Consider the following 61,849-nt stretch of genomic DNA (forward strand, 5'->3'; position numbering starts at 1 on the left):
AAGCTCCAGCTCAGAGACCGAGATGCTCAGGTCAGGGTGTAATGGACGACTCCTCTCCCTTGCGTTAGTGACTGTGAAAACGCCAATAGACGAGCGCCGGCTAGTAGGTACATGACAGTTGCTTTCCACGACTGTACGGAATGGTGAGCAGCTACATGAAAATTGGCATGTGCCAGCTAATCAGTTCATGCTTTGTGCGTTTGACCTCGACTAATCTTTGAATCCTGGGGCACAACAGTTGCGATGTTTGTCCCATCAAGGGAGCCATTAATTCTAAAAAGGATGAGGCTTTCTCAGAGGCCCTCATTACCCCCCGCCGAAGGGCGCCATTACCCCCAAAGGGGGCATGCCCCACCATTTGCCGACCCCTGGTCTATAGGTACCGGGTTTCTAAAAAAAGTTAGACGGATTTCTTTTGCGAATAGAGGACCCCTAACAACATTTAAGTAAAACCAATGCACGGGGGAAAACGGGGAATTTTTCGTAGATTTATATGACACCATGGCGCAGACCCCCGCACCGACGGGGGTCTGCGCCAACTTCGCACCGACGGGGGGGGGCGGATGACCCCCCCCCCCCTGAGATCTGGAGAACGAAGCAAGATAGCGACAAGCGGTAAACGGCATCGGATACGGCATACGCACGGACAAGGTCTACAATTTTTACAAAGGTCATTTTCAGGTCAGGTCAAAGATGACGTCACAGGGGTCGAAAAAGTCAAAATGGCGGCGCTAGATATGGAGAGAGTTTTTCTCAAATAACTTTCGAATTAGTCAAGATAGAAACAAACTAAGGGCATCATCGTGATCCTCTCGTCAATCCGCATCGAATGATATATATGTTGACCTCGAAAGGTTAAGGTCAAAGGTTGACCTCAGGTCACGTGACCTCGAGGTCATCATGTATATCATTCGATGCGTCTTGACGAGCTGAACACAATGAGACCATCCGCGCGGCTGTATCTTGTTCCTGTACAGACTTATTGGCAAAAAACCTTTGGTGACCTTAGATGACGGCAGTGGCAAATGACCTTACAGCTGCCCAACAGCAAAACAGACCTCAAGGTAGTGAAGGTTGATCGTATATGAAGTCATGTATGGTGTATGGGGCCATTCAGACCCGTTTTAGTGGTAAAAACAGGGAGTTGATTTTCCCCCCATTGACTTATAATGGGGAGGTCGCGAAATTGACCTGACCTTAGGTCACCGACATCAAAATTCCGAGATATACAAATTGTAGCCACTAATGACCTAATAACATCCTGCGACTTTCAAAGGCCTCCGACATCTACTGTAGCTCTGGCACGGTGACAAAGTTGCAAAAAGTGACTTGAGGTTGGGTCATTCAAAGTGACCTGATGACCTGACCTTAAAAGTTATAAGGTTCAAACTTGCACACCATGTGTAAAATTGATGAGAGAATAGTCGTACCAAATTTCGCGGCGCTACGCGCCGCAGTTTTCGCGCTATCCGCGAAAAACCTCAAGGGGGGCGGATATCCGCCCCCCGTCGGTGCGGGGGGTAAAAAGAAGAAGCCGTGGTCTTGGGAAGTAAAAGCAAAACTCGTGAAATTATGCTTTCCCAGACTAAGTGGGTCGGCTCGACACCACGGAAGATCCGCAACCACTTTAGGGCATATAGAGAGCAACATCATGAAACAAAATTTCCACATTATTGACAAGTTTCTGGCTCGAGGAAGTGTTAACAATAGTTTCACGCAATTCAAGGAACACAGCGGCGGCCATAAGCCCAATCAAAGGCTCACGGCGAACACCACTCGTGTGAGAGATGCGCTACTCACACTGTCAATGGTCAGCGATATCGGGTGGCTCTGGCGACATTTTGGAGGGTTCTGCCAATATCAGGATGAGCAGAGATCCGGAAACGCTTAAGATCCAATGGTTCCAGCAAGACGGTGCCACGCCAATACCGCTAAAGAAAACCGGGAGGTGCTGTGGGAGCGCTTCGGGCAGCGCGTGATCTCGTGGTTCGAGACACGCCCGTGGTCGGCGAATTCTCCGAACGTAACCCCACCGGACTTTTTCCTATAGGACCACCTCAAGTTCTAGGTGTACCGATTGAAACCACCCAAAAAGTTCCGAAGATCATAAGGATGCAGTGAAGTCAGCGGTGTGCCGTCTGCAGCTTTCCGTGGGTCGTGCTGCAGCAGAGGTCGCGCTGCGCCGGGCTAAACTGTGCATCCAGCAAAAAGGAAATCATCTCGAACATGACCTCGGCGCGGCTCAGAAAGGCGACTGCCGAGGATTGAAATCCACTCAAACGAAATGTCTTTGATGAGGCTTTTAGGTGATACCCAATAATGTTTTGTTACACTGATACACCCTTCAATACGTTAGTTATAAAATCATCCAACTTTTTTGAGAAGCCCGGTACCTACGTTATCACATGTTTTTCTATTTTATTTTGCACCTCCACTAGCACACAGCTGTAGCTGGGAGAGTGAGACGTTGCTCCCGGGGCATTGACTGAGCCGGGTCTACCGGTTTGCGCTACGATAGATCCGCGCAGGTACTTGATATCCACGATACGTGCACTTATGAATGCTACGCGCGTTCACGCATGTGCGACACACTGCCGCCCGCCCGTGACCCGGTTTCGGGCGACTTGGGTACGCGGGCCGTTGACCCTCGGCCCCGATCTGTGAGGACGAGCGTGGCCGGCGAGCAGCGGTCGGTGCGACCACCACTGCACCGGCGGCCCCAAGTGCGTATACGATCTGCAGTTGCACGCGGCCGCGCCGCCGCCGCTAGCCCGCGGCCGTTCCACTGCACGGAACGGCCGCACGATGCATCGTACGCAGGTCGTTGTAAAACCCGCTCGTCCATGGCATCAGCGGTGTGAAACTCGACCGCAGCACGCACGCCAGTCATTGCACTAATGTGGAGAAGCGCCCGGAAGCTTCCCAGTTCCCGCGGGAGCTTCACAGTTCACACATCAACTGACTAGGCATGTGACGTCGGCGTATCAAATTCCAGTAGATTCGCCTCCAGGCTCCATCCCTAACACATAATGGTTACTTGGTCTCACGGTAACTTGGCGAATTGGGCATTCTGTGAATTAGCAGCGTGGCTTGCAGTGTTACGGTCTTAAAGTGAATATAAAAGTCATCTTGCACCTTCAATTTAGTTCTTCTATGCTGTCATTTTCAATTATATATATATATATATATATATATATATATATATATATATATATATATATATATATATATATATATATATATATATATATATATATATATATATATATATATAGATACATAAACTGTCAAGATCATAGGCGGCGGAACGGGGGGGGGGAGGGTGGCACCGGGGCACCGTAATGATTTTGGCATTTTAACATTAGTCCTATGGGCATTGCATGGAGAGAATGGGACCAAAAGTAGTTAGTGCCCACCCCCTTTAATTGAAGGTGTTCCGCCGCTACTGGTCAAGGTCATTATAATTCATTCGAAGTGTCTCGACAAGAGAAACCGGATGCCGATCAAATGAACGTACTGAAGCTTGAGGTCAAAATTTATTGCAGAAAGCCATTTTCCGCAAAAACGTTTTTTAGACTTGTTGCCCTCTGGAGACTAGCCGTTGACCATAAGTTTCAAATCAATGTGCATCATTCAGATTAAGCTTTGAAATAGCCATCGAATGTGCCGTTCTGCGGCGCTGTATAGCTTTATTCATTCTCGAGTTATGCGCGATTGTCAAAAAGTGTTCAAAACGACGAAATTTCAACTTCGATGACCTCGGCAGGTGACCTTACTTTTACTCCGACCTCATGATTGATAAGCCTCTTTCTTTAAGACTTCTGACGTTCTTCCGAATGCCCCTTAGCGAATATCGCTGTAGTAGCCCGGGCGCCGAGTTAGGCGGGAGGAGGGATGTTCAAACAATCCCTCTGGCCCGCAGAAGGTGGCGCGCCGCGCCGAGCACCGTTCGGCCGCCGGTAACGCTCTCAGATACCGTACCGTGTGTCAGGGTAATATTGAAGACTGGGTCAGATGATTATACTCCTCGAAGTCATTGGCTAGCCTATAAAAGTTGCTTACGTAATAGTTTTTTCCGGTAACTTCTGATGTAGACAGGAAGACAGGAAGAGCAAAAATGTGTTCGGCTCAATCACATGGATTGATTGACACGTGACATCACAATCACATTTTCGGGTCAGGTCACCTTTGTCTCGGGCTGCCCTTTACCTACCTTAGCCTAAATTTTGAAGAATTTATTCAATGCCTCTCGACTCGACGGCAGAAACAACAGGCGATAAAATGAACGCCATTCGAGGTTTGTGTCAATATGAAGTGCACAAAAAATGTGCAACAAAAACGACCGTTTTGACAGCTTTTTCCTTCTGCAGGCCACAGCGTTGATCTTAGGACAAGCCCGAAGGCACACCAGAGCATATGAAATAAAGTAGGTCCGCAGGGGTGGATTTATTTGTTTTTTATTGGGGTTGCACAGCCCTGAAAGGGCGCCCAAAGCGGTTCCGAGGGGCGCAATAGTCCGGAAGTGGGCGCCACCAGGTACGGTCGTAAACTTGGCGTGGGGGGGGGGGGGCGAATTGGCAAAGGGGCTCCTGTAGACCCTCGCTGGGGGGCGGTGTGTTAGCTTAACCCGCGTACCGCGGAGGGGGAGGGGCGAATATCCGCCCCCCTCCCCCTGAAGTTTTTCGTAAGTAGAGGAAATCTTCTGAAACCAGTATGAGACCTATGAGACCCTTATATAAGCCCGGCGTAAGATCATTTAAGGCCAGTATTGAGATTGACCCTCATAAACCGGGCGAGACCTCGCACAGCAGTATGGGACTTTGAACTCCAACGTGGGTCTTACGAGACCTGCCTGAGCCATCAGAGGCCAGTGCGGTCCCGGGGTCATCAAAGGCCAGTGCGGGGTCGTCAAAGGCCAGTTCGAAACCTCTGAGGTGGTGTGAGCCCTTGAGGCCAGCGTTGGTCCTTGAGAGGTCAATGTGGGACCCCTTGACTGGTATGGGCCCTAAGAGACATGTGTGGTGCCAATGCGCCCCAAAATAGACACAACTAACGACATGGGGCTCTCAGAGACTAGCAGCGGCCCTTAAAAACCTGCAGAGGCCAAAAAGATCGACAGGGGCCCTCCGAGATCGGCAGAGAATAAGAAGATAGCATGAGACGCCTATGATGGGCAGGCCCGGGCTCTCAAAGACCTAAATGGAACTATCAGAGACCAGGGACCCTTGGCAGCAGACATGGGCCCTCAGAAACCGATGCGACCCCGATATGGTAATAACTATATGGTAATAACTATGTATATGGTAATAACTAGTTAGATTAATGCCGGCCCGCTGCGACGAGATAACGGCCCTCAAATTCCGAAATTCCGACATGGGGACCAACAGAGACTGACAGGGAACCTTGGAGGACGGCATGAAACGCCAAAAGTTCTTCCTTGGACCCCAGAGACTAAAAATGGGACTCTCAGAGTCTGGTGCGGGGCCCTCTGAGGCCTGTTTTGGGCCACCAGGGTCCGGTTCGGTCCATCAGATGCCGGTTATGGCCCTCAAAAGCCGGTTTTGGACCCTGAGTGGCCACTGGCCAGTACTTGCCCTCCAAAACCAGTTGGTCATCAGAGGCCAGCCCAATATGATCCCTTACAGGCCAGTGTGGAGCTCTCGGAGGTCAATGTGGGCCCTCAGAGCCCAGTGCGAGGCACCCAAAGTTCAATCTTGAGCCCCCAGCGACCGGAGTGGGTTCATCAGAGGCTAGTGTGGGTCCCTCAGAGGAGCTCGATTCGGGGCCCTCAGAGGTCGGTGTAGGGCCCTCAAAGGCCAGTATTGGCCCTCAAAGGCCTGTATGGGGCCCCCAGGCTCAGAGGCCGATGTGGGCCCTCAGGGACCAGACTAACCTGGCACCCCAGAGACCATAATAGGGTCATCAGTGGCGATGTAGAGACCCCATAGACCGGCTGGGGCCCATTGATGCCAGTTTGGGGCCCTCAGAGTCCAGTGTGGGGCCTGTTATAAGCGACAGTAGGGCTCCCGCTTGCATTGTGTCTCGAACAAGACTGGTCCACATTCCAACCGCGCCCGCTGACCCCAGCCGTCGGCCCATGCACCGGCGGGCAAGTCATCGCAGAGGCGGCTCCAGGGAGACAATCGAGGAGCACACTACCACAGGGCCCCTAAACACCGTCATGGGTCCTCAGAGGCCGGCATAGAGCCTTCAGAACTCAGAAGCCAGTACGGGGCCCTCAGAGGCACCCAAGGGACAAGGGCCAGCCTTGGGTGTCAGTGACAGAAATGGGGTTATCAGCAGCCGGTGTGAGACATTTAGAGGCCGGTTTGGGGCCCTCAGAGGCCAGTTTGGGACCCTTAGAAGCCAGTTAAGGGCCCTCTGGGCTCTGAGACCAGTGCAGGGCCTTCAAAGGTCAGTTTGGAACCATTAGAGGCCGACGTGGGTCCTCAGAGGCCAGTGTGATTTCTACAGGCCAACGTGGAGCCCTCAGAGGTGTCAGTATGAGGCCCTAAAAGACCGAACATAGCGTCCTCAAAAGCCAGGATGGGCCCTCAGAGGCCAATGTTGGTCGTAAGAGACCGGCATCGGGCCTTCAGAAGCCAGTACGGGCCCTCAGAAGTGCCCAAGGGTTAGTCTTTGTCCGCCAGAGACAGAAATTGGGCCATCCGAAGCCACGGTGTTGGGCCCTAGGAGGCCAGTTTGGGCCGTCAGAGACCAGTTTGGACCCTCAAAAGACCAGCGTGGGTCCGTACCGGCAGTGTGAGGCCCTCAGAGACCAGTACAGAGCCTTCAAAGGGCAGTTTGGAACCATCAGAGGCCGACGTGGGCCCTCACATGCCGGTGTGGTATTTTACAGGCCAGCGTGGAGCCCTCAGAGGTCAGTGTGGGGCCCTAAAAGACCAGCATGGGTCGGTGTTGGACCCCAGAGGTCAGCATAGGGCCCTCAGAGGCCGATGTGGACCCTTAGAGACCGGCATCGGGCCTTCAGAAGTCAGTACGGGCCCTCGGGGACACCCAAAGGCCAGTCTTGGGCCCCCAGAAAAAGAAATGAGGCCATTAGAGGCGTGGACCCCCAGAGACCAGTTTGGGAGCCCTCGAGACCAGTACAGGGCCCTCAAAGGCCAGTTTGAGGCCCTCAGAGGTCGATGCGGGCTCTTAGTGACCGGCACCCAAAGGTCAGTCCTGAACCCCAGAGATAGAAATGAGGCCATCAAGAGATCAGTGTGGGGCCCTCAAAGGCCGGTTGGGGGACTCCTGATGCCGCTTTAGGGCCCTCAAGGGCCAGTGGAGGGCCCCGAGAGGTCAATGTGGGCCCTCATCGGTCAAGGTGGGCCCTTGAAGGCCACTGAAGTGCCCTCAGAAGTCAAGATACTCAAAGACAGGTATGGGGGCTGTTACATAATACCTGGCGTTGGTTTCTTGAGCCTCGTGACAATCGGGTAAGAGCCAGGGCCCCTACGCCCATCGGGGCCCATCGGTTGTTTAAGGAGGCAAATTATATGATGGCCCCTGATTTGTCTTTGGGGGGCCATGGCCCTGATGCCCCCCTGCGACCTCCACTGGGCACCACCCCCACCCCCCACTGAGCGGTGAGCGGCGCACCAGGAATCGAAATCCACGATTTTTTTAACTGGTCATTTTTGCATGTCCGACAGCTCTGTACGGCCTTGTGACAGCTCAAGCTCCTGAGAGGAGGGTAGTACCTACATTAGAGGGGGCGGCGATGGCATTTGCACTTGAGGCGGCAGCGCCTACACTTAGAGGGGGCGGCACCTACATTTTATGGGCAGCACCCTAACTTGAGGGGCGGCACCCACGCATGGGGGGGGGGGGCGGCATCTATCTACATGTGAGGGAAAGGCACCTTCATTTCAAGGGGTGGCACCTACACTTAGGGGGTGGCACCTACATTTGAGGGGGCTGCACTGCAACTAGGCCTTAGGGGGCGGCAACTACCTACACCCTAGGGGGTGCCATCTACATTCGAGGGGACGGCACCTACATTTTATGGGATGACCGATGACACCTATGCATAAGTGGCCGGGGCCAACATTTGAGGGGGCGGCGCGGCACCTTCATTCGAGGGGGCGGCACCTACATTCGAGGAGGGCCGGCACCTACATTCGAGGGGGCGGCACTAACATTTGAGGGGGCGGCACCTACATTCGAGGAGGGCCGGCATCTACATTCGAGGGGGCGGCACTAACATTTGAGGGGGCGGCACCTACATTCGAGGAGGGCCGGCATCTACATTCGAGGGGGCGGCACTAACATTTGAGGGGGCGGCACCTACATTCGAGGAGGGCCGCCATCTACATTCGAGGGGGCGGCACTAACATTTGAGGGGGCGGCACCTACATTCGAGGGGCGGCATTTAGGTACATTTGAGGGGGCGGCACCAACATTCGAGGAGGGCCGGCACTACATTCGAGGGGGCGGCACTAACATTTGAGGGGGCGGCACCTGCATTCGAGGAGGGCCGGCACCTACATTCGAGGGGGCGGCACTAACATTTGAGGGGGCAGCACCTTCATTCGAGGGGGCGCACTTACATTCGAAGAGGGCCGGCATCTACATTCGAGGGAGGGGGCGGCACTAACATTTGAGGGGGCGGCACTTACATTCGAGGGGGCGGCACCTACATTCGAGGGGCGGCATTTAGGTACATTTGAGGGGCGGCACCAACATTCGAGGGGGTGGCACCTACATTCGAGGGGATGGCGCCTACATTTAATGGGCGGTGCCTACATTCGAGGGGGCGGCACCTACATTCGAGAGGGCGGCACTTACATTTGAGGGGGCGGCACCTACATTCGAGGGGGCGGCACCTACATTCGAGGGGCGGAACTTAGATTCGAGGGGGCGGCACCTACATTCGAGGGAGCGGCACCTACATTTGAGGTCTGAGGAGACGGCAACTATACTAGATAGTTGAGGGGTGACTATTGCCTACATGATGGGTAGGGCTCTTTTGAAAGATGGTGCCAGGTCAACGGGTGGCATAGAGTTTTGGGATGGCTCAGGGTTATGGGGGCGGCACCATTCGAGTCGCCCGCCGATTTATTTCAGTTGTAAAGTTGGGGTTGCACAAACCGATGTTGGGGTTGCACAATTCAAAGTTGGGGTTGCACGTGCAACCCCAACTTAATATAAAAATCCACCCCTGGATATGGAATGCTTTTCTCGCGACATTTTAGCTCTAGCAGACTATTTCTTCACGACGTAAGGAACAATTCGTCCAAGAATGTCAAGCTTGAAAAATTTGAGGTTTGATGACCCCTGGTGACCTGAAGACTGAGGACATATCAACAGTTCCGAGCAAGAACATCCTAAGTGTCAAATTTTTCTAAATTGAGATGTTCATACCATTCGACTCAGCTCGTCCAGCTGAGTCGAATGGTATAAAAATCTCAACTTCGAAAAATTTGACACTAAGGATGTTCTTGCCCGGAACTGTCGATATTATTAACCCGCGCCCCTCTGGGGGGGGGGGGGGCAGAATCTGCCCCCTCCCATTTTTCGCCAATAACTTCTAAACGCGTTACACCAGCGACGTCAAACTTTCAGTACCTTATTATACATCAATTTGACACGTTCCCTGAAAATTTGAGCGAAATCCGTCGTTTTTTTTTTTTTTAGAAAATGACGTTTTAGTGACGTCATGTTCGCCATTTTCGCCTCAAAAACGGCAAAATTTCAAACACCGTTAACATCTTCATTTTTAAAGGAATCAAGACGTAACAAAAATGTATGTGATTCTACTTTGTCTATCAAATCTATATCTCGGTTTTTTGAAAACTTTAGATTTTGGCACATTTTTTTTTTCTAAAAAACAGACTTTTTTTGGGAAAATTATTATAAAATCCAAAATTTTGGGTGTATCGAAAAAAAAAAACGGAATATATGTCAGTGAAGTGGTCTATGTGCACCTACATACTAATTCTTAGAAGAATCTGGTAAAAATGGGGAATTATTCAAAATTCTATGACGTCACGACACAAATTTTTTGGAAAATGATTTTTTTTAAAGTTCTAGACCTCGTACGGAAAAAATAGCACCATTCGATTCGCCGTGAAAAACTGCATCAGATAGACGCCTTTTTAGGCCTTAACAGCCAACTTCAACATTTGACCTCGCTTGACCTGACCTTGACCTGACCTCGACCTGAAATTCATCCAGAGGTGGTCCATATCACTAATTGAGTGTGCCTATTGAATTCTATGAATAAAATGACCCATAAAACATGTGTCGCACATGCCCTTTTCTATATTTTGTTTTTTGTGACCTAACCTGACCTGACCTGACCTGACCTTGACCTTTGAACGATATTATATGCAACGAATATTGTCTTGGTAGCCTAAGAACACGTTTTGGGCAATCAGTCTCAGTCCATTCTTCGGCAACTACCATGGGTGGAGAATGTTTGAAAAAGTTACCCCGGCCGGCGACCGATAGTCGGAAAGACGACTAAGCTCACGTTGTTGTCAACGATCATCATAAACAAACCCCTATTCTGACCCATGGAAATGGAATAATGGACGTTGTGTTTGTTCAAGGGTGAGCGTTGTATCCGACATTGTATCATTCATAACATTGTTGGCGATGATCGAAAAGGCGATTTTCTTTTAAGTGATTTTCTTTTACTTAAACTTATGCAATTTCACAATATATCCAAACCATACCTATCATGACTCATTATGAGTAAATGTTGCGTTTTCAGCTTCTTATTGTGTCTCAAAATAGCTACAAAAAGATGACAGCTCACCTCGTAGGAGCTTTACAGAGAAAACTGAACGTTCGAACCAAAGCACTAAAATGGGTCACTGACATCCAGGGAGTCCACAGAGAAAAATCGTGCTGAACTTCTGACATTGAGTTTGGGGTAAGACGGCCAACTATGGATCCAATGGATCTGTAATGGTGAAAATATTTTTGTTGCTGTTGGAAAAAAAGAAGCATTTCTGCTAAGAATATGTTCGAGTTTGATACTCACAGACATGTTAACAATATTCCTTTGGCACAGTTTATTTTCGAATAATGAATGTGAAAAACGGCTCTACAAGGTTTCTGAACTAGGGCCTACATACGAGCATACGCCTTCTGCACGAATCTCGTATACTGCCTTTTCCGAAGCACTAGAGACCAACGAGCGACTGTATCAATGCGGCTAATCTCGGGCATTTATTGCGAGCTGCGCTGGTCGGTGAAAGAAGCTGGCCGTCTTGCCCTACCCATGTGACCGTCTTACCCCATGGGGTGGGGTAAGACGGGTTTTTGCAAGGTTTTGCAAAAATAGCTGTATATTTTTGTTGAATCAGCTCTAAGTCTCATCTTCTGGCGAATGGAAGTAAAATGTCTAAAAAAGGTTTTCACTCAGTTTCCCTTTTCTATGATGTTTCTAACCGGCCGAAAAATGGCTCCAAAGTTAAGGTGCCCGTCTTACCCCACTTTCCCCTATATGTTCCTTTGTACGGGGTGGATAGGTATTGATGTACACACGTCTGCAGCGACGGGCGCCCAGGCGCTGCACGGCTGCGGCGGGGTGGTCGGACGCGGGAACGGTCTCCGCGGCACCCTGACCCAACAGCGCTCAGCTGCGCCCCGGCCGGGCCGGCCGCTAGTCGACCTGTGCTTACTGCGGGTCAACGACCACAGGGAAAGGTCCGAGGGTGAGAGGCCGGTGTGAAGGACAGGGGCGCTCGCAGCGACATCTGGGGAGGACGATGCGGCCACTAGAGCACTTCATGGGCCGGATAAGTCCGTTATCCACGGATAAATCCGCGGACCGGATAGGATTGGATTCTAAATTTGTTAAAAAAGAACGGATATGGGCGGGCCGGATTTGGGAATTGAAGGTTGAACCCGGATCAAAACGGATCAAAATTTTAACATTCAACATTGAAGTTAAAAATTGATACCTAGTTTACCAATGTGGTGATTTTCATGTGGTTTTAGGTTTATAAGCATGGTTTTTGGAACCATGATGGTCTGTGAGATGTATGGCTGTCTGGTCCCTTAGATTGAATTTGTTAGTCCAGTTTTGGGTGAAACCAGTTATTGGTGAAACGGATTATTACGGATATTTTTTGGAAGTTTGGCTGCAATACGGGCCATGGGCGGGCCGGATTCTGATATTCAAAGAAAGGCGGATAATGGGCGGATCTGGATATGACTTGCCGGATATGGGCCGGGCCGGATCCTAAAAAGCCTATCCGTGAAGTGCTCTAGCGGCCACGAGTGACGGAACTGGGTACCCAGTATACCAACCTACCCGATGCCTTCTGTGTGACGGCGCGTGCACATGGCGGGGCGAGGAGGAATCCCCGAAAGCAAAGGGGTCACCACATGGCGGACATGGACCATGGTGTATGTATGTATGTATGTATGTATGTATGTATGTATGCATGTATGTATGAATATCTATGTATGCATGTTAGGGTGACAGTTATTTTCTGATTTTCTGAAAAAGCAAAAAGGCAGTTCATTTTATGGTTCCATATAGCATAAAAACATCACATGCAAAGTTTCATCCGGATCGGATTATATTTAACCGTGCCTCCTTGAACTTGAATGTGTACACTTTTAGCCATTGGGCCAGCAGTGTAGACCTTTCTGGTATGTAAACCATAAGCAGAGTTTCTCAGCTATTCATAACGATGCAATTATAAAACAAAAGACTGTGGTACATGAAAACTAGTGATGTATTGTAAAACGATAGAAAAAAAAAACTGAGATAGGACTCAATGCGTCTTGTGGCAGTTGGCAAACTTGGACCTCCTGACGAGTCTGAGCATCTGCGTCGAATGCTATCGCGCATTACTGCACATGCCGGGTGACTGTGCTGTGCCTTTGCTAGCGTTTGGAAACCTTCCACGGTGTGCCTCCACCACCTGCAGAATGTACTGCCTCTGGTCCTCATCCTTGGTGAGGGTCAAATTGTACGCTTCTATCAGAGCGACGCCACGCTCGGCGAAGTCGTTCACCACCGTGATGCCGTTGGCCTTCCCCGCTGCGGCGACATAGCGGGAGTCGTCATGCCACTCGGCAGGGTCGGGCTCGAGGAAGCCGTCGTCAATTCCAAGAGTGACGAAGAACGTCCGCGACAATGTGGTCACGAAGTTTGCGAGGGTCTTCTGCGTCAGGTCTGCGCTGAGATCAACGACGGCCCGCTTGGTAAAAGTCCTACGAGCCCTCGTTCGAGGCCAGGGCCTCAACAATGGCCCGCTTTCCATGCAGTGGTAGGCTCTCGTCAAAGAACGCCAACGGGACGAGGCCGTCACACAGACACCACAAGTGACGTCGGGCGAAGCCGCTGAGAAGCGTCTTGGCGAGGGACTTGTCTTCGTACCTGGCCTACGTCTTCAGAAGGGAGAGGTCGTTCTTAGGGGCCGATGTTGGGCTCGGCGCGGTGTACCACGCGGGAATGTAGACCGACACGGCAAACTTGACGAATCAACGACCAAGAACGACCGCTCCCTTCTGACGGAACCCCCTAAGAACAACCTCTCCCTTCTGAAGACGTTGGCCTGGTACAAGGACAAGTCCCTCGCAAAGACACTCCTCAGCGGCTTCGCCCGACGTCACTTGTGGTATCTGAGTGAGAGCCTAGTCCCGTTGGCGTTCTTTGACGAGAGCCTACCACTGCATGGAAAGCGGGCCATGGACGAGGCCTCGCCTCGAACGAAGGCTCGGAGGACCAAGCGGGCCGTCGTTGACCTCAGCGCAGACCTGACGCAGAACACCCGCGCAGACTTCGTGACCACATCGTCGCGGACGTTCTTCGTCACTCTTGGAATTGACGACGGCTTCCTCGAGCCCGACCCTGCCGAGTGGCATGACGACTCCCAGGGCATATTTTAACAAATTTTTACTGCGTCCCAAAGTTGAGCAGAGGGCACGTGCTACGACTAAGGGCACAGGGCAAAGAAACAGAGTAGGACACTGAGGAGGGCAGAAAGTAGGGCACGGCAGGTTACAGGGCATGACACAGGGCATTTCAGAGGGAAGGGTACAGGTCAGGGCACACAGCAGGGCACCCGGCATGGGTCAGGGAACCGGACAGGGCACAGGACAGAGACGCAGTGGGTCAAATAGGCAGGGGCATACGTCCCAAGGAAGGGGGGCTGCGTCCCAGAATGGGACGCAGTAAGTGCCTTAAAATATGCCCTGACGACTCCCGCTATGTCGCCGCAGCGGGGAAGGCCAACGGCATCACGGTGGTGAACGACTTCGCCGAGCGTGGCGTCGCTCTGATGGAAGCGTACAATTTGTCCCTCACCAAGGATGAGGACCAGAGACAGTACATTCTGCAGGTGGTGGAGGCACACCGTGGAAGGTTTCCAAACGCTAGCAAAGGCACCGTCACCCGGCATCTGCAGTAATGCGCGATAGCATTCGACGCAGATGCTCAGATTTTTTTCAGGAGGTCCAGGTTTGCCAACTGCCACAAGACGCATTGAGTCTTATCTCAGTTTTTTTTTAAATCGTTTTACAATACATCACTAGTTTTCGTGTACCACAGTCTTTTGCTTTATGATTGCATCGTTATGAATAGCTGCGAAACACTGCTTATGGTTTACATACCAGAAAGGTCTACACTGCTGGCCCAATGGCTAAAAGCGTACACATTCAAGTTCGAGGAGGCACGGTTAAATATAATCCGATCCGGATGAAACTTTGCGTGTGATGTTTTTATGCTATATGGAACCATAAAATGAACTGCCTTTTTGCTTCTTCAAAAAATCAGAAATTAACTGTCACCCTAATGCATGTATGTATTCATACATACTTGCAAGGCAGTCTATAATCAGCCATGGCTATTACTGCCGTAAGTCATAAGATAATTACGAGCGAGCGAGCGCAGCGAGCGTAGCGAAGTGTTTTCAATATAAAGGGAAAATCTCAGTATGAGCGGCCCGGCCCGGCCCGGCCTGTAACGCTTTTGAAAGGCTTATATATCAGCAGCCGCTGGACCGTGATTGGCCTGCGATCTTTTTTGCTGGGTAGCCCCACCCCTTCTACCCCGTAATTGCATTTTGATACATCTCAGTGACCGTCGTGGCACGTGCCACGTGAAAAGTCAAGGGTGTTTGAGCTGTTTTGCAAAAGAAGTGTTTTTGAGAGGATCATATCTCAGCAGCCGCTTGGGCGATTGTCTTGTGGTAATTTTTGTAGGGTAGCTGCATCCTCTCCCTAAGGTCGGATACTCTTGATCTATGTGAGTGACCCCCACTGCACGTGCAAAATGCATAAAGAAGAGGTGCCAAATTTGTTCCCATTTCAATAACTCGGTAATTACTGGGGCAATTTCGCTGAAACTTGACATACCTTCAGGTAGGCACCCACCAGCCACCAGGCAATGCATTCCCATGTGTTGCGGTTATGGTGCTACAGTAGCAGTAGCACTGCTACTGCACGTGCGCACGTGCAGGGGGCGCTTCCAGATCTCGAGAACGACTAGGCCGATTGCGCTAAGATTTGGTACACGGTTGGGGACCGGTTGTAGGGTGCCGTGCAAAAGGCAGTTTGGAGTTTGGACCCCGTTTGCACGTGCGCACGTGCATAATGCCCCTTCCAGATCTCAGGAACGGCTGGGCCGAATGCGTTCAAATTTGGTACACCGCCAGCGACCAGTTAGAAGGGTGCTTTGCACAAGCCCATTGGAAGTACCCTCTCGCCCTTCCGCACGTGGTAAAATCATGCAGGTTGCAGTCATCACAGTCATCAATGATCATTGATCAACACCATCACAATAAAGCAGTAGAAACAATCACACACGCTCACAGCCCGGGCCACATCCCACAACCCATACGCACATGAACGGTTTCATAAAGTCAAAACATGGGCTCTCGCTGCTCGCACAAAACGCTGGCGATACAGCTCGGTGGCTCCGGCAGGCAGCGAATTATACAGGTCTGGCGCTCTATGCCTAACTACGTGAAACGACGGCAACGCCTCCCGGCCCTCCCGGCCTCTGTGCTCGGCCTGGGTAGACGGAAGAGGTCGTCCTGCCACCAGTGCACTGCCGGCACAGCTCGGACACATGTGCTTCCCAGGCGGACCGGTCAATGACCGGTGACGCCGCCGGAGTGAAAGCGGGCCCGACAGAATCGCCAGAAAAAAAACAGCCTAATGGGTAGGTCCTATACTAGTCTCCACAGACCAACCACAGACGGTCAGTCAGGCAAGAACTAGACTCAAAGGCCAAAAAACCAAAGGGTAAGACAGACAGCCACCAGACGGAGCGTCAGACTGACAGACGACGCTGTTGGCTTGGCTATTAATTTAGACGACCTTGCCACCCATAGGGCGGGAGGGAGGGGGCGTTTCGCCTCCCGCCTAAGATCACGGAAAGTTACCGACCGATTTTCAAAATTCAAATGGCGTCTGATAGCCCACCACCGAGGAAGAACCATATGACCCAGACCCAATTTCCTTGTCCTGGGTCGAACCAATGATGTTGCAGGTCAGGTCGCCATTCGACTCAGCTCACCGAGCTGAGTCGAATGGTATAAAAATCTCTACTTCGAAAAATTTGACACTAAGGATGTTCTTGCTCGGACCAGCGCGGGTTAACGGTAATTTCTGAGTATGAGCGAGCGGCCGGCGTACGGACGCTTTGGCGAGGCTTATATCTCAGCAACCACTTGACCGATTTACTTTTCATGATTTATGTAGCATACATAAATGATTATTTCGTAGTCGTATGCGTATGCGTAGTCAAATAGTACCTACATGCATCATAGCATATGTTGTCGGCTATCAGCATTTTAAGGTAACACACACTACACAGCGTCAGATGGCTTGTGCTCTTAGCTTTCCAGGACGCTTGGTGAATGGCGAATCTCACGCAAGATCCTGATGCACCCCCAGGACGAACAAGCAGCGATACACGATGGTCGATGTCGAGCGTTTCGGTCACATTCGACCGACTCCTGGCGCCGGGCGGTGACCGTGCAGAAACCGGGCACGTGACTGGAAAAAATCGCCGAGCCGTCTCCGGCCTCATCACCGCGCTGGCGGCGCGGGCGGGTTCCGGGATTGTCACTTATCAAGGTCGTTAAGTGCACGATTGTGCCACTTTGGCGCACGGAGTTGGCACGGCGGGCCCTGGTGAGAGGCAGAAGTGGGTCGCGTCTTCACGCCGCTCCCGGGTCACCACTGACCCACAACACATGGATAGTTACAAACCTTGGTGCAGGGCAGGCGCCACGCCGACACCCTTAGCTGGCGACTGATCGATGGCCGGCGGCCGCACAGTGACTGCAGTCACTACTGGGTTCGAGCGTTGAGCGTTGATGAGCGAATTCGCCCATAACGGAACGGATCACAAATGTTTCTGTTTGTTACCTGGATTGAGCCTGTCGATTGTACACATAGGTACCGCTTACCTGATACCTCATCCACTCCACACTGAACCAAAACAAGCGTCCTGAACGTCGTTTCAGCCCTTGTATTGTTACCATCATGGAACGTCGGATATTACCATAACGACACGGGACGCTCTGAGATGACTGGAGCGGCCCGGCCGCGGCCGCAGAACACGCCACGACCCTTGCACACTCGGTCCGAGCGACAATGTCAAACAATCTCCGGCGCCCCGATCGCCGAGACGCGGCAAGGCACAGCAACTCCCATCCACACCGGCACAGCAAACACACACAGACAGTCGCGCACACAAACACAACGACGAACACATTCACCGGAACACGCACCAAAAGACAGCCGCTGGGAGCCCGGGGCCCGGCCAACCACCTCTGCCGCTGGGGGTCCGGGGACCGCCTCTGCTGCTCGCCACCCGCTGGCCCGGCCACTGGGGGCCCGGCGGCCACCTCTGCCGCTCGCCGGACCCCGCTCCGCTCAGATAGTGGCCCACGCCGCGCGGCAGCGGCCGTATGGGAAGACGCCACGGGCGGGGACCAGTGGACAGAACCTCCCGTTCATAGGCTGCACATGGCCCGGACGCTCGGTGCCGTTTTCGTTCGAGATCGGCCGCGTATTGTGGCGCGGGGTTGCGCCCGTCCGACCCGGCACATGCCGACCGGCGACGGGCAGTGCTGTGCGGCCGACCGTGCTGTGCAGCGTGACATCACATATTGGGTTAAACAGATTCCGTTGTGCCGTTACAGCTCGGTAGCGCCGGGCACAGCCACAGAACGGCGCGACACTCACCGATAGTTCGACGGCAGCGCCACCTATAACACATCCATAGACAAGTGGCGCCCTCTGTACGGTCGTCCAGCGGACGAGCGCAGCCGTCCACTCAGACTCGGGCGACCCGTCCAGCTGTCCAGAGACTCTCGGCGAGGCCCCTCTCGGGCCCAGTGACGCCGCACGTCAGTCACGTGCGTCCCGGCGACTTTTCACCACTCGGCGTCTCCACCGGCCTTCTGGAATATGTAGTCCTTCCCGTCCAGGTTCATAATGCCGTCCTTGAGGTGGAACTTCCATCGGTTTCGGCTGCGTGTGATCTGAACGCAAAAACAGTACAGGTGAAAGGTGGACCTTATGTTGCCAGGGGTTCAAAGAGCGCATGGAGGTTAGGGACAGGGTTCACCGACTCCATATAAGTTGAGCCATTGAGAGAGACGCGGCCTAATACCGAAATACGCCGATGATCCGGATTGATCCAGCTGACCCCTGGCGGCCGGCTGCGCAGCTCCCCACGCCACCTACCTTGTCGTACTGGCAGACCATGACGTTGAACGTCTCCTGAAGGTCGGCCGGCTCGTGGTCGCTGACGTCATCCTCGGAGTTCAGCGGCTCCTGACGGCGACACACAGAGCGGGGGTCATCGGGAAAGGCCAGGCCCGGGGGGGGGGGGGGGGTCAGCCAGGCAGGCCGGAGAGACATGACAGGTGAGGGTCAGCTGGGTAGGCCGGCGACACACAGAGCGGGGGTCAGCCGAGGCAGTGGTGGGGACACACAGAGAGGGGTCAGCCGGACGGGGAGAGCCGAGAGGGACACATACAGGGGCCAGCGGAGGTTTCAAAACTCCCAACTAAACAGCAATTAGAATACAGCCCTGTTTTAGAGTTGCAGCCTACAGCCCATAGGCGGCGAAACGGGGAGGGCACCGGGGCACCGTGCCCGTCCTCCGTTAGGGCCGGTGTGGCCGGTGACGCGTTCCCGCTGCTGTAGTTGGGGCCAACTCCGCGTCCCCGGGCGCCGTCTGCGCGCCGTCTCTCCCGTCCCCCCTCACCTCCTCCCGTCCCCCCTCACCTCCTCCCATCCCTCTCTCACCTCCTCCCGTCCCTCTCTCACCTCCTCCCGTTCCTCTCACCTCCTCCCATCACTCTCACATTCCTCCCGTCCCCCCTCACCTCCTCCCGTCCCCCCTCACCTCCCCCGCCCCCCCTCACCTCCTCCCGTCCCCCTCACCTCCCCCGTCCCCCCTCACCTCCTCCCGTCCCTCTCACCCTCCTCCTGGCCCTCTCACTCCTCCTCCCGTCCCCCTCACCTCCTCCCGTCCCTCTCACCGTCCTCCCAGCACTCTCACCTCCTCCTGGCCCTCCTGATCCTCCTCGTCCTCGTCATTGCCGATATCGTCGTCGTCGTCGTCGATGTCGTCCTCGACGTCGTCATCCACGTCGTCGTCGCTGTCGGACGTGTCGTCTAGGCCGTCGGTCTGCGGTACGCGCAGGCCCAGGCGGCGCGCCAGCCGCCGGTCGGCGCGCCGGCGCTCCTCCGCGCTACGAGACGGAGCGGCGGCGGCGGCGGCGGCGGCGGCGGCGGGGGCGGGGGCGGCACACGCGCCGGCGGGGAGTGTGAAGGAGGCGCCGGCGCGCTCCGCCGCCGGCGGACTGTCGCCACTGCCGTCCAGCTGACCAGGCAGCCTGTGCTGCGCCGGGGCCACGCCGCCGGCGTACTGGACTCCGCCTGCCGAGACGGACGGCGGTGTGTCAGCAGCGGCGGCTGACAGCCAGCCGGAGGTCGGCCGGCGCGTCGTCCACTTCCCAATGTGGTACGATACCAGGCGCGAGTCAAATCACGCAAAATGTGTACGCTAGCTTTAGATTCATTTGGTTGTAATTAAGAACAGTCTGACAAGCGGGCGATGTAGAAGGAGAAAGCGACTCGCTACGAGTTTTGACAATAATCAGTGCACACAAACACACGGTGCGTCACATCACACACGGCACAACACACAAACAGGCAAAAACAAACGCACACAGGTGGCGGCAGGGGGACAGAGTGCCGTGCCTCGAGCACGTCGATCGAGGGCCAGATGACTGGTTAAAGGAGTGGTGAGCCGTCAGCGTCCCAGCAGACCGATTACCACTCCCCGAATCTCTGTCAAAAACTAACACGTCGAAATGACGTTCTGCGATGGCACGTGACATTCATGTCAGGCTACATGATGCCATCAATCGTTAGAGGGTTAATTGTAAGACTGTGAATTGAAGATCGGCTAGGCTATAGGTGACTTTGGGATGGCTGTTAATCATCAATTACAATGTTGAATGAAACTCATAGAATTTGGATACCCATCCCAATAATGTTCGCTGGTAATGCGTTGAATATAGTGAAGAACCACACCAAAGGATAATATTTTACAGAAAAAATGCACAGCAGAATCAAGTCGCCAGGACGGCCCCAGCTTCAGCCCCTACGGATTTGCCAAAAGTCGCCCGGCTTCAGATGAACTGCGTTGAAATCTGAGAACGACGAATAGCTGGGGAGCGGTGACTATAAATGTATGTCAGATGCAAACAGGGATGAAAAAAATATGTGCCGAGTTGGGGTAGCAAGGGCGCAGCAAATTCCCCGCCGCACTTACGGTGACATTGACCTCCGCCGTCTGTTGCGGCTCCAAAGCCAAGCCGGCGTGGAATTGGGAAAGCTCGTGCTACCCCAACTTGGCAAAAATATCCACCCCTAGATGCAAACACTACACTTGGTGTGATCCCATCGACAGCATCGCCAGAAACCGGTCACAACCGAAAGGCAGCGCACACCAGCACACGTTCCCCGCCACCAGTATCCTGTCATGCCAGCCAGCATCACTCCCACATACACAGACCAGCCCCGAAAGACCCCGCCCACGCCGCGGGCAGCGCAGCAAGCGGGCGTCCGCACCGGCGAGGGGCTCAAACCAAACTGAAACCAAAGCTCCCCGCTAGCAGGCAGTGTGCGGGTGTGTGCGCGGCCGGGGGAGTTGGTCGCGGTGGGTCCGGTGGTCGCGTGCTCTGTGCGCCACACCCCACACAGTGCGTGCCCAGGTCACCGTCGGCCGTATCAGTACGTGGGGAGCGGCCGTGAGCCAGCGCCATCGCCGACAGGTAACTCGACGGCAGGCTGACATGGAACCGAGGCGGCGGCGGCGGCGGCGGCGGCGGCGGCGGCAGCGGCAGGCCGGCCGGCACGCGCGGCGGCCACGGGTGCAGCGGCGGCGGCGGGCGCCAGGCAGCCGGCACCGGCCGGCGCGGCGGCTCGCGACTGCCCTCTGTCGGCAGCGGCGGGTACTAGTACTGCGCCGGCGGCGGACGGCCGTCCCAGGTGGCGCCGGTGTGGCGGCGGGCAGACACAGGCGCAGAAGAGGGCTGACTGTTCCGGCGGGGACCGGAATAAACAGTGGAGCGAAGAGGGGACGATGGACAATGTACACTGTACAGTAGCACTAGGCGACCACAGCTCTCCACATTCTGCGTTTTTTTTTTTTTGCGGGCAACTGATGGGAGTTCGGGTAGGCAATACAATACTAGGTAGGTATATGTATAGCCGTTTTATAAATATCTCAGAGTTACAAGATGAAAAATCCGTCTTGACATCTGAATCTATGAATATTACGTTAACCGTGATTGAAGGTTATCTCAGTCATTTTCTAACGCATTTCGTTCTTAGGAGCAACAAAAACAATTGAAGTACGGCATTGAGCGAGCATGGAGCAGCAAAAAGGTGGCCGGAAACAGTCGCTCCGCTGTTTATCCACCCCAGATTCACAATTACTCTGATGGTGTATCGGCTATATGAGCGCACAGTCCTGCTGAAGAGCTTCCACCAGTGACGGGTAAGTTAGAGAGCGAATGGCCATGCTGGGGACGTTGCGGGCAGGTTAGCTGGCAGTCTCGTGCGAGGCTGGTTAGTTACAGGGCAATCGGGCACAGACCGCGGGCTGTCGATTCGCAGAGGTGCGACCACCGACTGGGCATCAGCCGAACCGACATCACATCACTGCGCGTCTAGTCTGATAGATTTGGGACGCACCCAATCGTCAAATATCTTACACCTTCGTCACACAAAATACATGAGAACTAGGACTAGTCGTAACTACCGCTTAACCAGGCTATCCAGCCGACTGGCCGCCCCTCCCTGTGTCGTTATCCCCGCTGCCCGGTCGGCCCGCTGGGCGCTGCACCCACCTCCGGCCGCCGGCGCCACGGTCACCACACGCTGCTGCTGCTGACTGGACTGGCGCAGCGCCTCGTTCAGCTGCTGCTGCAGCATGCTGCTGGCGATGTCGGGCGGCAGCGCGAACGTGGCCTGCGCCGCCGCCGAGCTGAGAATTGTCTGTAGGTGCTGGCCGGCCAGGCCCGACTGTACCGCCGACACGGGCACCTGACGGCGGGGGAGCGGTGCCGTCAGTACAGGAGCAGGGCGGCGGAGCACGTGGCACCGTCAGTACAGGAGCAGGGCGGGCGGAGCACGGGGCACCGCCAGTACAGGAGCAGGGCGGGCGGAGGACGGGGCACCGTCAGTACAGGAGCAGGGCGGGCGGGGGAGGGGGTGCCGTCAGTACAGGAGCAGGGCGGGCGGAGGACGGGGTATCATCATTATAGGAGCCACCAGGCGGCGGGGGAGGGGCACCGTCAGTTCAGGAGTCAGTGGGACGGGGCACCGTCAGTACAGGAGAGACACCAGAACGAACAGCTCGATAATGTCGGTAGGCGACCATGAAGCTATACAGACCATCGAGACAAATTCTAAGATCAATCAAAATTAGATCGTTTTCATGCCATGCAATAACCTAACAATGCCTAACATCACGGAGATACCAAGAGGTTAAGCCTCTCCTGAGTCCTGACATTCACTACAGCAATAGACTGTTTCTCGAGACTCGCTGACACCGCTCCCACCCCCGTACAGCACTGGCTGGGGCAAGTGCCATGCTCGCACCGGCTGCGGACAAGCCCCGGCCACAGGCAGACAGACATACCTGGACGACGATGGTCTTGTTCTCTCCTCCGGGCTGCTGCGGCGGAATGGTGATCTGGATGGGCACCAGCGACTGAGGCTGAGCGACCGGCTGGGCCGCCGCGCCGGCCGCCGGAGCCGCTGAGCGCGCTGCCGCGCGCACTGCCGGGGAGGGGGACGGTGTGAGACACGCAGAGTGGAGATAGATCAGGCACAGAGTTCAGACACTGATCAGACTGAGTAGTCACACTACCGAGGTGGGTAAGGGGGCTCACCAGGCAGACGGCGTCAGTGGACGGAGCGTGCCGGTCGTCGGGACATAAAGAGAGTAAGGAGTCAAGAGACATTGCCGGGATGTAGAGCAACGGGCAGTGATAACGTCAGAATGGTAAGAGAGGAAATTTCAGAAACAGATGCGGCGGTAACGATGATGTAACGACCCCGCCGAAAGGGGGGAGGACCTTTGACGTTTTTTTTTTTTGTCAAATCCTCAGCCCTGTTAGCGAAAGAGCTGAAATTGTGCATGCATGACCGTTCTTTATTCAAGCTCGATCTTTGGGCACGAATCCAATTTATGCCGTTACTGCCAAAAGATCGAGAATGAATAAAAGGTGAGGCATGCAAAATTTCAGCTCGCTGTCACCAAGTGCCAGGGAATCTTTAGCAGGGATGTGCAGCTGTTATTGGAAAGCAAACATCCGAATCCCAACAATTTGCATTATTTGCTCATAATTTCACACGGATCCCTTGAGGTCATATCGGTCAAATGACCTCAAGATCGTAACTCCAAAAAGAAAATGTTGCGCCAGAAATGATCTTATCCAATCTCAAGCACTTGAAATCGTGATTGCATACTTTTCATAAAGTATTTTTGTGTTCATTCTTTTTAGTCGGTCCATGTGCGACGCCGTATGACGACACCGAGGTAATTTAACCCGCGCCCTGGTGGGGTCTGTTTATAACGCGATCTGGTGGGGGGGGGGGGGGGGGGCTATTTTTTGCCCCCCCTCGTATCTCCGAAACTACTGGACGGATCCGCAAAATTCAAACGGCGTTCGAAAGGCCTGTCAAATTTGTCGAGGAAAACCAAATTTCATTGACCTCGGGGTCACCGATGACGTCACAGGTCAGGTCAAAGATGAAATGTTTCACCGTTCACGGGTCTTCTAGGGAATGCGCTATAACACCGAGGAAAACGCATTTTGTCGAGAATCAGCGATAGGGCGTCAGTTGCCTAGTAGATATATTACTATTAGAGGTCACTGACAATACCAGGTCAGGTCACAGGTCAGGTCACCAAGGGTCACAGGTCAGGTCACATGAGCCCAACTTTACTAAGGTTGTGTGATGCATGTTTTATGGCCAATTTTTCATTTCCAACTCAATGGTATTGGTTATAAGACTATCAGGTACGGCTTAGGTCACTTTCTGGTGAAGTTCAGGTCAAGGTCAGGTCAAGGTCAGGCCAAAAAAAGGTCAAATTTTAAAGTTGATAGTTTTGCATAAAATGGGTATTGATTCGATGCAGCTCCTCACGGGGAGTCTAATGGTGGTCTTTGTTTTGCGCTACGGGGTCTAGAATTGCTAAAAATTGAGTTTGAAAATTTGACGTCATCAATTTTGAACAGTTTTTTCGCTATAACTTCGCCAAAAAAAGAGGTATCGATCTCAAATTTGGTATGTGGATGGAAGGCGGTAAGGACTATCACATATATTCCGGTTTTTGCGAAATTCAAAAAACTTTTTGGATTTTTCGATTATTATATGCAAAAAAATTATTTTTTGATTTTTGGGGGTCAAAATCCAAAAATTTCAAAAATCCGAGATAGCAGTTTTGTAGCCCTGTTGATTCTACAGCTTTTATGTCTTTATCATTTTTCTGTATTTGCAAAGCTATAGGCCTGACAGCTCTTCCCGCGAAACCCTTTTTTGGGTCGAAAACGGCAGAACATGACGTCACTCTGACGTCATTTCCGGCCAACCTATCATAGCCTTTGGAAATATTTTTGGTCACAATGTGTAAAATTGATGTCCGGGAGGGTACTGAGAGTTTGGTGACGATCGGCGCAGCGGTTCTGGAGATATATCAAAAAGTCTGGAGGGGGGGGGGGGGGCAAAAAATAGCCCCCCCCCCCACCAGGGCGCGGGTTAAGGTCATCGGACTTTTTTCGCCGAGAACTCCACAAGTCCCCATCAAACTGAGTAAGCGAGTGGGAAAACATCAAGGAATTTAGGAAGAGCTGCAGGACCAAATAAGCGGCATGACCTACTTGCCGAATTGACCTTGACGCTGAATCTTTCATGACCTTTCATGACCTGATTGCCGAATTGACCTTGACGTGAGGTTAACCCGCGCCGGGCCGGTGCTCGGCGGCCAGCGCAAACCGCGCCGGGCCGGGGCGGGGTGGGGGGGGGAGTCTGAACACCCCCTCCCGTCTAACTCGGCTCCTGGGCCACGTAGTGACACGCAGTAAGCAGCAATCGAAAGAGCGTCAAAAATAATGGCGGAAATACTTCAGTCGTTTTTAAGGTCAGGCCGAAGGTCAGGTCGTCAGAGGTAATCAAAGGTCAAATTTTGTTTATTTCAACAATTTTCGAAACACCCAACGGCTAACTCGGGAACCAATAGAGCTACAGCACCGCGGAAAAGCGTATTCGATAGCTCTATCAACGCTCTTTCGCCAACATGTCCTCAGATTTGATAGCTTTTGACTCAAGAGAACCACGACATACCTTTTGCCAGCAACATGTTCCTCTCGTGAAGACACGTCGAATGAGCTATAAATGGACATTGAAAGGTTATTTTGAAAATTTGACCTCAGGTCATGACCCAACCGGAAAAGGTCATGTTGCATGCCAGTCTATCCGTATCGTCGAGCTGAGCACATCTGAGGCGTTTTCATCGCTCTAGCATATCTCTATCAAAAGTTATTGTCAAAAATTGCTGGGGACCTTTCATGATCTGATATGACCTCAGGGACATGGTCATATCATGTCCCTGATATGACAGGAGAGGTCATGGGTGCCATTTTTCGGTTCAGCTTGTCGAGTTTACCTGTTACCGATGTTTGAGAGTGTTTGAAATGACGTCCGTCCAAAAAAGGCGCCATTCAATTTTCTCCCATTGACTAATAGTGAAAAGTCGCAAAGGTGACCTGACCTTGGGTCACCGGTATCAAAAATCCGAGATTAACATTGTGTATATATTGTTACTGTAATCAATTGCTTACAGTTTCAAGACGATCGTTCAGTCAGTGTAGCTATGACGATAATTCTAACTTTTTCTCAGGCGAGGTCACTTGACGTGACCTGGACGGTGACCTGACCTTGACGCTCCACGTCGCTGTTTTTTATATATCTGCGAAAAACCGCAAGGGTGTGTTCATACTTCATACACCCCCCGGCCCAGCGCGGGTTAATAACCAAATTAAAGTTTCCCTAACGAAAACTATATGATTCGACGCGGCAGGAACTGGCAAACCCGATGCTGCAAGACCGCACCTCTGCGCTCATCTTAGCTATTCGAACATTTGCTTCGCCTCGAAAGAAAACAGCTAGGTCTGGCGAAGGTTGGCATGCGATGATGACGATGAGCCACCAGCCAGCCGCCGCGCTGTGGGGGGGGGGGGGAGGGGAGGGCAACTAATTGCCCCCTGTACTTCTCCGACGATATCGTCGCAATGCGAAGAGATAGAGAAGCGAAACTTTGCGCACATATTCCTGAATAGCTAGCCAAGGTTGTGTCCAAATATGGTGTCGACGATCCAATTTAAATCGACGTCAAAGTGCGTAGCGACGTCAGAAGTCTAATCATAGACTGGAGTTTCTCAGTTTCCTCACGATATATATTATATCCGACATATAGGACCGAACCATAGACCACTATATATCCAGACCAGATATATAGTGGTCTATGACCGAACATATAGGCCTGAAAAATGGTCAGGAACTAGTTACGGAGCGAGCGAAGCGAGCGTAGTCTTTCCTTAGATTAACGGAAATTTCTGAGTATGAGCGGCCGGCCGGCCGGCCGGCCGTGGTCACGCTTTTGCGAGGCTTATATCTCAGCAACCACTTGACCGATTTACATGCGGTAAATTTTGTAGGGTAGCTTCATTCCTTCTACCAAGTATTGGACTATTCCCGATGCATGTGGGTGACCCCTTATGCACGTGCCACGTGCAAAACGAAGAGGTGTCAGTTTTGTAATTGTTGCAATATCTCGGTAACTACTGGGCCGATTGCGCTGAAAGTTGGCATGTAGGTAGGCACCCACTAGGCACTGCATATCCATGTGCCAGAGTTGGGGTGCTGCTGCACGTGCGCACGTGCAGGGGTCGTTTCCAGATCTCGAGAACGGCTCGACCGATTGCGCTCAAATTTGGTACACAGTTAGGGACCGGTTAGTAGGGTGCCGTGCACAAGTCAGTTGGGACCCATTTTGCACGTGCGCACGTGCAGGGTGCCGCTTCCAGATCTCGAGAACGGCTGGGCCGATTGTGCCCAAATTTGGCACATCGCTAGAGACCGGTTAGTAGGGTGCCGTGCACAAGTCAGTTGGAGGTACCCCCTCGCAATTTCGCACGTGCAAGGCCCACCCTCTCGCTCGCTCCGTTAGTCGCCCCAAAAGGCGTTATACTGGTTAAAAGGGTACATAGATGTGTCAGGATGACAGCAGGTGCTGTTTAATTTATTTCCCGTTGCGTTTCATGCTCAGTGACATCAGAAACGCTCCATAGCGGAAAACGACAAAAGTTTCTGACGTCACTGACATCAGCTTGAGTGCTACAACCACAAAAGCTTCCTCAAATATTGCCTAGGTATTCACTTGAAGCTATAACAAGTTTCAATTTCATATCTTATCAGGTTTCGATCACGCAGAACGTAAGGGGGCAGCTTTATGCCCCCGCCGCTCGTGGGTTAAAATAAAAAAGGCAAGCAAGGTTGAGGGAAGAGCAAGGGCTTCGCGTCTGTCCGTTTTCGATCCAAGAGCACGTCTGGGATGCACCAAAGCTCTCAAGGCGGGACGCTAAGCATCCTGTCTGCTGCATCCGTCTTCTTCTGCGTGAGACGTCATGTCGATATTTTCAAAACCCAACAACAAGCGCAATTTACTAGGAGCTGCGAGAGAACCAGCATGCTATGGCTGTTTTCCTGTCCGAAGATTGTTCCGTCACTGGAACGGCTTAGCAACACGAGGGTGCTAACAGTCGACAACCACCGATCCAGCCATTCAAATGATATTCGCGGAATGCCGTTTCACAGCCAGGGCGGATTTGTAGCCAACCAAACTGAGTGGTCGGTGAAGGACGCAGACGGTGCAGCTTATAAACACACCAGCGCGCCGCTAACAACGCAGCACAATACGCACAGCGGGAGCTGGCAATAACGCAACACTTCTCTATTTTCAGTGCGTGGCAAATAACGCAACACTACAAAGATGGGAGTCCGGCTAATAACATACCTACCCAACGCTAGTTACACGCCAGCGAGCCACCAAAAGCGGAATCGCAACTGGTTGCCTTAGCCCTCTCCGTATTGGCACTTTGCCAGCCGCTAGCGTTTGGGGGGCGGGGGGAGGGAGACGACCTCCTCCCCCTCGGCCCCTCATCGAGCTAGTTTCGCCGAAAAAAAAAATGAGCGTGGTACCCGTAATGAGAGGAAGCCGATGATACCCAATTCCAAGGTCATAGGCCATTGATTAACATTCGAAGTCCGATCAATGACCCAGATGCCGGGAGCATTTGGATCCGCTAGAACTTCTTATGATGGGGTTGTGATTATTTTTCGTGGTCCTGATAAAGAATTTCATGTTAGCTTTGATCAAAGATTAAGTGATCATGTATTTGGAGTAGGTCGGGTCGGGTCGGGTCGGGTCAGCCAGTAGGCGTCCCGCTGCCTATTGGTCGTAAAAGTACCGTAACAAATCGCTAATGCATCTTCCAATCAGTTGCATTTCTTGTCGCGCTTTGAGAATATGACATCACCAGGGAGGGTCCCACTCCCTCCCCCCCCCTCCCCTAAAAGTGCGAGGTATAAAATACATGGTGGCACATTTGCCTTAGGAAACTAATCCATTGAGCCGAGCTAAACTATTAGCATGTTACGAAAATATCTTTATAAAGGAGTCATCGACCGTAATTGTCTTCCATTAGGTTGCAGCTTGATTCGTAATGCCGTTATGAACCAAGCCGAGAGATATATAAAAGCTGAACTTCCGGTGACCTGTAGTGCTGACCTTTGCTTTGAACTAAAGATAACCGTAAGAGTTCATGATTTTGGCCAAACTATCGAAGTCTCTCACGTCCACTCGTCGCTGGGCAGCCCATGTAGTCGAGCTGAAGTCTCGCATAAAGACGCCCTACACCCCCAGGCCCCCCGATGCTCGCCCCGTTTTTGACTTATTTACCCCTAGATACTTTTCCATTTGAAAGTTGTCGCAGAGTTTATGCACATAACCGTATTACGTTCGGCATTTATGTGTTTATGAACTTGCTTTCGTTGCATTTACCTCATTATACATAGAATCGGCTGTATCGTGTCAGTGTGCTAACGACTAGTTGCATCTCTCCTAGCTCATAAATATTATTACTACGCATTCTTCCATCTTCAGGACGTGGAGCTTAGCACCGATGAACAGGCAAGAAGCACTCAGTGTGTAGTCGTAAGCCGCCACTTGCGATAAATAAACCACGTAATCCATCGTACAGTCACTCTTGAAAATACCGATACACTGTGCGACGGTGCCATCGAGCCGAACGAAGGAGCGCTGCAAAGTCTGAGAGTCACCGAACCAATTGACCAGGGGAATAGATGGGATGCCGGGGAGGAGGGGGAGAGAGAGGGTCGAACCGATTTTAGCCGCCGGTTTACCGGAAACTCCGTTCCGCTTGTATCGGACGTTACGGTAAGAGACTGTGCCTGAAAATACGATACGTAGGGTAACGAAAGAAGTGACAAACACTCGCTATTAAACCGACATTTTTAATGCGTAACTAAAAAAACACTTAACTAAAATTAACTAACTAAAATTATTCAGCCTGGTTCATTCAGCTGAGTGAGACACGAAAAAAACCTGATCACTGCGTATCGCCACATAACCACTGGCTCCGTAATCCGTCTCCATACCTGCCGACGCGCGCGCCGACTTGCTCTGCTGCGGGGTCGTCTCGGGCTCCTTGAGGTCGACGGCGCGGCTCTGGTTCAGCTTGGTCTCCCACAGCGTCTTCAGCTCCTGCAGCACCTGTTCGTCGACGCCCTCGTCCAGGAAGAAGCTGCGCACGGCCGCGATGGTATCGTTCACCACCGACTTGTAGACCTGACCCTGCGGACGGCGCGGGTCGACCGGGTCAGAATGAGAGCGGCTCAGCTGGGGTGGTCAGAGGTACAGACAGGGGAGCAGCTGTGAACAGCTCCACATAAAACTTCATCCCAAACACCCCGGACTCGTCGAATCAACCATTTCAGATCATGATTATTTTTTAGGGTATCTAGCTAGCAAATACCTTTTCAGATAGCTAGCACGCTAGAATGAATGAGTCATACCAGCCATTCATACACCTCACAATCGATGCAAGAAAGAATGTGACATTGGTTCTTGAGATTTTTAGCAACCAGTTAGAAACAATGAGAGTCAAATGTATTGCTAAGTGTGTGTTAACATGTAAACTAAGACTCTGAATATGCATAGAAAACCTGGCTTATTTCACATAAGTATGCTGTTTTTGTGTCAGGGTGGATTTTGGCTTATCAGGTAGAGTTGGTTGCCATCCACTTGTAAATGTCTGCTGCATTGAGGCTTCAAATGTGAGAAAGCATTTTTTACTCAAATACAAACTGTGTGATGAATGCATTCTTTTGCTATCAGACTGTTGTATTTGATGTTGAGATGTCCTGTGATAAGCCCAGCCATTTACATACTGCAAGCATACATAGCTTATCTTCTCACTACATCAGCAAAGCTTCTTGAGCTGCAACTTGAAAAATTCTTCAGGAAAAACAAACCTTATTGCTAAATCAGGATTAATTGCAAAATCAAAGTTAGATTGGCAACCACAGGGAGGGGAAAGAAGAAAAGAAAAGGGTCTATGGTGGTGTAGCTCAAAAGGAACACATCAGAAGAAAAAGGGTCTATGATGAAATTTATCACACCTAGCTAAGGCATGTATGCAAGAGACTACCACAAATAACTATGATCACAAGTAACAACTGAGAGGTAAAACTTATCTTCTCTCCTTATTTTAATCCCACATTCATCCTAACTGCAGCCACCTCAACGCATCACCCCAAACATTCAAATATTAAAAAGTAAAGCATAACAGAACAAGAACAGACAATCAAGCAAACCCACCCAGATCATAAACCTTAGAGAAACAAATCAGCTGTCAGGGTGGCAACCACCTTTTGACCACTTATCTCTTCTGAACTTATCCTAACCTTTAATTCTTACATCAAACTAACAGGTTCTTAACCTCTTTTAACTTAAATTTTTGACTACAACCAATAAACAACAGCATCTGTTTTCTTCCCTCAAGATCATGCATAAAAAATTACTCAATATATAAACGAAAAATATTTCCACACTCTTTGAGAAGCAGTGGTACCTATTATCACTGCCCCTCAAATTCATCAACAAGTTTTATTGTTATTGGAACGCGTAACTATCTACACTCATTAGTGTGAACTCGAGCTTTCCACGCAGCTGAGGTAAGGGGCCATTTTTATCACATTTTCCTGAATAATAAATATCCTTTATTACCAATAGCTAATTATGATCACAGGTTCAAGAAACACTTTATTTCACTACACCTCATAATAGCCTAGCCATGGCATGCCACGCGCTCGCACCAATGAAAGGGTTTGGACGTCCTTTACATAGCTTAAATTGACATATGGCAAACCATTCACTGAAATAACATATATTACATTATTTTCTTACCACAATAGCATGCGAATGGCAATGCACATGAGACATGATTGCGGGGACAAAATGGCGACGGCCACCCGGAATGTAAATCCCGGAACCCGCACGGAACTCGCCACAAGACGATCACTTATATACGCCGTGGCACAGCCTTCGGGGTACTAGGGCTGAAACTTCCGTATATAATAAAATTGAGCATTGTTGTACAGAATGTACATATAAATAAAATAAATAAAATCTACTGATTAAAAGAAAATGCTAAACAGCTTCCTATTTTTTTAAAACTCAGTCATCTTTTATCTTATGTACAAATGTGTTTCCAACAAATTTGTCTGACAGCCTTTGCTCAAATCGTAAGCAGAGTTGCTTACAAAACTAGCGCAGCTGAGGCATAGCCTGTTATATATTCTTTGCATTGAGTCATGTTCTCTCTTCACGGTGAACGACCGGAAGCGTAATATGGTCAGGAAAATGTCGCTTGATCTGTGCAGCTCATTGGCTAATAAGGCGCTGTCATGGCAACTCGGCTTCAAGGCAGCTTCAACAGGTTTAGGTCGTGATCTAGCGAACAGCATTTCTTCTCAAGTAACAACAACCGCGTATGCCCGTACGTTGCCCGTACTGGCCCGTACGTTACAACGGTTACAACACGCACAGGACGCACAGACTCGAAGAGGTATGGGATGGAGCGTTTCAATTTATTGTTTTCTTTTTTCTGTTTGCTGTGCAGAATTTGTATTTCTGCAATTGCAATGGACCATGGGGTACAAATCTTAATATCACTTAAACGCAGGGATGCGGAGCCGTGGAAATTTCAGACGGCTCCGGCTCCGGCTCCGGCTCCGGAGAAAAAAATCGGCTCCGGCTCCGGCTCCGGCTCCGGGTGAAATGTTATGGCGGCTCCGGCTCCGGCTCCGGCTCCGAGTAAAATGGTCCGGCTCCGGCGGCTCCGGCTCCGGCGGCTCCGGCTCCGACTCAGTACATCCCCTACGCAATCAATTAAATACGGGTGGAAGAAAAATTGGATTGGTTATACGCGTTACTCTTTGCCATGACCGCCTCACCGCGTCCCCGCGCAAACGCACCTCGGAGAGAACTGGCAGAACAAAGGGCTAGGAAGCGATGGCATTGGAAACGCAGTCGCCGCGAATCGGAGTTCAGTGAACCATCGTAAGCTGACACCCGTCTCGGCTGCATTGGGGGTGAGGGGTGGGGGGTGTGTGGGATGAGACGGTGCTGGGAGTCGCAGTCCACTGCACTGGTTTGAAAACAATGGCCGTCACCTGATGACTGGTCCTCATGTTCAGGGGATGCAGTAGACGTGGGGGGGGGGGGGGGGGGGAAGAGCAAACAGGAAGTTGTTTGCGTACTGTGGGATACTGGGGATATTCGGATTTTTTCATTCACTTGATGGCCCATGACGTAAGTACCATATGTTTTACTGCCTTGTACTGTCAAACCGAACTAGGTCAATTATTATTTTTTTTCCTCTTCAAAAAATAAAAAGGAGCCGGAGTCGCCCCCTTTTTTGGCGGCTCCGGCTCCGGCTCCGGCTCCGGGCTATTTTGTTTCACGGCTCCGGCTCCGGCTCCGGCTCCGGGCAAAATATGCCGGCTCCGGCGGCTCCGGCTCCGACTCCGGCTCCGGCTCCGCATCCCACGAAAGTAAAGGCTGCCGGTCCTAAAGTAAATAAATACCCAAATTGCATGTGGCGTACCTAGGTAGGTATTGTTCTGAACCGGTGGTCGTAGAAGGATGGAAAAAGCGGTAATCAAAAGCTCTCAACAATATGGATCATTAGGGCAAACATTTTTGCCTTAGTAGGTCGATGGAACCCAGAGGCCAGGTCAAGGTCTCGTCAAGTTCCTACAGTATCAACTTTGGAGCGCAGCTGGCAGAGAATGGATTGAGATTGATTATCTGAAACATGTACTTAGGCTGCCAAGGCAAGATTTGTTGCATAAAATGTCATGCAAAGGTCAATGTCAAGGTCAAGTCAGGTCACCAAAAGCAAAATATAGAATAGGACAAGTTTGATGCATGTTTATAGGCCATTTTATTCCTAAAACTCAACAGGCACAGTGACATGGAACACATTTGGATGAGTCTCAGCCTCAGGTTGAGGTCAGGTCAAGGTCAGGTCAACTGAGGTGAAACTTTGAAGTTGATTTCCAGGAAGTTGATTGCCAGGAATGTGGTGTGGTGCGTGTTAGGTAAATGTCAAATGACATTACTGTAACACAAAGTGACTTTGCTAGTATCGCTAGTTACCCATGATGTGAATGTTGTTTGGTAATTGGTGCCTTCATCTAATCCTGCAATTTTATTTTCAAAGTTTTATCGCTGCTCATCATTTTCTATATTTTCTAATAATTCTTTTCCTTTATGCCCTTGCCTTGCAAAAAAAAACTTGCAAAGTGAGTAGTACCTAAACTCCAGTCTTGACTGTTTGCTTGGAACTGTTGCAGATCGGATGAACGTGAAAATGAGCAGACATGACAAGTGAAGAATCTCCAAATATACCCTTGGCTCGACTCGACAGCGATATGAGACATGTAGACGACCTACCAACAGAAATACTGTTACACATCCTATCGTTTCTCAGCCTACGTCAATTGCTCGCCGTGGAACATGTGTCACGGCGCTGGCGAGACGCCTTCGACACGTGTTTGTCCCGTCTTCGCGACTTTACCATGCACTGGCCGCACGCACTCACCGACCGGTGTCTCGAGCTGCTGCTACCTCGGATGTCCGCCCTCCGCGTCATCGACATCGAAATCTACGAACATGACTCGCTGTACGTACAAATCAACAAGCTCGACCTGCACATCGTGGCCCACCACTGTCCGCTGCTGAGTGAACTCAACCTGAAGGCTTTCCGCGTCTCGGAGCCCACGCTGCAGCGGCTTTGTCTGCGCTGTCCGCGTCTAGAGGTGGTTACCATGAACAACAACTGCAGCGACGAATGCGTCAAGGTGATGGTGCTGAACCAGCGGCGGCTGCGCTCGCTCACCATCTGCAGTCCGGCAGGCAGGTGCGAGTGGCTGGCCACGCTGCCCGCCTCGGTGCAGCGGCTGACACTGCACCACTGGCGCGAGCGAGAGCCGGGCTACATAAAACACGTGGCGCAGTGCCCCAACCTGCGCGAGCTCGATCTGTCGTTCAGCACCATCCAGTTCACGTCGCACCTGAAGCTGGTGCTGACCGGCTGCGTGCAACTGCAGCGGCTGGTGCTGGCAGGAACGTACTGGTACCGCAGCAACTCGCGACTGGCGACACTCCTGGAGGCGGCGCCGGCCTCGCTGCGCGAGCTCGACATCTCCGACGTGACATCTGTGACGGCGGAGGACCTGGCCGCCGGCCTGGCCAGCTGCACCCGCTTGGAGCGTCTCTCGGCCGCCGGCCTGGTGCTGCCGCCCGAGGGCTGCCTGCCGGTCACCGGTCTGCCGGCGCTGCGGCACCTGAACCTGCGCCGCGCAGAGGCTCTGACCGACACCACGCTGCGGCGGCTGCCGGCGCTGCTGCCGGGCCTGTACACACTCAACATCAACTTCTGCCGGCTGGTGAGCGAGGAGGGGCTGCGCTGTGTGCGCGAGCTGCCGCAGCTGCGCGCACTCCACCTGGCCGGCGTGCCGTGCGTCTCGAGCGACGTGCTCGACTGCCTGGGAGACCAGCCACTGGCCGAACTCGAGCTGGGCTGCTCGGAGACATTCCCGAAACAGGTGGGCGCCGAGGCGGTGCAGAGCCTGGTGCTGCGCTGCGCCAAGCTGCGCCGACTCACGCTGTACGACCGGCTGAGCCGGGTGCGGGCCGTGGTGCATGCGCTGGCCGGACAGTTAGCTCGGGAGCGGACGGTGACGCTGGTGCTGTACCCGGGCTTTCCGAGTCGGCTGCCGCGGACTGACGGCCCTCTGCGGCTGACCGATACGGCCTCCCTGCGTCCACCCAGGGTGTGACCCCGGGCCCGGGGGCGCCGGCACCCCAGCTGTGACCGCCCGCCGCGCACGTGATAGCTTTAATACGATTTGCTAGTGCAATTACTGAACGACAGATCAATGAGTGGCTGCTGAAATGGCGACATGCGCATACGTATTGCTTTAATATTTTAAGCATTTTGTGTCGTGCCGCTGCTGAGAAGCAGTGTGTGATGAACGTAACTACTTGTTATATTTATTAGAGAATCCCAAAGTGATGGGCAGGGGCGATAACTTGCTGTCCCGCAGCGTCGGAATTTTCGTTATATCTTGAATGATGTTCTATTGTTGAAATGGATTTTGTTTATCGTTATAGCGCGGATGGAATGAAATGTCTATGCTCTTGAAAGTTGAACGAAAAGTTGAAATGCACCTTTATTCGCCGCTGCACCTACTTCTCTCGCGGCAGCCTTTCAGGGTCTACCCCATCGGCTGTTATATAGTCATTCTTAACGAGTGCTAAGACGCGTACTCATAGCCAATTATCCGAGAATGAATTTTGCGTAGATCTGATGTGCAGATGAAATATCCATGGCAGTGGTTTGTGATACTTTCCTCCTTATTTTTGCTTGTAACAGTTCAGTTTTAGGTGGTCGATATTATTGCATCGGTGCTCATCGTTTTGACCGGAATAACAATTTAGATATTGTTTATGCTATTGTGCTGTGATCCTGTTACTTTATGCCTTGTTGCAGGAAACGATGTCATAATATGTTTGCTGGTGATGTTTGTTTTCCCCTCATCCCCAGAGCTTATATCAAATACATTTACTATTACTGACAAGACTAAAGAATTGTCTAAACGTGCGTAGAGTCATGGTTGTGAAACATTTCCCAGTGGGATTATGCTTGCTGTGCCTGATTCTGATGAAGACACAGCTTTGACGGGCGAGGCATTCGGTACCCATCTATGTTCGTAATTAGTCTGGGAGGTACCTATTATTGGAGACTAGAGTACGGAAGAGTGCAGAAAAAAATATCCTCATCCTGATATAGGCAGTTCGATGATTGCATGCCAACATTTCAGACTTGAAACTTGCTCGCGATAGCTGCTATAAACCTGCATCGGAATGTCAATATATTAAATGGTTTTAAATACGCACGTCACATGAATAAGGAATATAGCTGAAACTTGCACAGCCGATAATAAATAACAAAAGCTTAATCAAGAGCATACCATCAAGTCCCATAGGTCCTACAGCGGCCATAGCAAATAACACTAGGCGATGAACCATGGTAAACGCTTCTGTGGGACGGATTTCAATAGAACTGACAAACAAACCGACTGCATAAAACGATCAGCTGCCAATATTACAACAGACGCCCTACAAAAATTCACAGCAATTGACTAATGAGCATGATAGCACGGATCTAATCGCCATTGGCTCGTCATTAACTATGCGGACCGTGCGCCGAAGCACGCTCGGAAGCTGATCCGACTCTGCACGAGTGGACCAAGCATGGCAGTGGCGCCACCTACCAACTAAAGGCGACGCAAGCTCGTTAATCCGTGCACCGCTCGTGGCGTACCGGAGCCTGCCACAGCCTGCTGGCCAGCTTCGTACGCTGGGCGACATCTCTAAGACGCGTTGCATTTTCTGGCACATAATTGGCTGAGTGTGTGTAATGAATGACGGACTTTGGCGTACCCCCACGAGCCACCGCCAATGACCTTGGAGTGTGGGCGCCCCTCGTTACTCGAGACTCCGACTGTGGCGTGCGTCGCCTGTTTCTAACTCGTTTATCTCGATCAGCGGCGACTCTCCCATTGGATCCACCACGCCGCAGTCTCCTAGACCGCCTTGGCCAGCTTCAAGGCACTGTTTTGCTCTCGCACGGCGTCTTTGGCGGCCTCGATGAGCGGGCAGAGACTGGTCAGGGGCCGACTGGCCTTCAGGAACGGATGGCGCAGCAGCTCGGCCGCCGACGGGCGCCGCTCCACGTCTACCTCCAGGCACAGGTCGAGGAACTCCTGGAACTGCGGCGACAGCTTGTCGCGGTCCTTGATCTCGGGCCGGCCGTTGGTGGCGATTAGGTAGAGCGCCTTCAGCGGGTTCTCGTTGAGGTAGGGCGGCTCGCCCTCCAGCATCTCGATGGCCATGATGCCTAGCGACCAGACGTCGACCTTGGGTCCGTACTGTTTGCGTGTGACCACCTCCGGAGCCATCCAGTAGGGCGTGCCCACCATCGTGGTCCGCTTGCTCTGCTCCGGCGAGATCTGCGCGCAGAATCCGAAGTCGGTGATCTTGACGGCGCCGTCCGTGCCCAGCAGAATGTTGTCCGACTTGATGTCCCGGTGGATCACGTGGTTCATGTGCAGGAACTGCAGAGCCTGCAGCACCTCGCGGCACACGGCCGCGATGTGGCCCTCGTCCATGCAGGTTTCAGTCACCACATCCGTCAGCGAACCGCCCGGCAGGTACTCCATCACCACCCACAGCTCCTCGCCCACCAAGTAACTGTCCACGTAGTTCACCACGTTCGGGTGTTTGTTCTCGCGCATGACGACGATCTCGTTGATGATGAGCTCCTTCTTGGGCTGCTGGGAGAGGTTCATCTGTTTGATAGCCACCTCGCAGCCGGTGGCCGTCTCGACGGCTGTGTGCACCACACCGGACGCGCCCTGCCCGATCTTCTCCATCTTGGTGTAGCGGCGCAGCGGGTCGCCGATGGTGACGATGCTCCGCAGACGCGCCAGGATCTCCTCGTCGCTCAGCTTGGGCCTCCGCGGCGTGTCGCGCGCCGCCGGAGTCGGCGCCGCGCCCTTGGCCGGAGCTGCCGGCTTTCCGTTGGTGACTGGCGAGCCGGCCGCCGCCGCCGGCTCCTCGGGAGCCAGCGGCTGCGTGTACACCGACTTGGTCCTCTCCGGGCGGACGGCTACCGGAGGAGGCGGGGGCGCCGGCTCCTCCTCCTCCGGCTCCGGCTCCTCCGGGAACTTGTCGCGCTCCGACTCCGGGTCCGGGTCGGCGGTGTCCGGAGTGCTGGTCGAGCCGGAGTGGTCCGAGCCGGAGCGGGCGCCATCGGCCCGCGCATCCGCCGGCCCGACGGCCAGACTGGCACGCGGCGGGTCGCGCTCCTGCTCCCACAGCGGGTTGTGCTCCGTGGTAGGCACCATGAACTTGGTCTGGTCGCCGTCCTTGTTACTGGCGTCGTAATAGTTAAGCACGTTGATGAGCTCGTCCGGGTGCTGGCGCTGCTCCTGGATGGAGATGTTGGCGGAGGCCAGCAGGGACACCCACTGCGGCGGCATACCGCTGAACTCACCCGTCGCCGGGTCGAAGCCCACGTGCACGGCGTGCTCAAAGTTGGTCGGGTACGAGATCTCCGGTTTGTCCGTGTGCCGTTTGGTCGGCTTGGCCAGCCGAGCGCGCCGCCGCCGCTCGGCGTCCGGCTCGCGCGGCAGCGGGGGCAGCGGCAGTCCGCCGGCCTCGCCTCCGAACCGCACGCTGGCCATGCGGACGGGCGGCGCCGGCGGCAGCTCGTCGTCGGCCATCGTGGAGGTGCTGCGGAATATCTTCGGCACCAGCTTCGGCACGGCGTCTGCGAACAGAGCGAGTGGACATCAGCAGGGCGAGCGGGAGACGCCAGGAGGCGGTCAGCGGACGTGCTAGGGTCGTGGACATACGACTATTACAGTGGGTCCCATTCCGTATAGCGTCAACAGGGCTTCCTTGACATGTTATCAGGATACCGTTATACGATGACAGGTAACCTTGTGTGATGAAGATGTCAAATGATTTATAGTTGAACGATTCTTTCATCGGCTTCCATTTCAAACATAATACGTAATTTCCAACATTTTCACAATGTACCTATGGTCAGGACTTGAATCACTTTGTGGCTGCAATGTGTAAGTCCCCTTAGTCCGATGTGTTTTGGCCTACTTAGTTTGGTCTTGTTCTTGTCCTCTTGCTATATTGATAAGCAATCAAACAAAATGAGTCAATCTGAAGCCGTGAGTAACACAAATAACGCCTTATCTTCAGTGAAATGCCAGTCGCCTTCCGGAAAAAAGTGGAGTCAATGGCTCCTTTGTGCATGCCATTACGGTTGATAGAAGTCTAGGTATCAGTGCAATCAACACGATATGTGCCATTCCCAGCATACAGGCCAAGCGAGAGGGATCCGAAGAAAACGCCTTCTTGAAATAATGATCCTATTAGAATCTAACGATACCTACAGATTAATGAACAATTAAAACTTATGAAAAATTATACCTCATATGCCTAACATGTGGGGGGCCGGCTGGCGGCTCCAGTAAAACACACATCTTGGAAAATGTTTTTGTCGACGAACGATCGAAATCGAATATGCGACTAGACTTATCACATGATACAAGTTTTTGCACACAACCTACTATATAGCAAGAAGTGTAGAACCGAGAAAGCGAGAAAGCGGAGAAGGGGATAAGGACACATTATTGATACAAAGTTGTGACATAGGTTATCACACAGGACGTAGAAGTTAGAGAGCGATTACGAGTTTTATAAGAAACGACACTATTTTCAGAAGTGCGACGTACTGAGCACCCGAGAGTAGCGAAGCGCATTCGATGGATCTGCGGACACATTCACAGGCGTACCGCCCGGACATTCTTGAACGAGAGTTACAACAAAGAGCGGAATCGTCCCGGCTGAAGCCGCCGCCAGAGTCAAGTCGCCTGTGGTCGCCACTGAACCCACCTCTCCAGCGGAGCACGGAGGCCACGTCACCGGGGTCGGAGGTGCTGCGCGGCCGCGCCGGCCGCCTGGACGCGCGAGCTGCCTTCATCGTCCGCTCGGACCCGGGCAGAGACCCCACTCCACTCAGCAGACCGCCGACACTCCTCCTCCAGCTGCCGTCACCGCCGACCGTCCGCACTGCGTCCCTGTAACTGCCGCTGTATGCTATCGACACTCCCTCCGCCCTAGGCGCGTCCGGCCCACCTGAGCGGCTGGCGGCGTCTCACCAGCTGAGCACGCCCGGCTATCAGCCGCGCCGACACTGTGCCCCGGTGACTGGCGGTTGCCGAGCGGCGTGGGAGCCTCCCAGAACCGATAACACCCGCTCCGCTCGAGTAGCCGGATTTTGTCGAAAACACCGAGCTAGTACCAAACACTTGCGATTCCAACACCTGCAACGTCTACGATTTTCAATGATGCAAACTGCATTGACCTGACCCAATGCAGTGATTATGGAGACTGGAGTGCAACCGCCAATGGCATATTTTTAACAATACAATGTCAAAATATTTTATCAAGCATACGTCAACCGAGAAAATAGTCAAAAAGTTTGATACAATTCAGGAGAAAGACGTAAAACAAAGTGTTAGCAGCCAAAAGCCAGTACTCCAAGGACAAGAACTGTAGCTGATCCACTCATCAAGCGACAAAAGTGTCGTCGCCGATATCACATGATAACGTTCCGCGAATGTGATGTGGCGAAGGAATCCTGAGACACGATTCCTGAATCACTGATGTGAGACATGCACTGCTGATAAATCCAGCACCGGAAGGACGATAGGTATGTGATAAGAGTGGTGGGAAGAGGTGAGAGAGACCTTGGGAGGACAGAAACGGAAACGGATCCTGACATTCAGTCGAATCTGGATCCTAGTTTCAGACGACCATTCTTACATGTATTTCTAACCGTCTTCCTACATATCTTTCCAACGGTCCGTGTGCAAAACGAAATGCATCCGTGTCGGCAATATTCGTCGAACAGATGGTCGCACCATCTCCGGATTGTCGAATTTGAATAGAAGACTGATCCAGTCATTAAAAATCACAACTCCGACTGAAAAAAATGTTTCACCGATCGTTGGAGGGCTGCACCAAGGCTGCACGCTGTTTCACCACTGTTTCGAAGATGGAACATGTCGCCTGACGTCCGGAAGAGCGCAGGGCGCAGCGTAAAAACACTATACTTGGGTTCAGGTCAAGACTGTTACACAGGAGCTGAAATACCGCTATAATGTGCCTTTTTTGGCGACCATGGTAAAGCGAAGGTAGCTTCAGGGCTTGGAATCAGATTGGAATTGGGCGAGGCGGGTGACGCGCGACCGGGGACCAGCTTTGTTACCAGTCTCTACAAACCCCAACCTACAAACCTACAGCACCTCTCGGCTCTCCTTGGTAGGAAAACCTTATATGACGTCAGCTCTACTAATGCCCAATAGAGTTGCAGCGTATATATATATGCTGCAACTCTATTTAGCCTTAGGCATTTATATAAATGCTATATAAATGCTATAAATGCATTTATATAAATGCTAAAGCCTCCTATGGAAATGAAAATTGTTCTTCTATTTCAGTTTTGTCCAGAAGACAAAGAAAATCTGAAAAAAACAAAACATACACGAGCGACGACGAAAAAAAAACTTACCTTACCTTACCTTACCTAACACTATCGGGAATTTTGAAAGGCACTCGCCTGTAGGTCCCGCTCTCGTCGAGCTCGTGACTGGTGATCATCTCTAGTCCTCATGGGTAGGCATCTGATACATCAGATTGGCCCAGTGCTTGTCGAGTCTGGATTTGAAGGCGTTGAGGGATGGGGCCTGGACAACAGATGCAGGGAGGGAGTTCCAGTCATTGATCGCTCGAACAGTGAAGAGTTGTCTTCTGGCTCTTGACTTGGCATGTGGTTTGTACAGCTTCCAGGGATGGCCACGGTTGGACCTCGCGGACGCATGCTTGACGAACTTGTCCGAGTCGATATCGATCTCGTTATGCAGCAGCTGGTACATTCCAATCATGTCGCCGCGACGTCGTCGATGGAGCAGCGAAGGAAGCTTCAGGCACTTCAATCTCTCGGTACATGGCTTGCTCCTGATGCCGGGCACTAGTCGGGTAGCGTGCCGTTGGACTCGCTCCACACGCTTGATGTCTGCTCGATTGAAGGGGCCCCATATGAGGTTGCCGTATTCAAGATGTGGCCTGACGAATGACTTGAACAAAATCGGCAGGGTGATCTCGTCGAGGTTCGAGAACGACCTCCGGATCAGGGATAGGATCCGTGAGGCCTTCGACACAGCTGAGGAAGCCTGCCTCCTGAACTTCAGCTCCGGGTCGATGAGGACACCCAGATCTCTCTCGGCTGAGGTAAAGGCAAGGCTGACACCGTTGATGGTATAGGAGTGACCTGAGTTTCTGGCCCCAACATTCAAAGACGCGCACTTGTTCTGGTTGAACGCAAGCTGCCACTGCTCGGACCATGTGGTGAGGGCATCGATGTCGAGCTGGAGCAGGGATGCATCACTGGCAGTGTCAATGCTGCGGTAGGTACAGTTTTGTGTCATCAGCAAAAATCTTGATGCAGGACCTCACCTTGTCAGGAATGTCGTTAATATACACGAGGAACAGAAGGGGCCTAATACAGAGCCCTGTGGCACCCCGCTGGTGACAGGAGACCAGGTGGAGTGACGGCCTTGTACGACTCGTTGTTGTCGGTTGGACAAAAAAGATCTGATCCACTCTAGGAGGAGTCCAGTCACACCACATGCTCTCAGCTTAGCGAGTAGGCGTTCGTGAGGGACGGAGTCAAAAGCCTTTCGGAAGTCCAGATATATGACGTCAACAGGGCTCCCATCTTCAATCGCACGGCTCCAGTCATCTAGGACTTCCAGCAGCTGAGTCGTGCAGGATCGGTGTGGGCGAAAACCATGCTGGTGACGCGACAACAGTCCGTTCGAGGTGAGGTATTCCATCAGTTGGTCCCTTACTAACGACTCCATGACCTTGCACGTCACCACAGTCAGGCTGATTGGACGGTAATTCTCTGGTCGTCTTCTGGGTATATGTCAAGTTTAGGTCCTAACTACAATTGTGGCGCTTTTGATACGAATATGAAACAGCAAAAATTTTAGGTTTTAGGTTAGGTTAGGTTGTAGGTTTGTAGGTTTTAGGTTGTAGGTAGGTAGGTTTGTAGGTTAGGTTAGGTTAGGGTAGGTTTGTAGGTTGTAGGTTGGTAGGTTATAGGTAAGTAGGTAAGGTTAGGTCAGGTTTGATTATGTTTTTTTCTTTTATTTGCGAGACATATGAGTATCATTTTTGGATTCAGGATGTCAAATAATGTATAAATATGAAAAATTTATCAATGAACTCTTCTTAGGACTTAAACTTGACATTTACCTTCTTCTGTCTCCCTTTTTGAAGATGGGCACTACTGTGGCAAGTGTCCAGAAAAACGCTTCTTACAGGAAGATATCTTCTTTTTTAAATGTGTATAGTTTTTTATATCTATCTGTATATTGTTTACCACGGTATACCTTTATAAGATATAATAAAGAATATCACAAAAACCTGAGGGGTGTTCACGGGCACCGCACACTGCTGCGTGCGCTGTGTGCGGTGCGTCCAGCAGGCGTGGGGGTAGGGGATGGGTAGGCGGTTCTGACGTCACGGCTGCGTGCGGTGGACGGTCCGCTGTGGCCAGTCCCGACCGGCCACAGCGATCGCTGTGTGCGGTGACGGAAGGCTGACGTAGGGACGCAGTGGGCGGAGCTTGGAGGCTGTGTGCGGTCCGACCGCACACAGGGCCCGTGAACAGCCCTCTGACAAAAGTTCAACGCAGAGTCTAACCCCGCGTTCGATGTCTCTCGGACGACGAAGATTCTACGCCGTCCGCCCAATCACGTTCCATAACCGCAGCCGAGCCCCCACTGACCTTGGACGGGATTGGCCGGACGACGTAGAATCTTCGTCGTCGGAGAGACATCGAACGCGGGGTAAGTTAGCATTTTGTCATTCATGCGCCGTTTTTGTAAAAATTCTAACTTATTCCTTTTTGAAAATTTGTGAGAATTAAGTGACGTACAAAGAATGAGAAACCGTTAAATAAAAATGAAGGATAGATAAAAAATATGAAGCATGAGAAATAAAAGATTAAGTGAATGAAAAATGAAAAGATGTTGTTCAGACGAAAAATACGATAACATACAGTAAGTATCTTTTTGAAGTAAAGAAGGGTGTTGCACTTTCATTACAGAGCTTCTTTTGATTGGGTCACCTTGATGATGTAATAAAAACAAAGTGAAATGTTTAATATTGATCGTCTATGGCTATGGTCATTCCGTTTGCTGCGTTTGCTTGAACGTGCGTTGTGGTGTGCTGGGTGATTGCCTTGTTGCCCGTGTGTGTGTTGTTGCGTAGAGTGGACGGTGGAGTAGCACGCAGGGCAAGGAACTTATACGGCCTTGGGGCAAGGCGATATCGCAGGGAACGGGTGCGAGGAGCGCGTGCGGCGCGTGGTGAAGTTAGAGGGCCTTGATGTAAGGTGAGAGAACAGAGGGGTGTCAGTGTTTAACATATCCTTCATAGAGAAGAGTTCCGTCTCCCATAGGCGGCGGAGCGAGGGGGGCACCGGCACCGTGCCCCCCTTTGCATTTGATTTTGGCATTTTAGCATTAGCCCTATGGGCGTTGCATGGAAAGAATGGGACCAAATAACTTACCTTTGCGGTAATCGGATTTAAAAGGCCACTGGGCCTGGGGATCCCGCCCACATGGAGCTCGTGACAGGATATACAGGCTTGAGGCTGGGCTCCTGACTGGAAAAAATACACGTTATGCCGAATATGTCTGGCGTAGTGGCGGGATTGCGCCGAAAATTTCTGCGCACGTCCGGCGTAACTTCACATGCACCAAATTCAGCGCATGGCGGTGGACGAATTTTTCAGCGCAGGGCGGACGCATAATTTTTTGGCGAAAGACGGTCACCGAATTTATGCGTTACGCTGGGCAGCAGATTCACCCTGCGGGCGGCTCTGGAGAGGTTTCTGGACGAGACGTCCCCGCCCCGGTCGTCGCGTGCTCGAACTGGCGAGCCGCCCTGAGTCTAGTAGGTACCTACTCAGCGGAGGAGCTGCCGCCCAGGTGAGGCTTCAACCCTTGGCGTGGAGGTAGGTATGGAAGAACTTGTTGAACATCGCCAAGCGTCGTTAAGCAATACTGCAGTGGGTTCCTGCCCACTGTGGTATCAAGGGGAATGAGAGCGTGGATGACCTGGCAAAACAGGCGGCCGCCCTGCCCTCAAACGCCCGCTCGCTGACCAGGGCGGTTCATTGTGCGGCGGCCTCGCATCAATGGCGCGACAACTGCTCAGAATCACTATTCAAGCCACTCCTCAGGAGTACGCCGCCGCTCCCTATACCCGGAGAGGACCAAGAGAATGCTGTTTCGTTGCACCAGATGAGGGTGGGCCACCGGGGCCGCTCGCTCCAGTACGGCACCGAATCGGCTGTCTCCACTCCGCGGCGTGCCAGCAGTGCCCTGAAAAGCGGTGCCCAGTGGCGCTCTGCACCGTGAGCCGAGAAGAGGCTGTTGTGCCGGAGCACGTGATGCTCCGTTGCCCGGCCCTCGCTGGCTCCCGCCAGCCTCGAGCACACTGCTCCGCCGATATTTGTGGTCCCGGAACGCACGACTCCGGCTTTGTTTCACGGCATGAAAACTAGAGTGTGCTTAGAGTTTTGAGGCATTGGGTTTCCGTGGAAAAAAACTCATTCGGACGCTCAAACATGGGAGAGTGTACAAGACCCCGGAACACCCTGACTGGTTGATATTTGATCAGTAGATAGATGTGCACATGTGCGTTACCTACATAAAAAGGGCTTAATTTTCACATAATGGGGACCACATTTTTGGTGCAAATCACGCAGAAATTTCAGCGCAAAATCGCTTGCGCCAAATTTCGGCACAAGAGGGTCTCGGGGGCGTCCGGCGTAGTGTATGGATGTTTTCCAGTCTGGGCTGGGCTCTTAGGTGGTTTGGATGTCGAACATCGAGTCACCCCAGTGTTTATCCAGGTGAGCCTTGAACTGGTTTGCAGACTGGGCCGCCACCACTGCGTTCGGCAACAAGTTCCAATCGTTGATGACTCTATTGCTGAATGAGTTTCTGCGCACTAGTTTCAGGGCCCTGGGCTTCTTAATTCCCACTTGTGGCCTCTGGTACGACCCGAGTCACTCCGCGTCAGGGAGACTTCAGGTGGAATAGCCAAACCGCCGTGGAACAGCTGGTAGGTACACCTTCACCATGTCACCTCTATGTCTCCGGTAGTACAGGGATGGCAATCCAAACCGACGGAGCCGTTCAGTGTACAGGAGGTGCCTGATCGCGGTGACCATCTTTGTGGCACGCCGTTGCACGCGTTCCAGCTTCTTCTGGTCGACCTTTCCGAAGGGACCCCAGATAATGTTTCCGTATTCCAGGAGGGGGCGAACCATCGTCTTGTACAACAGTGGCAGTGTAAACTCATCGATGTTAGCGAATGAGCGCCTCACAACGGCCAGTATATGGGAAAACTTCACGATGGCTGTGGCAGTCTGCTTGTGGAAGTTGAGCTGGCAGTCTATAAAGATGCCAAGGTCTTTCTCCTCCTCTGTCTCTTGTATGGGAATGCCACTCATGACTCAGGGTGTACGTCAGGTCCGGGTTTCACAGGCCGATATTCATTGCTTTACATTTCTGGGCATTGTATGGAAGAAGCCATTTTTCGGACTACCGGACGAGTGCGTCGATGTCGCTTTGGAGGCTTGTGCCGGTTCCGGGCACTTGTCGATAAAGCTTAGTGTCGTCTGCGAAGAGCTTGACTGAGCCAGACACTTCCAAGGGCAGGTCGTTGACGAAGATAGTGAATAAACAGGTCCAAGGACCGATCCTTCGGGAATTCCGCTCGTCACCGGTGCCCAAGGGGACTTACTTCCCTGGACTACCATAGAGATCTTATATATGTTGCAGGCACTTTAGAAAATCAGTCATTTTGTAAAATGCCTAGGCATTTTACAAAAAGACGGCTGTTTGAAAAATGACTGAACGCAACCAGGCTTTTTTCAAAATGGCTAGCCATTTTACAAAATGACTAGGCATTTTGCAAAATGCCTGACCAGCATGGAACGTAGATCCCACTACAGATACTATGGCTAACAGTTTTTGGACGTCTTCCTATACCCTATAGGTACGTGTTCAGCCTGTAGCTGATCGATGTGAAGCTCTATGATGACGACAATGCTGAGTAACGACCAGGTTGAGTTGCAGACTCGGCTGTAGCATAAAGCATTGTTTAGTTAACGCTGTAAAAACTCCCAAGTACATCAACGCCGTTCATGTTCTGCCTGAAACTAGACCTAACAAAACCAGCCGGAGACCGGCCCTAGTCAGTAGGCAGGCCCGGTTGATGTATAATTACATGTAAACGAATGAGTGTAGTCTTTGTTTGATTGTGCCCTTACGGACAAAACTGCATTATGTATTTGGACATTAAAAACACGTTCGAATTTGATTATAATTTCCCACTCCTTCTCTCTCATCCTCACATTTTAACACGCGCAGTGGAAGGGGGGGGGGGGGGGGCGGATTCCGCCCACCACTCCTGTTTTTCGCCAATAACTCGCGCCGCAAGCATGATATTAATGTGAAATTTTGGCTACCTGCCCAGAATTGAACTGTGGATTTTCTCGTGCAAGAAATAAGAAAATCGGGTCACAACTTTTCTTGTAATAGCGATGTAAGGTCAAACATCCTGCAGCCGCGGCGGCGCGGCGGCCGGCGCTAACCGTTACGCGCCGCCTGAATTGTAGACTGTGCCGGGGCGGGACGGTTCCGTCTTTACATCGCGCTCCTTACCGCTGATTATATTCGATTCGCGTCAAATTTTGTGAGAAGACTAAGAAATGTTCAGCCGGCGACATCTTACCCTTATCAGGCTTCTAGCTGCCATATTATGAGGTAGGTATGGACTTCCCACTGCTGGACTCCTCTGGTCATAATGCTGGACTCCTCGGTCCACCTACACGCTACCAAAACGTATATAATTAGGTACTCGTATCTACAACACGCTGCTAAGTCATTTTGTAAAATGGCTAGGTATTTTGTAAAATGCCTAGGCATTTTGCAAAATGACTGGAGAGTCAGTCATTTTGTAAAATGCCTAGGCTTTTTGCAAAAAGCCTGGAAAATCAGGCATTTTGCAAAATGCCTAGGCATTTTACAAAATGACTGATTTTCTAAAGTGCCTGCAACATATATGTTACAGGCAAAGTGAAAACTCGGGCATTTTGCAAAATGCCTAGGCAATTTGCAAAATGCCTAGGCAATTTGCAAAATGCCTGACCGGCCAGGCATTTTGCAAAATGCCTAGGCAGTTTGCAAACTGCCTGACCCACCAGGCATTTTGCAAACTGCCTGAAATTATTTTTCCAGGCATTTTGCAAAATGCCTGACATCAAACTAACACCAGCGACGATGTATAGGTAAGCATCATTAGTAACTGCCGCTTACAAAAGATAATCGCTGTCCATGCGCACCAAGTGAGAGGACACTGCGTTCTCCGGGTAGTGCCGCTGGAGCCTCAGCGGCCGTCGGGTGCCGAGCACCGGGCGTGGTTTCGTTGGTGAACTGGCGCTCGGTACAATGATTTGCACTGTTTCTAAAAGCCCTTGGTGGCTTTTTGAAAATACTATGGGTGGATACTGGATATTGATCAGAAAAGAATACTCTTATAATTTGCGAACATTTGATTGTTGCAAGTTTACATTATCAATCGTCTCTGCCGGGACAGTAGCCAATTAGGGCAGAATACTATGTAGACATCGTAGCTTTTATACACACAGGGCTACAACTCCATATATACGAAAAGTACGGAGACGGTGGCTCAAATCCATTCAGTGGTGGCTCCATCTCGACGGAATTGACGCAAGACGTAGGTATACAGAGTGTCACGAAATTGATGCGCGGTTGGCACGGTCTATTATGTTCATAGGTGGCCGAACCGGAACGGGGGGGGGGGCACCGGGGCGCCTTGTCCCCCTTGATTTTGGCATTTTAACCCTCGCCCTGGCAGGGGGGTTCGATGCGACCCCCCTTAAGGTTTTTCGAAGATAGCGTAAAAACGGCGGCGCGCAGCGCCGCCAAATTTGGCACAGCCTATGGGGCAACCTTTTTACATATGACCTGAAAATTTCAGGTCCGGGTGACCTTGGGTCAGGTCACCAGGTCAGAAAAACCGGTACAAGGTCATGGTCAAATTTCAATTTTCTGTTTGCAGCTGTCCAACTCACAGTTTTGGACTGATTTCCTTCAAACTTTCAGGATGTGCTAAGTTCACCGAGTTGTATAACATATAGTTCGTTTTTTTTAGGTCACTGACCTGAGGTCAGTTAGAGGTCATTACGTCGTAATGTTAAGCCTATGGGAAAATACTAAATTCGGAAAATACTGGAGATATCCGCTTCATTCTATCACTTTTGTGCTTTGAAACCACAGTACGTAACAGCAGGTCACTTGGTGCTTCTTTGTTTGGTGTACTTATCCATGGGTCAGGTCAAATGAGGTCAACTGAGGTCAAATGACGTTTTTGCCAATAACTTGGCACATAATGACGCTAGAGCTTAAAAATGGTATCATTGTGTTCCTGGTGATCAGCCGAATCGAATGATATGCGATATGATGCAATTTGGTTAACTTGAACTTAAGTTATTAATTTAAGTTTACTTAAAATTTAAGAAAAACTTTAAGTACACTTAAGCAAGCTAAAAAGTATATCATTCGACGCGCCTTGACGTGCTGAGTTCACTGGTGCTTTTCGTTTTGCTCTATCTTAATTAGATAAAAAGTTATAAGCGAAAAACTTTTGACCTGTTTTTAGCGAAATTTTTACATTTATACCCCCCAAAACCCCCCTAAATATTGACCTAGAGCAACCAAATTTGCACAGGGGCGAGAACTCCAGGGGGCCCACCTACCTACCAAATTTGGTGTTTCTAGGTGCCATAGGAGCCAATCGCTGCCAGGCCGTGTTATGAAAAATGCCCTGCCAGGGCGAGGGTTAACACGAGCCCTATGAGCGTTGCATGGAAAGAATGGGACCAAAAGTCGGCAGCGTTCCCCCTTAATTGAAGGTGTTCCGCCGCTACTGGTTATGTTGTCCCTCCCATGTCCCTCCTGAGTGCTGAATGGATGTAATTTTAACGGGTCCGGCACCAGGGCATCTGGACCAGGGCACTCCGCATCTAAATCGGTCATCACTCGGTATCTGAAGACTTACCCTGAAGCTGAGGCCGCTCAACCTCAGGCTGTAACGCTGACTTACCGTCATCCAGAAGTGATGCAGCTGGATTTCGCCAGGGCCCACCAAATCTGGACCATTCAGGACTAGAGATTCAGACTTTTTCAGTGATTAGGCGATATTAGAGCTCTTATAACTCACTAACTGTCTCGATAACCAGTTCTGGGCCAACAGCATCTCAGAGGCGCTGCATCGTCGAGACGGTGGAGCATCCACCACTGGGGATTCTCGATTGGGGCATGATGGGCTACAGAGGCCTCTTTGAGCTTCACCAGGTGCCGCACGGACAGACCACGTGACTGCTGATAACTTGTCAGCGAGGAGGTGCCGGAGAACACTGACGCAACTACGATGCAATCAATTTCGGGACACTAACTAGTGCAACATCCCGCAACAATTTCGTGACACCCTGTATTCGTGACCGTGGAATGTGTTTGTGCTCTGGCACAGTGGAACGTTTATGGTCAACGCCTGCAGTCAACAAAAAGGGTGAAATGTATTATGGAACCTCAGGCATTTTGCAAAATGCCTGGCGGGTCAGGCATTTTGTAAAATGCCTGGGCAGTTTGCAAAATGCCTGGTGGGTCAGGCAGTTTGCAAAATGCCTGGTGGGTCAGGCAGTTTGCAAACTGCCTAGGCAATTTGCAAAATGCCTGGTGGGTTAGGTTTTTTGCAAATTGCCTAGGCATTTTGCAAAATGCCCGTGTTTTCACTTTGCCTGTAACATATACATACATGAATATTGTATATAAGATCTCTATGTGGACTACGACCCTCTGTCGACGACCGACCAGAAAGGCCGCGATCTAATTGAGAGGGGCTCCTCTGACCGAAGAATTGCACTATGAAGAAATGTTGTAGGAAGTCAGGTACAATAAGGCTAGATAGGTTTTTATTATTCTTGATATAAAAAATATTACCTCGAATGTTGGAATGGACTGATTGAGCTGGAGCCCATGCTAAGCAGAGCTTGTCGGGTAGACCTCGTCTGTACGATCGCGCAATTCCAGGTAATGGGATAATTTAGATGCATAAGTTAAACGTGCCTTTCGAGGCCAGACACGACCTGTCCCACTCAACTGACTTCAACTGGTTGAGGCTGCTTCCACCAACCGCAGACCATCCCGCCAGGAGTCTCAGATATCGAGCGCCGGAGCGACTCGAACCCGGGCTGGGCTCTCACTACCGGGAGTCCAAGGCTCTACCAACTGAGCTACGAGACAGGCAGGGTCATAAGAGCCTCACTTAACGAGTTCTGACAGGTCCCGATTTTCCCGACTTTTGGGTCGTTGACCTGACCTGGAAGGTCAACCAATGACCTAGGACCTTGAAATTGGGTATCATCGGCTTTCCCTCGTTACGGGCAACACGCTCGTTTTTTCGCGAAGCTCTAGCTCGATCAGAGGCCGAACGGCAAGGGTTCACCGCCCCCCCCCCTCCCCTATACGTTCGCGGCTGGCAAAACACCAAAACGGGCGAGGGTTAACCCGCGCCCCGTTGGGCTCTGCCGAGCAACGCGCCCGGTTGGGGGGGGGGGCCATTTTGCCCCCCCCCCCTAAGATCTCGAGAACCACGCAACATAGCGACAAGCGGTAAACGGCGTTGGATAGCCCCAACGGGGAACTACCTTGTGACCCAATTTTATTGACCTAGGTCAAACCGATGACGTCACAGGTCAGGTCAAAGGTCCAATTTTCACCGTTTACAGGCAATTCAAGAAATGCGTTGTAAAATCGAGTAAAATGCATTTCATTGAAAATCATCGATGGGGAAATGTTCTTCAAACACATATTTTGCTATTTGAGGTCACTGATACCAGGTCAGGTCACAGAGGTCAGGTCACGGGGGGGCACAATATGAAAGTGTCGTGTGATACATGTTTTATGGTCCATTTTACATGACAAATGCGATTATATGGGTCAGGCAGCCTTTGGGGCCAGCTTAGATCACGTTTTGGTCAAGGTCAGGTCAGGTCAAGGTCAGGTCAAATAAGGTCAAATTTCAAAGTTAATATTTTTGCATAAAATGGGTATCGAATCGATGCAGCTCGTCACGGGGAGTTCAATGGTGGTCTTATTTTTGCCGTACGTGGTCTAGAATTGCTAAAAATTGAGTTCAAAAATTTGACGTCATCATTTTTGAACAGTTTTTTTCGCTATAACTTGGCCAAAAAACGAGATATCAATCTGAAATTTGGTATGTATATAGAAGAGCGCTGGGACTATCACATTTATTCCGGTTTTTTCGAAATTCGGAAAATTTTTGGATTTTTTCAAAGTTTTTCTAAAAAAATCAATTTTTTGATTTTTTTGTGGTCAAAAACCAAAAATTTTGAAAATCTGAGATAGCAGTTTTGTAGCGCCGCTTTTTGTCTACTAGACCATATAAAGAACTTTGAAATTGCTTGATAACTGTAGATTTGGTGAGCGTTTCAAGATTGCATGTTTTTTGCTCATTTTTGCTCGAACATGACCTCAGTTTGACCTCAATAACTCCTGACCTAAGGTGACCTAAGACTTGAAATTTGGTGTGAAGGTGTCAAATTGATGCCCGGGAAGGTACTGAAAATTTGGCGGCGCTGCGCGCCGCCGTTTTCTTGCTATTCAGGAAAAACCACAGGGGGGCCAAAATGGCCCCCCCCAACGGGGCGAGGGTTAAGGAAACAATCTACATCACACTACACATGTAGGTATTCAATGCGAAAGTAAAAAAGCAACAATTTCTTTTACAGGGTACAGACACCAGTAACCATGGCAACAAATGGCTCTGCTCCCCGCAACACTGCCACCGTGGTGCTGGGATCACAGTGGGGAGACGAAGGCAAGGGGAAAATCGTCGACCAGCTGGCCAGCGAGATGGACATGGTGTGCCGCTGCCAGGTGAGTTTCGTACCGCTTTTCGTTGCTTTTATTTGTAGTTTTGTATGCACACAATGCCAAGTGATAAGTAGTTCTATCGCTTGCCAGTAAGCCACCTTTTTTAGGCATAGGTAAGCGAGGGCAATGTTAGTCTGAGGTTGAGCTCTACTTGCACAATGCACATTCAAAGCCAGACCAGAACTAGAAGCAGAACGTACTCCTTTCTGACAACTTTAACCTAAATGCTGCCCCATGTACTGGACCTGGCATGCATCTGCAGTCAGTGGCGTACCCAGGAATTTGCGAAGGACCAGGGCATTGGACGAGAGGGCGCCAATCAAGGAGGGCGCCAACAACAAGGAGGGCGCCACATATCTGAAACTTGAATGTGTCAGTTTTGTTCGTACACGTGCGGAACGAACATAACTGACATACTGGACAGAGGGGCGCCACCCACCATCATCTAGGAGCGCGACGCTATCGATTGGAGGGGCGCCAATACTGGACAAAGGGGCGCCACCGGCCCACCATATCGTCTAGGAGGGCGCCACTATCACCAGAGGAGCGCCAATACTGGACAGAGGGGCTTCGCCATCAACTAGAAGCGCGCCGCTATCGACTGGAGGAGCGCCAACACTGGACAGAGGGGCGCCAGTCACTGAGGGCGCCGGGGACGATGAGCCAAAGGGACAGGGCATGCACGGAATGTCCTGTATGTGCGTACGCCACTGTCTGCAGTTGCCAGTCTGCAGCAAGGTCTGCAAGTCTTTCATCGCGTTCAGGCCCGAGTTAAAAAAAAAAATCATGCATTTTTAGTGGCATATATTGTATTGAATAAGAGTGTGAGTTTTCTGGCAGACACAACTTATCTCGGCCCACATCCAGAAGTTGCCGAAAGCTGAATTATGGTGTTCTGTCACTTGCAAGCTGCACTCACCGTGAGGATCTCCTGAAGCTCGCCAATATCGTATTGTGGGGCGTACAATGATTAGTAGCGAGCGAGCGCAGCGAGCGAGGCGAAGTCTTTTCAATACCAGTAAAACGCCTTTTGGGCAAAGAACGAGCGAGCGAGATAGTGAGCCCTGCACGTGCAGAAGGGCGAGAGGGTACTTCCAACGGGCTTGTGCAAAGCACCCTTCTAACCGGTCGCCAGCGGTGTACCAAATTTGAACGCAATCGGCCCAACCGTTCCTGAGATCTGGAAGCGGCATTCTGCACGTGCGCACGTGCAAACGGGGTCCAAAATGACTTTTGCACGGCACTCTACTAACCGGTCCCCAACCGTGTACCAAATTTGAGCGCAATCGGCCCAGCCGTTATCGAGATCTGGAAACGCCCCCTGCACGTGCACACGTGCAGTAGCACCCTAACCGCAACACATGAGAATGCATTGCCTGGTGGGTGCCTACCTGTATGCCAAGTTTCAGCGAAATCGCCCCAGCAATTACCGAGTTACTGAAATGGGAACAAATTTGGCACCTCTTATTGTTGTATTTTGCACGTGCAGTGGGGGTCACTCACATAGATCAAGAGTATCCGACCTTTGGTAGAAGGGATGCAGCTACCCTATAAAAATGACAGCAAGACAATCGCTCTGAGATATAACTTATAAGCCTCTCAAAAGCGTTACAGGCCGGGCCGGGCTGGGCCGGGCCGGGCTGGGCCGGGCCGGGCCGCTCATACTGAGATTTTTCCGTTATATTGAAAAGACTCACTTCGCTCGCTGCGCTCGCTCGCTCGTAAAAAGACTTCGCTTCGCTCGCTGCGCTCGCTCGCTCGTAATCAAGCTCACTTATTGAGTACCTACAGGGTGTCTCAAAAGTTTGTTCACACATTTCCCATGCCCATAAAGCATATAAGAACCGGCCAAAAATCTAAGGTTTTGGTGTCTGTGTGCACACTAGACAAATATGCATGCTTTGACAACTGATTCGGAAGGCTGGAAATCAAACTATTTGCTGTATCTCCAAAAATATTTGTCCATACCGATTTTCGTCGCTCCGTCAGCTGTCGGAGGCTGATAAAAGGTTACCAGCTTTCAAGCTCTTGTAGGGGAATCCCCTGCAGTTTCTGCGTCGGATTTAGGTTTGACGAGCTCCCCGGCAACATCCGCTTCTCCCTGAAAGCCGACAGCTTGCATCGACACCATCCGTGAGTATTTTGTAGGTCTTCTCTGGCGCTAACTCCTTCATGAATGACTGGCGCCGACCTCCCAAGCACCATTTTCCTTTTCAAAACAACCCCATTCCTGAACAAATGGGAAGTGCCAGGGACAAATTTTTCGCAGCATATCGTAGAAGAATGTGTCGGCCATCTGTTTCTTAGACACGTTGTGCAAATTTTGCAAATCCCAAACGCTCATCATTCCCCATGACAAGATCTTCACTGGGTTGCGGAGTGTTTTCCTCAGGAGACGTTCTGCTTTGTAAACGGCCAAAACCTGTCCATCATGCGGTTTTGTCGGGATTTTGTGTCTAAAAGAAAGCTATTCGCTCCAGATCTGCCTCTTGAAACTTCGTAAGATAAAAATTTACATTAATTGACACTTTTGGAGGGTCAGTTGTCCTTGGCATTGACGATTTTCGTGTTATTTTCCCCCAAAATTTAGCGTTATAGATATAATAAAAAATTTAAAATGATACTTTGTCTTTATTTTACGATGACCTGCAATTTTTGAAACTGGGTAACCTCTGTCTGTGAGCTTCTTGTCAGTTTTCAATAGTTACCAGTAAAACGCCTTTTGGGCGAAGAACGAGCGAGCGAGATAGTGAACCCCGCACGTGCGGAAGGGCGAGAGGGTGCTTCCAACGGGCTTGCGCAAAGCAGCCTTCTAACCGGTCGCTAGCGGTGTGCCAAATTTGAACGCAATCGGCCCAGCCGTTCCTGAGATCTGGAAGCGGCATTCTGCACGTGCGCACGTGCAAACGGGGTCCAAAATGACTTTTGCACGGCACCCTACTAACTGGTCCCCAACCGTGTACCAAATTTGAGCGCAATCGGCCCAGCCGTTCTCGAGATCTGGAAACGCCCCCTGCACGTGCGCACGTGCAGTAGCACCCTAACCGCAACACATGGGAATGCATTGCCTGGTGGGTGCCTACCTGTATGCCAAGTTTCAGCTAAATCGCCCCAGTAATTACCGAGTTACTGAAATGGGAACAAATTTGGCACCTCTTATTGTTGTATTTTGCACGTGCACTGGGGGTGACCCACATGCATCGAGAGTATCCTATTTTGGGTAGAAGGGATGCTGCTACCCTACAAAAATTACCGCAAGTCAATCGCCCAAGCGGCTGCTGAGATATGAGCCTCTCAAAATCACTACTTTTGCACAACAGCTTGAACATCCTTGACGTTTCACGTGGCACGTGCCACGACGGTCACTGAGATGTATCAAAAGTAGTCAATTACGGGGTAGAAGGGATGGGGCTACCCAACAAAAAAGACCGCAGGCCAATCGGTCCAGCGGTTGCTGAGATATAAGCCTCTCAAAAGCGTTACAGGCCGGGCCGGGCCGGGCCGGGCCGGGCCGGGCCGGGCCGGGCCGCTCATACTGAGATTTTTCCGTTATATTGAAAAGACTCACTTCGCTCGCTGCGCTCGCTCGCTCGTAATGACTTCATTTTAAGCTGCTTTCCGGAGCACGAGTCTGCTGCCGTACGAGGGTCGTTCAAAACGCTGTTAGTCTCGCATGGTTTTGTCCTTCAAAAATTTTAGCCACCGTTTTTATTAGATGATAATCATGTTGTACTCATCCTCGCCGACAGTTTGCCATGGGCCATTTTCGACTTAACCATTCCCATTACTCCTGAAATAGAGATTTTCTCAGCCGACCCGATTTTGCGACCTCCATTTTCATGCCTGACCCATGGTCAGAGATGAACCCTTTTTGTGAGCTCATGAAGGGTCGAATGCGCTTGAAAACAATGAGACTGCTTGAGGAAGGTTGTTACGAATGCCCATGCAAAATTTCGACCGTTAATTAGTTGTTGATTCAGAATTATTGACAAAAAAGCATGGCTGGTACCTGTGAACGAACTTTTGAGACACCCTGTACATCATATGCCAGTGAGTTGACTATGCTGACCATGTGAGCGACATGGAGCCAATATAGCCCCTCCACGCGGTGTAACCGATGCTGTGCTCGTTTACCGCAGGGCGGGAACAACGCCGGGCACACAGTGGTCGTGGACGGCACCGAGTACGACTTCCACATCCTGCCCAGTGGCATCGTCCACAAACACTGCCTGGCAGTGATCGGTGAGTCCACAAGCACTGTATGGGAGTAATCGGTGAGTCCACAAACACTATGGGAGTAATCGGTGAGTCCACAAACACTGTCTGGTGAACCCGAGTCAGTCCACAAACACTGTATGGGAGTAATCGGTGAGTCCACAAACACTGTATGGGAGTAATCGGTGAGTCCACAAACACTGTCTGGTGAACCCGAGTCAGTCCACAAACACTGTATGGGAGTAATCGGTGAGTCCACAAACACTGTCTGGTGAACCCGAGTCAGTCCACAAACACTGCCTGGACCTTTGACAGTGAGTCCATAGGTAAATACTGTCTGATGAGTCCGAGTCAGTCCGCAAGCACTGTCTGGCCGTTATTGGTGAGTCCACACTCCAGTCAGACACTGATGAGTCCGAATGAGTCCACGAACATCGGTGAGTCCGAGTCAGTCCACGAGCACTGTCCGGCCGTTCTTGGTGAGCTCGTGTGTGAGACCCGACGACTTCTGCTGCCAAACACTCTTGATCTCTGTCCCGGGCTGGGGCGGAATGGGTGGTTGTGGACATCATAATATGCTGATTGGTGAGACGGCCAGTGATGTTTTGCAAACTCATTTTCGGAATTAATGAGCGTTCAGCATGCTACGCTGTTACTTAGCGGTGGTCTGTCCTCATTTTACAATATTTTGAGCAATCCATCTTTATACTGAACACACTTTTCGTCACTTCTATTGATTAGTTTCTTATTTCAGGGTGGGTACCCCAACGGCTACGGCCTACGACATCCTGTGCCATTGATTCAGACGTTGCCAGGGGCTAGTCCACCGTGACCCTGTATCATCCTGACGGTGCGATTGTTATTGTTGTTGAGCCAGTTGGCGGGAACCTCTGAGCCCTGCTGGATGTTTCATCTCGTCACCGAACCCGGATGTAACCCTCTCACCCCGGTGACTTGCATCGCCACCGACATCGCCATCAGATGGTGCATGCCGTCACCACCTCCAGACCTAGTATCGGTCTGTCAATAAATAGATAGCGATCAATAAACATAGACTGCTCCTTCTATTCACCCTCCAATCACAACCAAGCCCTCGAGACATACATCTTGCCATTTCGTAACCAGCCGTCCTTTTGCAGGAAACGGAGTGGTCATCCACCTGCCTCAGATGTTTGAAGAGATTGAGAAAAATGAGGCAAAAGGACTGACGCACTGGCGAGAGAACTTGAAAATATCCAGTCGCGCTCACCTGGTCTTTGACATGCATCAGGTAACACACTGGCCGTGAACCAACCGTCTGGTTATCAGTATTGTAGTGTACAATTTGAATTGTCTTGATGATGCTGAGCTGTTTCGTGGCTGAAATGCGGACAAAACGATGGACCGTCACCAATTTTGCTAGTCATTCCTCGGTGGATGCCGGGCGGTAAGTTGGGGGGAACTCAGCACACTCCTGTTTTGGTCTGATTTTGAGCTCAAAGCACCTTTACTACTGTCCCAGCTGGACCCGACGCTCCTCAGCCTGGGTCCGATGTGAATAAAATGAGGCCTGCTGCTTCGGGCACTGACGACAAAACGCGAAGCCGGAATATGATACTGAAGAGCGGTCAGTGTCTCGTCGTGTCGCCCTGACCCGCATTGTATAACCCAGCGTATGTTTCTGTACCAGTCCTCACGTTCAACCCCCGCTGTTGGAGACTGGCCGGTCCGGGATCGATGGCGACAACCACGCTGACCTCCTGACCTTAGCGGCATTCCAGCTATGACCGGAATGGGCCGGTCGGCCGCATACTCCGCCGTGTAGCACGCCGATGTAGCGCTAAATGCTACACGAACGCTGTCCGGCGCGGTGTGGTGTAGTCAGCGCAGGCCAGGCGCTCGGCGAGACGAGTGCGTACTGCACCCTCCGTGTGTGTTTATACTCACTCTTGACGGTGTAGCATGACCCCTCCCGTGGGACTATCTCTCACCGGATTCGGGCAGACGCCGGCAGTCGTTTCTTTGAAATGAGACCAGGCTGGTCTGGGCACGTGGTGAGGTTTTGGTACTGATGCAGTACGGGGTGTGCCGGTCATGTGGCAAGGCTGCAGAGGCGAGCCGGAAACTGGTCTGAGGCGTTTAGAGGCCACCGGATGCCCTAACGCTGAGAGCGGCAGCGGCCGTCCCATTGCTGAGATCACCAGACCCGGCCGCCTTGGTGTGTAAGTTACACGCCGTCAAAGCCTCACACCGGGGACGACCGGCCTGTATCTGTGAGCCTGAACAGCAGCGGCAGCCGGCTGGTACTGCCGGGGCTGTGGCTTCAAAAAGTCCTTGCAGCAGCTGTATATACATTGGGGGCTGATTTATGTTACAAGAAGGTCATTTGTGCAAGGTTTATTGCAAGATAAGATAAATGTTCGTTTTCTACGACCTGGAGATATGTCGTTTTGCTTCAGTCGTCCTTGAATGAAAAGACAACACAGGACCTAACGAAATTCGAAGGTAAATATTATCAACGGTTTGGCTTTCTGTCAAACCGTTAGCATTTGCAAGCTCACGTCCTCTAATCATACAAAAAAAAAATGAGTAGATGAGGCTTGAGTAGGCTGGATGTGTCACAGATCGTAATCATCGATTTCTGGCTTGTGGCAAACGTTTGTTTGGACTGGCCGGCTTTTCTCAGCATTTTTATCAAGGTTCGAATAAGCTTCGTGGTCTGTTTCGGAATGGTTTCATTTGAAAGGGCATGCTGGGCCCTGTAGTTACCGAGCTGTTGCGAGGTCAGTTAGATAAGACTGTTTACTAAAACTCAACACCGAGCCGAGCCTCTTTTTCCTCTCTTTTAATTACTTCAGCAACTGTAGCTCATTCAAATGTTTAATAGATATGCAGTTGTAGACTAGCGGAAAATGTTCATCTGGTCTTGGGAAAGCCGCTGATATTGACTTATCACTGCCCCTTTCACATTGTATTAATCGAGTGGAGTCAGTCGCAATGCCCATTGCTCAAAAGAACACTCAACTTTCCAATGTTTCAACCGTTTACTGTCCTCAACCGCTGCAAACACATTTATCAGTTATCATCATACTGAACTGGCTGAAATGTGGTGATCTACTGGAAGCCTGCAACTCCAGGCATTTCTGAGTAGATGTGTGATATTTCATAACACCGGCCATATTCCTGCGCCGCAGATGATTTCGGTCGGGCGTACGTACGCTCAGCGCAGCCGCCTGCCTTGTCATTTCTCCTCGTGACGGTTGACGTGCCGTTTGGCTGATGAGCTTTGTACGCATCCACCCTCGTCCGGCCACAATGTCGGCTCTGTCCTCTCTGGCTGGCCGCCCGCTGGCCATAGCCTTCCGGAGCCTGGTGGGACCTTCAGCAGACAGCCTGAGTAAACACATGAGAGACGAGACCACGCGTGACCACCCCCCCCCCCCCCTACGACGGGACTGCGTGTCACCGAGACTGGAGGAATGACACGCGATGACACGCGAGAGGCGCCCAGGGTGACACGGCTGAATCCGATGGGCAGCTGACGTGTCAGTGTCACCAGAGGTGTCCCCGTACGGACCGATGGCCCCGGTCGGAAAGTCGGGAGACACTGCAATGTTTAGGAAGTCGCGTTAGCTGACAGGGTTGGGAGAATGGGAAGGTTGTTTGGCTGTAGGGATAGTGAATGCAAGGATTAGGAATGAGATTC

General features: G+C 51.5%; 4 protein-coding genes across 11 annotated transcripts; 2 read left to right on the top strand and 2 right to left on the bottom strand.

The window, feature by feature from the left end:
* Positions 1-17,435: 17,435 nt before the first annotated feature.
* LOC122374864 (transcription initiation factor IIA subunit 1-like) lies at positions 17,436-32,434 on the bottom strand. Its single transcript, XM_043353882.1, has 7 exons — positions 32,075-32,434; positions 30,265-30,460; positions 23,159-23,298; positions 22,365-22,560; positions 19,502-19,881; positions 18,679-18,768; positions 17,436-18,473 (listed from the first exon to the last, which is right to left on the bottom strand). Exons 1-7 carry the CDS (start codon positions 32,108-32,110, stop codon positions 18,366-18,368), a joined length of 1,146 nt encoding a protein of 381 aa, XP_043209817.1. The 5' UTR covers positions 32,111-32,434; the 3' UTR covers positions 17,436-18,365.
* On the top strand, positions 32,425-36,818 carry LOC122374862 (F-box protein SKP2A-like). 2 transcript variants are annotated; one of them, XM_043353881.1, is made up of 2 exons: positions 32,425-32,735; positions 34,528-36,818. In XM_043353881.1, exon 2 carries the CDS (start codon positions 34,555-34,557, stop codon positions 36,013-36,015), a length of 1,461 nt encoding a protein of 486 aa, XP_043209816.1. In that variant the 5' UTR covers positions 32,425-32,735; positions 34,528-34,554; the 3' UTR covers positions 36,016-36,818. The 2 variants fall into 2 exon arrangements, with proteins under 2 accessions (XP_043209816.1, XP_043209815.1); XM_043353880.1 differs by having other exon boundaries at positions 32,726-32,735; positions 34,553-36,818.
* Positions 36,819-37,096: 278 nt separating this feature from the next.
* On the bottom strand, positions 37,097-44,507 carry LOC122374861 (serine/threonine-protein kinase PAK 3-like). 6 transcript variants are annotated; one of them, XM_043353875.1, is made up of 2 exons: positions 44,144-44,507; positions 37,097-39,572 (listed from the first exon to the last, which is right to left on the bottom strand). In XM_043353875.1, exon 2 carries the CDS (start codon positions 39,523-39,525, stop codon positions 37,825-37,827), a length of 1,701 nt encoding a protein of 566 aa, XP_043209810.1. In that variant the 5' UTR covers positions 39,526-39,572; positions 44,144-44,507; the 3' UTR covers positions 37,097-37,824. The 6 variants fall into 6 exon arrangements, with proteins under 6 accessions (XP_043209810.1, XP_043209813.1, XP_043209814.1 ...); XM_043353878.1 differs by having other exon boundaries at positions 44,410-44,491; XM_043353879.1 differs by having other exon boundaries at positions 44,315-44,400.
* A 336-nt stretch (positions 44,508-44,843) lies between these two features.
* Positions 44,844-59,474, top strand: LOC122374865 (adenylosuccinate synthetase-like). 2 transcript variants are annotated; one of them, XM_043353883.1, is made up of 4 exons: positions 44,844-44,952; positions 53,805-53,952; positions 58,089-58,191; positions 59,304-59,474. In XM_043353883.1, the coding sequence occupies exons 1-4, from the start codon at positions 44,912-44,914 to the stop codon at positions 59,450-59,452; spliced, it is 441 nt and encodes a 146-aa protein (XP_043209818.1). In that variant the 5' UTR covers positions 44,844-44,911; the 3' UTR covers positions 59,453-59,474. The 2 variants fall into 2 exon arrangements, with proteins under 2 accessions (XP_043209818.1, XP_043209819.1); XM_043353884.1 differs by lacking the exon at positions 44,844-44,952 and adding an exon at positions 45,108-45,287.
* Positions 59,475-61,849: the final 2,375 nt, after the last annotated feature.

The sequence above is a fragment of the Amphibalanus amphitrite genome, unplaced genomic scaffold, assembly GCF_019059575.1.
Source record: "Amphibalanus amphitrite isolate SeventyFive unplaced genomic scaffold, NRLGWU_Aamphi_draft 001728F_arrow, whole genome shotgun sequence".
In the NCBI taxonomy this organism is placed as follows: Eukaryota; Metazoa; Arthropoda; class Thecostraca; order Balanomorpha; family Balanidae; genus Amphibalanus; species Amphibalanus amphitrite.

What these genes read in the sequence shown, in the direction of transcription:
- LOC122374865 (XM_043353883.1), top strand. Translation starts at nt 44,912, where the DNA reads ATGAAAAGATGTTGTTCAGACGAAAAATACGATAACATACA. An exon ending in ACATGGTGTGCCGCTGCCAG is followed by an intron (nt 53,953 to 58,088) that starts GTGAGTTTCGTA and finishes CGTTTACCGCAG; the next exon opens with GGCGGGAACAACGCCGGGCA. An exon ending in ACACTGCCTGGCAGTGATCG is followed by an intron (nt 58,192 to 59,303) that starts GTGAGTCCACAA and finishes GTCCTTTTGCAG; the next exon opens with GAAACGGAGTGGTCATCCAC.
- LOC122374861 (XM_043353874.1), bottom strand. Translation starts at nt 40,802, where the DNA reads ATGAAGGCAGCTCGCGCGTCCAGGCGGCCGGCGCGGCCGCGCAGCACC. An exon ending in CTCCGTGCTCCGCTGGAGAG is followed by an intron (nt 39,573 to 40,714) that starts GTGGGTTCAGTG and finishes CTCTGTTCGCAG; the next exon opens with ACGCCGTGCCGAAGCTGGTG.
- LOC122374864 (XM_043353882.1), bottom strand. Translation starts at nt 32,110, where the DNA reads ATGTCTCATGTGCATTGCCATTCGCATGCTATTGTG. An exon ending in GTCGGCGCGCGCGTCGGCAG is followed by an intron (nt 23,299 to 30,264) that starts GTATGGAGACGG and finishes CCTCCCCGGCAG; the next exon opens with TGCGCGCGGCAGCGCGCTCA. An exon ending in ATCAGGAGGGCCAGGAGGAG is followed by an intron (nt 18,769 to 19,501) that starts GTGAGAGTGCTG and finishes TGTCGCCGTCAG; the next exon opens with GAGCCGCTGAACTCCGAGGA.
- LOC122374862 (XM_043353881.1), top strand. Translation starts at nt 34,555, where the DNA reads ATGACAAGTGAAGAATCTCCAAATATACCCTTGGCTCGACTCGACAGC.